The sequence below is a fragment of the Heloderma suspectum genome, chromosome 4 (assembly GCF_057233095.1).
Source record: "Heloderma suspectum isolate Gila_16-S chromosome 4, 16-S_ref, whole genome shotgun sequence".
NCBI lineage: Eukaryota > Metazoa > Chordata > Lepidosauria > Squamata > Helodermatidae > Heloderma > Heloderma suspectum.
In genome coordinates, this window is record NC_139461.1 from 162646209 (window position 1) to 162707156 (window position 60948).

Below are 60948 nucleotides of genomic sequence, written 5' to 3' on the forward strand. Positions count from 1 at the left end.
TAGTAAGATTTCCAATACATTTACTTGGTATAATATTCAAGCATTACTTAATTTAGTTCATTCTGCATAGTAATTTGCCAGTGTGCTATATAGTGCTTGGATTGTAAACAGTGTAAGCACTGGCCGGGATATGATTTAATGCCAACTAGTACAGGGTGCTCTTCTGGAGGTGTATATATAATTTGATGTGGCCAAAGCTTATTGTGGGGTGCACACCTCCAGCCAGTCAGTCAATTATGTCTACAGAGATTGGCTGTTATCGGCATAGGTACATAACCTCAAAAGTGTGTTGAGTCAAAGCATGAGACTGGACAAAATTCAATGCCATCTTGTAGAGGATGTTCACATATAGGTGTATGCTTTGAGGTGTCCGGGATGCACACTCCCAGTCAGTCCCTTATTTTCTACACATTTCAGCTTTTATTGGCATGTGGGCACTATACTTGACAGTGTCCTGTGCTCAAACAAAGCATTAGCCTGGAGGTGATTCAGTGCCATCTCATAGAAAACACTCTCCTGGACGTGTGGGTGGCCCAAAGCATATGGTGGGGTACACACCCCCAGTTCCTTATTTATTGTCATCTGGGTTCATCAGGTATCAATGAGTGTTGCCCAAAACCAACAATATTGATTGGATAGAATTATTGTGAATCTTGAAGGGGTAAGCTCCAAATCATAGTGATATAATATGTGGTAGGCCAATGCCTATTTTGGGGTGCAGGGGCTTAAGAACTTTAGTTCCTTATTAACATTACTGATTGAGCTCACTTTCATACCACTGTGCACTATTTGGCTTGTAAATGTATTGGAAATCTTACTTAACTGAATATACACAGATTTTGAGTATATGGCTATCAATAGCTACTAGTCCTGATGACTATATGCTATCAGAGGTAGTATGCCTGTGTATACTAGTTGCTGGGGGACATGAGCAGGAGGGTGATGTTGCACTCATGTCCTGCTTGTGGATTTCCCACAGGTATCTGGTTGGCTACTGTGTGAACAGAATGCAGGACTAGATGAACCCTTGGTCTGATCCAGCACAGCTCTTCTTATGTTGTGTATAAATGTATTAAAATAATAAGATTTGTCAAAAACAAGTCCTGCCAGACAAATCTGATCTCATTTTTTGATCAAGTAACCTCCCTTGTAGACCGTGGGAATGCTGTAGGCATCATACACCTCGACTTCAGCAAAGCTTTCGACAAAGTGCCCCATGATATCCTGATGAGCAAACTAGCTCGAAGTGGGCTAGATGAAACAACGATCCAGTGGATCCACAGATGGCTACAGAATCGGACTCAAAGAGTGCTTATCAATAGGACCTTCTCAAACTGGGGAGAGGTAACGAGTGGGGTACCGCAGGGCTCAGTCCTGGGCCCAGTGCTCTTCAACATTTTTATTAAGGACTTGGAGGAGGAGGTGCAGGGAATGCTGATCAAATTTGCAGATGACACAAAATGGGGTGGGACAGCTAATACTTTGGAAGACAGAAACAAAATTCAAAGTGATCTGGATAGACTGGAGCGCTGGCCAGAAAACAACAGAATGACATTTAATAGGGATCAATGCCAAGTTGTGCACCTAGGAAAAAGAAACCAAACACAGAGTTACAAGATGGGGGATACGTGGCTCAACCACACTACAAGCGAGAAGGATCTTGGAATTGTTGTCGATCACAAGCTGAATATGAGCCAACAATGTGATGTGGCTGCAAAAAAGGCAAAGGCTCTTTTGGGCTGCATTCATAGAAGCATAGCTTCCAAATCCCGGGAAGTACTAGTTCCCCTCTACTCAGCACTGGTTAGGCCTCATCTGGCGTACTGTGTCCAGTTCTGGGCACCAAACTTTAAGAAGGATGCAGACAAACTGGAGAGGGTTCAGAGGAGGGCAACAAAGATGCTCAGAGGACTGGAAACATGTCCATATGAAGAGAGACGGAAAGAACTGGGCATGTTTAGCCTTGAGAAGAGAAGACTGAGGGGAGATATGATTGCACTCTTCAAGTACTTGAAAGGTTGTCACAGAGAAGAAGGCCAGGATCTCTTCTTGATCATCCCAGAGTGCAGGACACGGAATAATAGGTTCAAGTTACAGGAAGCCAGATTCCGGCTGAACATCAGGAAAAACTTCCTGACTGTAAGAGAAATACGACAATGGAACCGATTACCTGGGGAGGTGGTGGGCTCTCCCACACTGGAGGCCTTCTAGACGAGGCTGGACAGCCATCTGTCAGGGATGCTCTGACTTGGATTCCTGCATTGAGCAGGGGCTTGGACTTGATGGCCTTGTAGGCCCCTTCTAACCCTACTATTCTATGATTCTATGATCACCTGGAAACCTTCTTTCTGTGTCTCCCTCAGCAACTGTCTCAAATTTACACACTCAAGAGTTCCCTCAGAAGGTGGATCCAACTGAGCATGTATGCTCCAATGCCTCTATGCCCCCCGGCCCCTGCTTTTTTTATTATTCAAATTCAGGAGTATTCTTCAGTGTATTGATTTGTAGGTACCTGAAACCTCAAATTCATCTGTTGCTTGTTTCTCTCAGGCTCCAATACAGTCATAGAAACAGGAAGCATTAACACACCAGCTTGGACAGCATCTTGAATTCTGGGCTTCTAGTTAAGAAATCAGCTTGAGAATATTGATTGTCATACTCAAAATGGTCAAAGTAGTCTAGAAAACTGAGTTCCAAAAGTGTAACAAAAAGCATTCCATTTGTGGGGAAATTAGCCTAGACTATTAGATTAGCTGCTCAACATTTTTATTTTATTTTATTTGCAATTAAAACAAGGGAGGGGGCATACCTGCAAACAATAATACCAATAGCAAGAGCATAAGAAAAAATAAGAATAAAAGCATATCCAATTGCAATAACTGTTCACAATACCATTGATTTAAAAAAAAAGTTTTGGTACTTCTGTTTCAAATATATGTATTAATATGAGCAGACCATATGTCTAAATAAGCATCAGATGAAACTGACGACTGTAAGATATGCGTTCAAATGCAGGAAGAGCAGTAAGATCTTCAGTCCACTAAATAATAGGTGGTGGGTGTTTATCTCATGGAGCGCCTCCAGCAACACCAGACAGGCTGCTTAACAAGATCAGCCTCGGATGGCCTTGTCTCTGTCCCATCAGCCAGGACAGCTAGGCTGGTGAAGTCGAGGAAGAGGGCCTTCTCTGTGGTGGCCCCCACTCTGTGGAACTCCCTCCCTAGGGAACTCCCCCATGCTCCCTCTAATGAGTTTCCCCCACGAACTGCAAACTTGGTTGTTCAGGCAGGCATTTGGGGTGGGTTAGGGTATTTTTAAATAACCTTTTAATGTATAGTTTTACTGTCTTAAATTGTACCATTGTACATCGCCCAGAGTGGCTGGGTGACTGGCCAGATGGGTGATTAAGAAATGTAATAAACAAACAAACAAATCCTTCCAGGCTTGGAGTATAAGTCTCTTTGTGACTGTAAGGGCTCTCAGAGTCCACTTTTTCTGTCCACCTGTTCATCCCCACATCACAGGAATATAATTTAAAAGCACATGAGCATCTGCAAATATCACAGACTTTTCAAGAACAAAATTTATGTGGGCAGTAACTTCCAACCAGAAAGAAGCCACCACTGGGCATGCCCACATCATATGCCTCAGTGACACATTATCCACATTACATCACCAGCATCTAGGAGAGCTGGTCAGCTTCTTAACAAGCCTCCGTACACAAAATAACTGGTCTGTAGCCCATCTTAGTGGCTGCATCACCCCAGGAATCAACTTTAGCTTTGTTCTATAGTCCCAAAGTTTCAGTGTTATCCACAGTAACTGTTCCTTCTTGCTTTCCCCCCTCCCTGTGTCTCCCTCAGCAACTGTCAATCCTACTCTCTCACTTCATAATGCACAGTGTCATCTGAGGTGTGGCTGTTCGATACTTGGTGGTTGTTACTGTAGAACAAAAGTGAAGAACCTGTGGCCCTCTGTATGTTATTGGACTACAACCCCCACCATCCCCAACCACTGCCCATGATGGCTGGGGCTGATGGGAGTTGCAGTGCAACATCTGGAGGGCCACAGGTTCCCCACCCCTGCGACAGAAAATGCTAAGAAGAAAAGGTCTACAAAACTAGACAGGTAAACTTTATTCACTGATTACATTTCTTTACTGCCCAATAGCCAAAGCTATTGAAAAACAGGGAAAGGGGGCACTGGATGCTGCAAGCGTAGCATTCTTTCCCCAAAAACCTTGGAAGGGGTAAAGCATGCTGAAGGGTCTTTTTTATCCAGCTCCCTGTATTTCCCACTAAGTCCATCAACTCAGCAAACTAGGCATGAACAGAGGATGATGATCAGTTTTCCAGGCTCAAGACCAACTTTTTCATTACTAGTATTGCTCTTTCCAGGCACTTCTGGCTTTGGGACTCATGTCATTTGATGCGCAATATAGGCTGTGGACTCCACATTTGCAGGTTGCCTGGGGCTGGCAGGGGTCACAGGTGGAATAATGTTTACAGTATCCAACTAAGAGATGGAAAGCAGCTACCTAAACCTGTCCTGGGCTGCAGAGGAACATACCAAAAAAGGAGTCTACTAAAGGGTCTGCATGGGACAGCCCTATATGCTGGAGGCCTATAGGAATCAGCTTTAAGTTCTGATGAACAAATCTCTTGCTCCTTTTTCAGGAGCGGTTCCTTTCGTAATGACCTCTGCTGCATGTGTTATCTTGCACAGGACAAAATGAGAAGCTTAACATGTTTTCTACTCTCCTACCCCCCTGCTAGCTTATGGATTGGGCTAAAATAGCCTCCACAAACTCATTGCCGCCTCTCTCCACAGCAAATTTATGGAGTAAATGCTGATGATTGGAGAGGCTGACATTGACCTTGATTTTATGGACAGATCATGGGATGAGCAACTGCTGTGATCAACAGGCTATGTACATTTCTTATCAAAGACCGGACTGACTGTTTGCTTTGTGCAACTCTTAAGAGATGGCACTCAAGTGAAACCTGGTTCCCTTTCTGTTTCCTCCAAGCAGACAGCTCAGATCAAGGGCTGCTTTTCCATGTTATTGTAGTGGGTGCACATGAAATATTTAGTGTGTGTTAATTTTGCCCTATAATGTGTGAGGCAGATACACATCTTTTGTGTTTCCTGTGTAGTGCAGCAGGTCCAGCTTGAACCTAGGCAGAATAGGCACAGTTCAAGAGGCACCCAGCATGCTGGCAGGAGCAGACCAGTCTGAGTTGTCCTGCTGTTTCAGCCTTGGCCAGCTCCCCAAAGGGCTAAAACCCTAAAATCTTCTGCAATGTCACATGGGAGCAATGCTGTACTGCATGCACACTCTTGATTTGTACCAGGATGCCATCATTCTTGGCTTATACTAGGGCAGCAAAAAAACCTTGAGACCTCTGCTCTGTGGAAAGGCACTGCACAGGCCTTTCAGCAGCATTTCTGCACTAGGTGGCACTAGGGAAAGTGTGTGTGTGTGTGTAGCAGGGGCAGGGCAAAATGGTCCGCCCTAGGCGTCTTATGGATCCGAATGGATTCCTGAATGCGCTTGGGGATTCTCTGGAGCAGGCCAACGACCACTCGGTCGAGACCCTGGTGGGTGGATCGAATGCTGCAATCACTGGGGCATTAGATTGGTGGCTCCGAAACGCCCACTCCCCCTGAACAGGGCTCGGACTGCACCATGGTTCAATCCGCAGTTATGAGCTCTGAAACAGGTGAGACAGCTAGAGCGCCGGTGGCGGAAGTCTCGCTCCAAAGGCGATCAGACATGGGCTGTATCTTCAGCCTACCACGTGGTGGCGAGGGCAGCAAAAAAGGAATATGATGCTGCCCCTATCGCGTCCGCAGAGTGCTGTCCCAGGAGGCTGTTCCAAGTGTTCCGGAGCCTGGTCAGTCCAGTTGCTCCGGAACTGCTGGAGCATTCTAAGGCCTCCTGTGAGGCCTTGGCAAGGCACTTTGTGGATAAAATTGATTAGATTAGGAGTGTTATTCGGTGCACCGTGGATACAGTTAGCGAGCAAGAGGCAGTCTGTGGCAAACCGGTTTTGTGGGATTAGTTCCAGCTTCTTCTTTCTGATGAAGTGGACAAGGTGCTTTCATCTGTAAGGCCGACCACCTGCTTACGTGATCCTTGCCCATCTTGGCTCATTATGGGCTGCAGAGAGAGGCTGGGTGAGGGGATCAGGGTGGTGGTGAACGCCTCCCTTGAGGAGGGAGTGATGCCATCAGCCCTCAAGGAGGCAGTGATAAGACCGCTCTTAAAGAAGCCCTCCTTGGATCCCCAAGTTCTAAACAACTTTCACCCAGTCTCGAAACTGACATTTTGGGGCAAGGTGATTGAGCAGGTGGTGGCGATGCAGTTGAAGGCACACTTGGAAGAAGCCGAGTATCTAGATCCATTTCAGTCAAGCTTCAGGCCTGGGCATGGGACAGAAACAGCCTTGGTCGCTTTGGTGGATGATATGAGGAGGGCTCTGGATAGGGGCGAATGCTCCTTTGTTGTTTTCCTCGATCTCTCAGCGGCTTTTGATACCATTGACCACAGTATCCTCCTGGACTGCCTGGAGGGGTTGGGCATTGGAGACACCATATTGTGTTGGTTCCAGTCCTTCCTCTCTGGCAGGTACCAGAGGGTAGCTTTGGGAGAGGAGGTTTCAGACCCATGGCCTCTCACTTGTGGGGTGCCATAGGGTTCCATCCTCTCCCTGATGCTGTTTAACATCTATGTGAAGCCGCTGGGGGCTATCATCAGGTGGTTTGGGGTGCAGTGTCATCAATATGCGGATGACACGCAGCTTTACCTCTCATTTAATTCTTCACCAAGGTTGGCCATAGAATCCCTGTCCAAATGTCTGGAGATGGTGAATGGCTGGATGGGGAGAAATAAGCTGAAGCTGAACCCTGACAAGACCAAGGTACTTTTGGTGGGAGACAAGAGGAGGTTGGGGGATGTTGACCTGGTGTTGAATGGGGTACGGCTACCCTTGAAAGACCAGGACCACAGCCTGGGGGTCATTTTAGACTCCCAGCTGTCCATGGAGGCTCAGGTGTCAGCCGTGAGCCAGACAGCGCTGCACCAACTCCATCTGATAAGGCGGCTGCGCCCCTACCTTCCCGACCATCTGCTCCCATCGGTAGTACATGCCCTGGTCTCCTCTCGTCTAAACTACTGTAATGCGCTGTATGTGGGGTTACCATTGAAGACGAGAGCCAGTGTGGTGTAGTGGCTAGAGTGTTGGACTGGGAGCCAGGAGATCCAGGTTCTAGTCCCCACTCAGCCATGGAAGCTCATTGGGTGACTTTGGGCCAGTCACAGACTCTCAGCCCAACCTACCTCACAGGGTTGTTGTTGTGAGGATAAAATGCAGAGGAGGAGGATAATGTAAGCCACCTTGGGTTCCTTGTAAGAGGAAAAAAGGTGGGATATAAATGCAATAAATAAATAAATAAGATGGTTCGGAAGCTGCAGCTGGTACAGAACGCGGCGGCTCGCCTGATTAAAGGCAGCCGCTGGTGAGATCACATCACTCCAGTGCTGAAGGAGTTGCACTGGTTACTAGTTGTTTTCCGGGCCAAATTCAAGATGTTGTTTTTGACCTTTAAAACCCTATATGGTTCTGGCCCAGCCTACCTCAAGGAGCATCTCCAGCAACACCAGACAGGCTGCTCAACAAGATCAGCCTCGGATGGCCTTCTCTCTGTCCCATCATCCAGGACAGCTAGGCTGGTGAGGACGAGGGAGAGGGCCTTCTCTGTGGTGGCCCTCACTCTGTGGAACTCCCTCCCCAGGGAACTCCACCATGCCCCCTCTTTAATGAGTTTCCGCCACGCACTGAAAACATGGTTGTTCAGGCAGGCATTTGGGGTGGGTTAGGGTATTTTTAGAAATGTGATGTTTTTAATGTAGTATTTTATAGTTTTAAATTGTTCTTGTTGTACATCGCCCAGAGTAGCTGGGTGACCAGCCAGATGGGAGATTAAGAAATAAAAAATAAATTAAAAAGGTTTCAAAAGATGACCACTGTGTGTGCAAGCTGTTTGAAAATGATGCTCTGCAGTGGCAGCAGCAAAGAGGAGCCCGGGATAAACTTCCTCCCCTCCCCCAGCCCCTGGTTAGCACTGGCTGCAGCGTACATGGAGCCAAAAGAAGACATGACGTAGCCCTCACATTTTGCAGAGCAGAAGACGGTGCAGACACAGGTACCAGCTTCTGCCACAATGTGTGAGGCCTTTCCTGGATCACAAAGGCACTTGGGGTAAAGAAAGCAACTAGAAACAGAATCCACCAAACTCAAGATTGTAATATGGCTTTGGGCAGAACACACCAGAAATTCTGGACTCTCTCTCAGCCCAGGTGCAGAGGTGGGCTGCACACTTGATTTGAGTGGAATGTTTCCAAACATTATACAGGCGTAAGAGAGCCTTTAGGGAGGTTCAGCTGTTATACCTAGATTTTAGGATTACATCCATAGCTGGTTTCAAACTTTACAGTCAATAAACTGATTTCTGCAAAGTCAGCTGCCACTCGCTCCTGATGGGTTTGCTCTGCTTGCAAGTGATCAGGGTTCATCTTTTGACTGGAAAAAAATAAAACAAGACCCATGAAATCAAAAAGGGACTGTGATTTCATATGATTTTTAAAGGGGAGACCCCCACGGACTGACCCAGAAAAATCCCAGATTGGCCACTCGTAGGCAGAGCCAAAACACAAAACAGGAATCCTTTACAGAGGATTTGCTCTGGTAAAATCATATGAAATCATGAGGACGCCTTTTTGATTTCATGGATCCTCGTTTTACCCAGTGACTCACCATTTCTCAAGGACGCTTCCCATAAAGGCCTGTGCGCGCGCGCGCTGCTTCCTACACTTGCAGGTCAGCCCTTGCTAGAAGGTGAGACTCTGCGTCTTAAGGCAGAGCCCCTAAACGTGTAGCACATATCATGGGGAAAAGGCGGGGGGCCGGCGTGTTTCGCAGCACCTCAAGAGGCAGAAAGACTCTCCGTGGAACAGCAAAGCATTCCAGCAGAGACACTTCTCAGGGTTCAGCGACACTGGGTGGATTTTCCCCGGCAGCGCGGGGGCCTGTTTGAGTCTGACAGGCACACGTCGGGGCGGCTTAATGGGAGCGCTCCTTGGTGGCCGCCGGCCAGCAAGAAGCAGCCGCTGCTTTTGCTGACGTGGTAGCAGCCAGAGGCCCCGGCGGACGCGGGCCAAATTGCCTCCGTGTGGCGAGGAGCGCCGCCGCGTGCAGCCCCGCCGCGGCAGCCCCGGCGACCCCCGCGGCCCAAGACGCCTTCCCCGCCCCCCGCCCGCCGGGGAAGCGGAGTCCGGCTGCGCCCGCGCGGAGCAGGCACCCAGCCCGCCCGCCTCGGGCGACCACGCGGGGCGGCCGCGGGGGGCGGCGGGGGCGGGGGAAGAGGTGGGCCCTCGCCGCTCTGCGCCAATCCCGCGGAGGGCGGCCGCGTCCCTTTTACCCCACGCCGGCCGGGCGGCGCTCCCTTCCTGCCCCTGCGGGAGCTCCGCGAAGCAGCGCAAGGGCAGCGCGAGGCCCGGCGAGGATGGCTCCGACGCTGAGCAAAGTGCTGATCAGCGACAGCCTGGACCCGTGCTGCGCGGAGATCCTGCGGGCGGGCGGCATCCGCGTGCTGGAGAAGGCCAGCCTCAGCAAGGAGCAGCTGGTGGCCGAGCTCCGGGTGAGAGCGCAAGACCCACTGGCCGAGGCGGCCGGGGTCGCCGGGCCCCGCCGCCCTCGCACGGGGCGGAGCGGACGAGCGCTGCCGCGCCCCGGCCGGACCGTCGACAGCGCGCGCCTTTTTCCCCCGCGCCGGCAGAAGCGCGGCGCCGGCGCGGAGGGATGAGCGGCCCCTTGCGCCGCTCGGACTCGGGGCGCCGGAGGCTGTTCTTGGTTGACAGCGGCCCGTCAGGGTTGAGCGCGGCCTCCGCTTGGGGCTGCATACGGAAACCCTTCCCCGCAGCCCTCCTTGCGTTTGGCCTAATGGTGAGGTGAGGGTACTTCGCACAGGCTCAGAGGCTGCGCCTGGTCGTGGTGGCCAAGGTGCGGAAGAACGTTGCGTCAGTTTGCTCCCTGGGCTTCTTCCGGTAGAGCTTGCTCCGCTGGCGGAGCCCTGCGTCCAACCCTGTGCTTTCCCCCAGAAAGTAAAGATGTGTTTGCGGACCACGATTAGGTGGGCGGATAAGCCTGTCCCAGCTGACCCAGGTTTCTTGCAGGTAACGTTTGTCCCTCAGCTAACAGTGTGCTGTAGTGGCAACCGAGTCTGCATAACTCCACCCCTTTGGCTGCATACTCATGCTGGAGTGTGACCAGCCCCGTTTGTTTGGAACTGGCCGTACTCATCTTCTCCCCCTCCCTCAGGCAGCTTCCCGATAAGCTTTTTATTACGCAGTCACGCGGCCTCAATCACGGAATGTTATGGGGCCTCCAGAGGACAACCTTGTCTTCAACTTGTAGCCCTTCTGTGTTTTCTCACCTCTTCTTCTGTCTTTTATCTTACCAGAAAAATCTCCTAAGGAGGAAAAGATGGAAAGGCTGCACAGTGCCTTTCGACTGTTAGCGCTAGGAACCCTCTGTCTGTCCTTAAGCACCTACTATTGTAATTGTTAGGGAACTTTTCAGTGACCAACAGTATATTTGGTATACTGGAAATGGGAAGTTTGTACACCTTTCCCTTAAATCGGGAGATTCAAAATGGTTAAAAGTGGTTGGTGAATGTACAAACATTAATTGGTTACAATTAATGGTTACAATTGGTACACACAGTGCCCAGACTGGGACTAGGAAAGCCTTAGAAGGGGGGATTTTTACAATCAACATTGAAAATGTAAGACATGACATTTACCTCGTCATAGAGGCATTTCAGCGCAGAGCAATCAAAGGTTGCTGAATGGAAGCTGAATGTGTTATTATGTGTGAAGGTACTCAGGACTTGCACTGCGGGTTTAGAAAATAAGGTTTTGTTGTGACATTTGGATCCACATTGTTGTGAAATTTGATTCATATTGACTGGGGTCCTAAAACAAATGAAAATTAGACACTTTTTTTTTCTTTTACGTTTTCCCTCTAAAACAAGAGACATCAAGTGTAACCCTAAATGGTTAAGCTACTTCCACAGTAGCAAAGAAACTGAAAATTGGTACACCCACAATCCAAATCAATTTGATTACTAGGGAATTTGATTATTTCCTCAAAATGGGAGGCAGGAGCATGGTGTTCACTAGAGCTGTGCTCCAACTCCCACTTCAACTTTTGACCCCAATTTGGTTCTTCAGAAAATGGCCTGTACCTGCTCAAACCGATTCGGTGTCAGACCACATTGATCAAGTACAAAACCCAAGTCAAGGTTTGGAAAACCTTTGTGCTTCCCATTGACTATCATGGGAAATTAAAAAATGGCTATAATTTTTTTCTCTTGGTCAGAATTTGATGATAGTTGCAGGCATACTATCCCTTAGGAGGGATCTATCTATCTTATGTCAGAAAAATAGGTCGGTTTTTTTGTGCTATGTGTATATATATATTAAGGGAACTACCAAAAACCTTTCTATTTCTTGGTAGAACTGGATGAACATTTCAAGGGCAGTTGCTCCTTCTAAGGGGATTGTAAGCCAAATTTCAGAACCATAGCCACAGGGGGTTTTGTGTAAGAGCAGCATTGACATTTTGAGGGTCTTCAAAAGAAGACGTGCTTATCGCCCTATGTTCCTTGTGGATCTTTGTTCTGAAAATTACAGGCAGACTAGAGGTGTCCCTAAGTAATAAACCTGCAAAATTTCAGAAGGATAGGTGCAGCAGTTCATGTGGAAAGGGAGTTGTTCAATTTGTTTAGGTGGGGAATTGATTCCCTCCCCACTGCCTTCACCTGTGGTTTTTAGTCAATGTGTATGAAAATGGCCCATGTCATAGAGGTGTCCCCAGGCAAGACATCTACAAAGTTTCAGAAGGACAGGTTCAGGGGCGGGGAACTGAGAGCCACATCTAGTCCTCCCAGGGACCCTCTGGGCTTCCCTAGATGGCCACACCCCCTTCCCCCAGCCCCAGCCTTTCCCCCCAACCACTGATCAGTTGGGGGTTTCCCAGCGTTTCTGCAGTTTCCCCCCATTCCAAAAGGCTGAGATGCCTCCGCTGAGGCTCAGTGACTGGCAAGAAGCTCTCTAAGCTACAATAGGCTGATAATTTTGTACCCCTTTTGCCTTCAGTCCTGCCCACGACTGGAATGTGTCCGTGCCCCCCCCCCCGAGACCTTCTGTGAAATTGACTTCAGGCCTCAGAATGAAAGAGGTTCCCCACTCCTGGGCTAGGAAGTTATGATGCTTGAGAGCCAATTTAAGGCTTGTTTCTTGGTGAAGCCTGTTAGTGTCAGAAGAATGGTAATCTCAGAGCATCATCCTTGCCCTCCCCCAAAGCACAGTAATTGGAGCCTGGGTAAAACATTTCCTAGGATTAGAAGGTGGACCTGTCCATTTCTCAGTGCACTCCCCCCTCCCCCTGCAACATTTTGAGAAATGGAACCAAAAGATGCTATTTGGAGACATAACATTGATGGCTGTGTATTGTATCCCCAACACGAGCCAGTAACAAAACCTTGTTCTGGAGTGGCTTTGGTTACTTTGGCTTCAGAGAGAAACCTGCTTTGCCTTGGGACCCAGCAGAACTGGATCAAAGCTGCCCGACTTTGGAATTCATCCGAATCCACTGCACATCCTTAGTGTTTACCCCAGAATGGTTGACCTAATCCCACACTTGCTAGGCCAACAGAAACATAACTCAGGACACCCAGATTACCAGGAGTTTTTAAATGGGACATTTTTATACTTTTAAGCTCAGCATATGAAGTTTGCCCCTTAATATAGGACAGTACTCCAGCACAAAGCAAGGAAAGCCATGCATGAGATGGCGTTTATGGTTGTGGGAGTCCCATTAGCAGCCATAAATATATGTTCATGCTTGCAGAATGCAGTCTTCATTTACATGTGGGTGGGTGTCAATTTTTCTCTATGCTTGTTGCTTTGCTGGTAAGTGTTGGACTGTGCTAAAGAAATGCTGCCTATCCCTGTTCGTCCAACTCTACTTGTTTGGAAGAGGGGCAGGGAGTGAGATAATTTGCTTGGCAGCCTTAGAGGTCATGGAACAGGAGAGAAATTTGCCTCCACATGTCTGATTGTAGAGCACACCTCTGAACTGGTAACGCTAACAGTAGTTAATTGCCTTAACCTTCCTGCTGATGTGTCAGCATTCCTCTCTCTGCCCCATAGGGCATGTTGGCTGAAGTCATCTCCCTCAGCCTTGTATCTGCAGCTGCTTGGTGAGATGACAAGCTCCTGTATTGTAAGTGTATTTATTTAAAAGATGAGCCCACTCAAGCTCGCATGGCCGAGGCTAACCAGCAGTGATTTTGGATGTGTGTGAGTGCACATATACCGCCTCCGCCTCCCCTGTTTATGTGTTCTGAAGAATGCGTGTCGGCTCAAAGTGGGAGCAGGGACAGGGATGGGACACCAGCCCCGCAGACCTACGTGGGGTGGTGAGGTCTGAAGTGGGATTTACTCGCATTCAGCTGAATGTTCTGCACGATCAGAGACTCGGATAAAACTAGGCAAGGTCGGAGAATGAAGCGGCAGTGCCTGCACGCATGGGGACGTTGAGAGCGGGACCAGCATCCCCGTCCCCTCATACATTCTTCAGAACTTGGGAATACACGCCTGCACACGCACGCACGCACAACATACTTATCCTCAACACCAGTGAAGGCCAAGCCCGCTGAAAATGCCCAAGAACGGGTATCCCAGGATTTTGATTCTCAAGCAGAAAGAGTTGCACAATTGTGGTGTGGGCAGCTATTCATGGCGTGTTGGGTTGCCTCCCTGGCGTCTGGAAGTGGCTCATGGAGAGTTTGCCAAGGAACCATGGGGAGGAGGCAGTTTTTTGGGGTCTAAAAATGTTGGTGCTTCTCTGGGTCAAAACCAGCACCTTGAATTGAGCCTGGAAGATTATAGGCAGACAGCGCAGACCAGGATGGGCAGCACTGTTGGACTGCAGCTCCCACCAGCCTTAGCCAGCATTGCCAGTGGTGCAGAAGGATGGGAGTCGCAGTCCCAACAACATCTGGAGGGCCACGTGTTGCCCACCCCAGTGTAGACCATAGAATAGAGTGTTCTCAGCAGCTGGCCCTGGCGGAGAGGCTGGCTGCCATGTTTCTGCAGTGGTAGAGGTGCCTGGAAAGATATCGGGCAGAGTGCGGCACAGTCATTCCAGAGACACTTGGAATTTCCTGCTGGGATTTCTCAGTGGCATAGTTTGGTGGTGTCTTTAATATTTCTGCTTTAGCTTGGCTGAGGCCAAGTGCTGGGATTACTAGTTCGGCATGTAGCCCCCAAAAGCTAATTCCCATTTTGTAGGTGGCAGGATGTTATTTTGCAGTTCTACTGAATTTAGCTGACCAAGAAAGGGATCCTGGAACTACTGCCTAAGGACTGGGCTTAGCTTCTTGGGGATTTCATATCCTCCACCCTCTAGGCCAGGGGTGGGCAACTTGTGGCCCTTCAGATGTTTTGGCCTACAACTCCCGTCAGCCCTACCCAGCACAGGCAATGGTGAGGGATGTTGGGAGTTGTAGGCCAAAACATCTGGGGGGCCACAAGTGGCCTACCCCTGCACTAAGCCGTACTATCACATTTAGCTTCTGTTGACTCTTTACCTAGTGCATTTCTGAAAACTCTTTTACAGCTTTACTAATATTAGGGCTACCATGTTTGTAGTCATTTCTGCTCTTTGCCTGTCAAAGGACCCATGTGTTCTGCTTAGTGCTGGAGATAGACCCCAGTAATTGCTGATAGTCCCAGGAGCCCTTGGTGAAACTTGAAATCTGTCTGGTACCTAGCCCAGTCTAGTCTAATGGAGGGAGCATTCCTATGTCCCCTGGGCAGCCTCTGGGGGACATAGGGTATTTTGGATTCCTAGATCCGAGGCCAGAGACACTGCTCTGACCTTGGAGCCAGGAAACCAAGCTCCCCACCCCCTCCCCTACTCCCTCGCAGCCAGCACAGAGAGAACCGCGCAGGCTGCTTCTACAGGCTTGCAAACATGAGCTTGTAGAGGGGTTAAAGGAGGTGTGTTGGTGGGCTGCGAGGGGAGGGGAGGAGACTGGGAATACAATGATCTGAGCTATGCCCAGCCATCCCCAGCCTCCTTCCCTCCCTGAAGCCTCCGCTAAGTGGGTGAAAATGCCCATCCAGCTAAAATGCAGAGCTCTGCGGTGGATACATGCAAGCCTCCAAGTTCAGAGGCGTACGAGTACCCAGGGCGGAGTGCATAGGATTGCGCCCTAAGTCAACATTATACCTCCAGAAGGCTCTTATAAACTGCAGACTTGGGGCCTTTCCTACAATCCCCAGCTTTTTCTTCTATCCTCCTAATACTGAAGCCTGAAGGAGAATTTGAAAATTTGCTCACCACGTTGTGACATTTTTTTCCCACACTTTATTAGTAAATGTATTGCCCTAACTGTAGCTTTTGTATTGTTTCTAATGGACCAACATAGTTACCTATGACTCTTTCTTGAGAGGGCATTGGCAATACCTGTTAAAATCCCTTGGGGGCACCTGAACTCTGGTGGTTGGGGGAAGTGGGGCTTCACTGCCCTACATAGCTCCTTACACTTACCATCAGTAGCAACACCAGAGGAAATGATACAAAAGACCATAATTTGCATAATTATGCCACAGCAGCAGTGGTGTCTCATTTCTGAATTTTCGTGCATCATTCAGGTTGTGGGATTTCGCTTTTGTTGGTGCAAAACTTTGATTGCCTTGGCAGCCAAATATCTCAGTTCCTTAAGCCTCCCTCATAATTTTCCCTGCTGCCCTTACGGGCTGGAGGCAGGAGCGGTGGACAAACATCTGACTTTTTTTTTTCTTATTGTGAATTTCAACAGAACAAAACAAAATCATAAAAAAGAAAAAAAAATTTGTTGAAGTTTTTACATAATTTATTTTTCTAGAATGCTGTATTTTCTCTCTCTCTCTCTCTCTCTCTCACACACACACACACACGCACACACGTATAAATTGAAATTGATACTTTTAAATCATGTAGTTATATTATAAATGTCTGACCTTTTAAGAATGGCAGCAAGGTTCACATGAGAACATCAGAAGAGCCCTGCTGGGTCAGACCAAGGGTCCATCTAGTCCAGCATCCTGTTCACACAGAGGCCAGCCAGCTGTTGACCGGGAACCCACGAGCAGGACACGAGCACAACAGTGCCCTCCCGCTCATGCTCCCCAGCAGCTGGTGTGCATGGGCTCACTGCCCCTGGTTCTGGAGGCAGCACACAGCCATCAAGACTAGTAGCCACTGATAGCCTTCTCCTCCAGGAATTTGTCTAACACCTTTTTAAAGCTGCAGCCTCTGCCTGGCTTCCAGGTGTCTGGGCAGCGCCTTGCTCATGTCAATTCTGATCTCCTTAGGATTGCGATGGGCTCATTGTCCGCTCAGCAACCAAAGTGACTGCAGATGTCATCAATGCTGCTGCTGCTGAGAGGCTGCGGGTTATTGGAAGAGCTGGCACTGGTGTGGACAACGTGGATGTCGAGGCTGCTACAAGGAGAGGGGTTCTGGTCATGAAGTAAGGGGCCGTGCTGCCTCCAGTGGGGTGTGTGGGTGGCGGCAGTCGGGGGAGGCTGCGGGACCGACAACCCACTGTTGCCCATGCCATGTGCTGAAGCGGGGGTGGGGCAAGGGCTGATAGCTGGAGGCACCTGAGGGTGCCCCCCACACAGCCCCCCCTGCACCGCCCTTCCAGGCTGGGCTTTGACTCAGCAGGCTCCTTGAGACAAGCTGCATGCAGACAGAGCCCCAGGCATACTTTTTCGAAACAGTGAAATTAATCCTAGTTGCTAAGAGTGTGAGTTTCAGCCAATTAATCAATAAAAGCTTTCCCTCCTGTTTGTGAGAGAAGGAGTGACTCTTCTAAGGTGACACCTGCCTTTTGTTGGCTTTGGTTGCTCCCACACTAGCCCTTTTCTATGGAAATGCCCCCATTTGCTTGCTCCGTCATTATGGAGAATTCAGGGGACGTCGCTGCCAGCCTCTTTGGGTGGGCATCTTCTTCCCTGTAGCTGAGCTGAGTTGTGCTTCGGAGCACAGCACAACTGCAGAAACTGTTCCCGCCCCAGCTTGAAGCTGAGAGACCCCTCTTGCCACCCTTGCACTGCCTGTTGCAAGGGCAGCAAGCAGAATTCGCGAATGCCCCAAGCCTCCCCCCCACCCCCGATTTTCCAGCTTTGTATGGAATTGCAGCACCAGCCTCACACGTGTGGGCTGGCAAAGGGCTACGGATTCTCATCGTGCCTGTTGCTCTGCTGCATTTACAGCCCAGGGTGCTTGCTTTTGAAGGAAGGGAAAGTGCAGTAATAAGAAATTACTCTTTTATGGCCCCAAGTAAATATCTATGGTAGGCTCTTAGGGAGTCGCCTTAGACCAGGTTGCTCTCGTCCAGTTCTAGTCTCTTCTGACTGGCAGCAGTTATTCAGCATCTTGGGCAGAGAGAAAGGCCATTTCCATCCCTGCCACCTCATTCTCTTTGGAGATGCCAGGGATTGCATCAGGGGGCTCTCCCTGCAGCACAGGTGGTCTTCCTTGGAGCTGTGTCTTGATCTTCGCCCCATGGGCTTCCAGAACACTCTTCGGGCAAGTAGCGGCCACTTGCTGAGTGAGCTATTCTCCTTGTTTTTTCTTTTGTTGTTGTTAAGAGCACATTTTCTCTCTTGCACAATTATGATCTTTAAAAATTGGTTGCAAAAGCCAGGAGCAGGCCCCTAAGGAGGAGCTCCCAGGTCTCTGCATGACTGCAGGGATTTCCTCTGGCCAGGTTGTAGAGCTGCTCCCCCTCTCTCCTTGCACGTGACACTGTGCACTGGAACCCCTTCCTCCCCTCTCCTTCCCCTATCGCTTTATGGGGTGGAGGATCATTTCATATCCCTGCCTCTGTTCTCCACAAACCCACCTCCACATCGCTTTTTGCAGTACCTCAAAAGGCACCAAGCTCAGTTACATAAAAACCTATTCTCACCACTATACCCACAATGACTTCAGGAGCAGGGGGAGGGAAATGCATTTATTTCATCTCTCTCCTGCTTCTAGATACTGACAAGGGCAACTGTTAAACCACCACCCACCTCAGCTTGCCAGAAGGTACTTGCAGTTGGAGGCAAAGAAATCCCCCTCCCCTTTGCCAGAGCCAGACCCTGTGTGAGGGAAGGAGACTCTCTCCTGGCACTAGAGAAGAGGGGGACCCTTCCCCCTGATCTTTTTCTTTCAGGACAACCTTAGCCAGTGTGGTGTAGTGGTTAGAGTGTTAGATTGGGACTTGGGAGAACTGGATTCTAGTCTCCACTCGGCCATGAAGCTCACTAGACCAGGCACTGACTGTCAGCTTAACCTTCCTCACAACGTTGTTGTTGGGATAAAATGGATAGGAGGAGGACCATGTAAGTTGCTGTGGTTCTTTGCAAGGGGAAAAACGGTGGGATATAAATGTAATAAATAAATAAGTAAAATAAAGCTTCTTCTGAGATCAACTGCTGTGCTTCTGCCTTCTGCTCATTTCTGGATCCCAAAGCCCTTCTGCTGCAAAGTATACTTGCCATTTTTTAAAGTTGTGGCTGTCCAGGAATGGAATTGCGTGCACTTGCTGCCACTCTCCCCGGTCTTTCTCCAGTATAATTTTATTTATTAACAAGTGGCCCCTTTCCCTTTTACTTTAACAGCTGGCATTATTTGCTTTTTCCATGGAGATGAGCATGATGGGATTTTAATGACAATACAGTGCTATATTAAGGGGTGTGTGGAACTACATTGCAGCTAAAATGCCACTTTCCAGTTGATTATGAAAAAGCAGTGTCTCAGCTGTGCTAAAAGCCCCTTGTATAGAAGCAGCATTTGTTAAGTATTTGTATTAAAAACAGTCATTTAAAAAAATGCTTCCCGACTACTGGAGGAACTTGATCTCTTTTGATCAAAACAGTTTTTAAAATCGCTTCATCTATTTAATTAATCAATTCACATTCTGGAGTCTGAAGAAAACACTCTTGTTTATGAGTTGAGGAAGAATTTTGACAGCTGGACTTGAGCAAATAGTATGAGAGCATAATTACACATAGGTAGCGGGGGTGGGAGAGGGAGAGTGTGCTCACTGGCCTTGTTACCATCTAGAAGTTGCCCTGGTTGGCACGTCACACTAAACTGTGGCTTAGCATTATGTGCACAGTCCTTGGGACTTGCATGCTCCCCTCTCAACCTGGGCATGGGAGCAAGGAGGTAATTGGAAGCATTTGTTTCCATTTTCTGCTAAGTGCAGTTACTCATGTCCGAACCCAAACAAACTGTGGTTAGTGCTAACTATGGTTTGTGGGGGAAAGCCAATTTCAAACCAGTTTATGATCCTGGATTGTTTCTCTAAATCATAGTTAACACTAACCACATATATACACAGCATATATCTCGATGCAGATATAAAGAACTAACTGTGGTTAGTTGAAAACGGAAGTGAAAGATACCAATCTCCTCCTCAGACCTGCACTGGAGAGGAGGGGAAGGGGAATGCTAAAGCCCAAGGCTCTCCCAAACTAATTTCTGTTGCCCTAAACCATAGTTTAGCATTGCATCCAAACACAGCCAATAAGTGGTGGATTGGACAGTGCAAATTGTAGAGAACTCCTCTATCAGAGGTGAGGGAAACAGGTTGCTGTGGTTCAAAGGAAAAAAAGGGGTGGGTGGGAGAGTCCTTTGCTTTAGAAGAGCAAACCATATAATTATGCATGATATTTATTTGGGGGACCAGGTGCATTGCTAGCTGAATGTTCCTGCAGTGTGTGCATCCATGACTTGGAAGGAAAGGAGACTGCTTTTTCTGCGGATGCATTCCATACTTCTGATTATGCACTGGCGTAAAGAACTGGGGGCTCAGGAGTCCTCCCTGAAGGATGTTCCTTAAGCAGATCTCTTGTCACATAATTGATCTCTCAGGGCAGTAGAATCTCAAGCTGGGGGCCCTCCTCTGAAAATCCCTTGAGAGCATCCTTTGCACCCAACACACTCCGCTCTAGTATCCATTTGTAGTGCTAGGATTTCACCCAGGAGCATAGATGTATATAAAAGAAAAATTCCTTGGAATATATTGTGAGTACTTTCCCTAACCAGTGAATAACTATAACTTGGGGGTAGGTCTTCCAGACCACAGGGCATGGAAGGCTTTTGGCATGGAATTTTCAGCCATTAATGCTGATTCTGCCAGGTGCCAAGTCTAACTTTATTTCTCTCTGCTTTGCTCCTCAGCACACCCACTGGCAACAGTCTCAGTGCAGCAGAGCTGACATGTGGTATGATCATGAGTCTGGCCCGGTAAGTGACATGATGCCTGGGAAATAATGGGGCATCCCAACAGCACACACTGCATGACATGGATCTGCAACTGCAGTTTGCCTCTGTCTCAGAGAGCCTGGGAATAAGCTGCAGCTTCTCCAGCTACATGTGGAACTATGCATTACACACAAATACATATAGAGGTGCCAGGCAGCCACTACTTGTTGTAGAAAAGCAGCTTTGGGAAGGAAGGAGTTAGATCAGAGGGGATGCGCCACCCTTTCCTCCTGCTAATTGCATGCTGAAATCCACCCTTTCAAGCCACACTTTGCCCCTGCAGAAAAAGTGTCCTCAGAACACATGGCTGGAACCCTTGGGGGGCAAGGGTCCCAGGGGAAAACAGGTGGGGGGAAGGGTTAAGCAGCCCATTTCCCTGCCACTTCTTTACTCCAAATCTTCCCCTGCTGAGGTTTCTTTGCCCTACAAGATGTGGCTATTCAGGTTTTGTAACACACACTTGCATGCAGTGTCTAGTTCTGCTGCCAACTCCCCTTTGCTTGATCCAGCCCTGATTTGTCACAAAGATCCTGTCTGTATGGACACAACTTTCTAGATCTCTCCAAAGGAAAAAAACTCCTGGTCCAGGGTTTCTGTCATCTGGCCAAGAAGGCTAGCTACAGCATTGTCTGGAGATTTAGGTGTCCCAGGCAGCCCCTCTTCTCCTGCAGGCAGATCACTTCAGACCACGTCCGTGTATCTTCCCAGAGCCAAAACCATCTTATGGCAGATAGAAAGTCCTGGGAGGAGATAGATAGACAGACAGACAGACATTAATCCCAGCTCCTTAGAGCCAGCCTGGCACAGAGAGGGAGTGAGGCAGATCATGCCTCTGTTGTGACTTGGAACCTGCTATGGGGACTGTCCTTTCAGGCAAATCCCGCAGGCAGCAGCTTCGATGAAGGAGGGGAAATGGGACCGCAAGAAGGTAAGTGGCTGGTGCTGCCACCGTCTCTGCAGGCTGTTCTGCAGGGCTGCTGGGGGTGGGGAGAGGGGAGCCAGTGGCTCAGCAGGGCTTTTCTCATGTACGGGTGCACTTTCTGCCCTAGTTCATGGGGATGGAGCTCCAGGGGAAGACCTTGGGCATTCTAGGCCTAGGCAGGATTGGACGAGAGGTGGCCATCCGCATGCAGTCCTTTGGCATGAAGGTAAGAATGCCTGTAAGGTGACCATCCTTGGTCCCTTGAGGAAGCATGTCTGATTGTCCCGCTGGACCCCCTCTTCTCAAAAGGCCTGTGGGTGCCCTGCGCTCCTCCTCTTTGTATTAGGTGAGGAGGTGGGGCAGAGGGGGGAAATCTCAGCCATTTTAAAGAACTCCCGCCCCGCCCCAAATGTCATTAGACCATAGGCTATGACCCCATCACCCCTCCCGAGGAGTCTACTGCCTTTGGCGTCGAGCAGATGCCCCTGGAACAGATCTGGCCGCTGTGTGATTTCATCACAGTCCACACCCCACTCCTGCCTTCCACTACTGGTAAGCAGCCACTTGCCTGTTCAGAGGGATCCTTGCAGGGCGCTGGGCTGTGTCTGTGTCCCCGCTCTGCCCCACTGGAAAGTGGAAGGGGCACATGGTCCCACAACTGATCCAGCATCAGAGCTGTGTCTGCAGAGCAAAACTGCAACTGTGGCTGAGGGGCTTGGGGTGGGGAGGAAACTGAGTGAGCAGACATCCTGCCAGTGGGAGTGGAGGGAGCAGGTCACAGGTGTGAGGAAGCCCCATACACTCAGGAAAGGCTGGCTGTGCAGGGGGGAGGGTCAGCCAGTCACAGGAATGGCAGAGGTGGGGTGCTGGACTAGGAGCTGGGTCTGCCCTGTGTTAGAATCCTGTACCAGGAGAAGCTGCATTATGCAAACTGTGGAAATAATGGAAAATCAGGAAAGGCTTCTAGAATGGCTTCTTCGGCATAATTCTGTTCCTGCTACTTTCACGAAGGAGGAAAGTGTTGGGGCCTTCCACCGCTCCATTCTCACCTCGGAGATTGGACCAGGCCTCAGCTTCACATATGCAAGTTGGCCTTTGCAGTCCTAATGGTTAGAGCTGAGCTTTCTTAGAAATAGAAATCATAGGTGTTCAGCCTGGCATCCAGTGCCTCTCTGTGGGGTGGCATAATTGCAGACCTGCAACCAGAAAACCACCCTTGATCCGAGCGGGCTGGATTTGGAGTGGGGCTCTGAGCTCTCTGTTCTCGCTGCCACTTCCTTTCCAGGGCTCCTGAACGACAGCACTTTTGCCCGGTGCCGGCATGGGGTTCAGGTGGTCAACTGTGCCCGAGGGGGCATCGTGGATGAGGGGGCCCTTCTCCGGGCCCTCCAGTCTGGCCAGTGCGGAGGAGCAGCCCTGGATGTCTTCACGGAGGTAGGGCTTTGGACACTTCGTTTCCCCTTGGAATTGCTCAGGGTGAAGGTGAGGACAGGAATGGGGATTCCCACTGGTGCCTGAGGCTATATGTGAGCCTAGCTTGCTCTCCAAGTTAGAATTCTCTTTAATTTGGGAAAGAAGCACCTACTTCAGACCCCGCCATAAGACACGACTGCCTAGCCCACCCCCTTCACACAGGTCAGCTTTCATGATCCGTAGTAACTGAAGAACTGCTTGAGCCGTGTGTGAACGGCAGGGAGAGTGCTCCAGGCCAGGCCTCACCCTGGGACTCCAGCATCCACTGGCTTCCTCGACATGGAGGTAAAGGCCACTCAGTGTGTTCCAGTCTCTGCAGCAGCTAGCAGGGAGGCTGTTTCTAGCCCAGGTTAGCCTGCGGGTGAGGGAATGATAGTCTGGACCATGAAATGATGCATTTATAGACTTGTGGAGATGATGCAGGGCTTGGTAACTGGCTTGCTGTTCTGCCTTCTCTAGGAGCCACCCAAGGACAAGGCCTTGGTGAACCACCCCAATGTAATCAGCTGTCCCCACCTGGGTGCCAGCACCAGAGAAGCTCAGAGCCGCTGTGGCAGAGAGATTGCCATGCAACTAGTGGACTTGGCCCAGGGTAGGGCACTGGTTGGTGCTGTGAGTATTTCTCTTTAAGTTGCTTTTGTCAATCTTTTGCTTAATGGATATCAATTTTGATTTACATATAGCATATTATTAGCAAAAATAAGGTTAGCCTTCAGTCTGAAGATTGTTCTGTTTCTAAAATTTGAGCTATGTAGAAGCTCTAATTTAGCTATGTTTATTTTAATTTGCAAAATAGCTGAGGTCTTCCATGTTGATTTTTGTACAGCTTATTAAGAGCTGAGTTTGTTAGAGAAAGCAAAGCACCTTGCAACACAAATGAGCTGGCTTACAAAGAAACTTGGCTGAATTCGAAAGTGCTAACTTTGCTTGCGAAGAAGTTGTGCTAGGCCGAAAAGTGTCATACTTTGATCTTACAAGCCCAGCTTTTGCACAGTTTAACTGCCAATATCACTGTTTAGTGACTTGCACACTGTTTGTGCAGATGACCATAACACTGGAACTGGCCAAACTGCACAGATTTCAAAGTAGGAGAGAGGAAGATCAGCTCTAATGGTCAACCTTCTGCTCCAAGGCGGGCCTCAGGGTGGGAGCAAGGCAGATTTGCAAGCAGGCAGTAGGCTGGAGCTTGTCATGGGGAAATCCCATCCTTAGAAGAGCGTCTTTGGGGCTTGGGGCCCAGTCACTCTGAGCTGTATAGCTGGAGCAAAGGATTTCACTTTGTTATGGGCCAGATGTCCTGCAAGCAGTCTCATGCTCCTGTCCTTCCTTCCCCCAGGTAAATGGGCAAGCCCTCAGCAGTGCATATGCCGCTCATACCAAGCCATGGATTGCATTGGCTAGAGCGCTTGGGACTCTGCTGTATGCACTGACCCACCAAGTGAATGGAGGCGTGCAGTTTGTCACCTATGGTGAGATGAGAGATCCAGGAGTAGTACTTGGGCTTCAGATATTGGCTTTTTATGTCTCTTCACCCTTTGCTTTTGCTCTCTCATCTCCCCTTACTGTAGGGTTGTATGCACCTATGCTTTAAAAAACGTTCTATATTCTGTGTGAAGCAAAGCAGAATTTTGCAGCGCATGTACATTCTCTTCTGAGATCTTGCTACCCTTTGCCCATCTACTTTCAAACTTGTTTTTCAAAATATATGAAAAAGTTCTGCAGGGAGATGGATTCTGGATCTAGGATCCATTCTGTGCTTGTGCAGAATCACAGAACACACAGAGCTCTGCTTATTTACCTTCTTGACACACACAGCTCTGCTTGTTTACTTTCTCGACACACAGAGCTCTGCTTATTTACCTTCTTTCTCTACCAAATGCCCTCCAGTCTATCTGTAAATGCCCACACACACTTCATTTCTTTTCCACTCTGTTCTTTGTGCCTCCTACCCAAGCTGTATTCTCTCCTTGGAAAAGCACACCCTCTTCCTGCAACATCCCTTTCTTGCAAAACCTGCTGCCCTGTATCCTCACTGAGGCTCCATCTTTTCCTGTCTTGTCTATTGCGAATTAACCCAGTGGGTCAGCACTTGCCCACCCTCAGTTGAGATGGCAAGGCCTTTGTCCAGGACGCCTGATCCTGACCGCTCTGAGGTTTTACAGAGGACTTCATCTGCTCTTGGTGCTAAATAAACAGCCTCTGGTTGGTCATACTCAATCCCCGCTAGCACCGCCTAAGGCCGAAGAGAAAAGAAGCGGCTCGGTTGATGAAAGGTTGCTTCTGAAAAGAAGTACAGCCACCCTGAAGCAATCCATGTTGCACTTGCTGCTACTGTTAGAGTTGTTAGCTTTTTACAGGCTTCTGCTTCTTCCCCTTTAACATCAGCCTGACAATTAAGCAAGTGAAGCTTTCCCCATAACTTATTTCTGTGGCAAGAAAGCTGCAGCTGTTAAATATATGTTTGACAGATAGCTGTTAAAGGTGCAGCCATGGGGCCTGTAAAAAGAAGAGCAAGTCACCCGCGCAGACTGTTGCCACCACAGCGTGCTCCCCCAGAGGAGCGGAGCTGGAAGGAGGCTGTCCAGGTGTTGGTTTCATGGCCCCTGCCACAGAGCAATGGGAAATGTTCCCCTGTCTGGAGTGGCTGTTCCTGGCACAGTCTTTGGCCAGAGTTCCCAGCCTGTTCGTGGGTGTTGCTCGAGTCTTCTGGCTGCAGAGTCAGAAAAGCGAACTTTCTGGGGCACTGGGGTGATTTTGACCATTGATTGATTGATTGATTGCATTTATACCCCGCCTTTTTTCCTCTTGCAAGGAACCCAAGGCAGCTTACATTATCCTCCTCTTCTCCATTTTATCCTCACAACAACAACCCTGTGAGGTGGGTTGGACTGAGAATGTGTGACTGGCCCAAAGTCACCCAGTGAGCTTCCATGGCCGAGTGGGGACTAGAACCCAGATCTCCCAGCTCCTAGTCCAACACTCTTGCCACTACACCACACTGGCTCTCTTACCATGCCTGTAATGCTCCCTAGGCTCGACCTTGCAGAAGGCTGGCAGTTACCTGGCTCCTGCAGTGGCGATGGGGCTCCTTACAGAAACGACCCAGAAGGAGGTGAACCTTGTCAACGGGCTGCTTCTGGCACAGGAAGCTGGGCTGAAGGTACGAGGCTCCCCGCCGTCCCCAGCTCTAAAGGCCAGTTCCTTTGGGGGCATTAAGACAGCTGCAAGATCACCCAGCACAAGGGCTCTTTCCTGTGTCTGCTCAGCAGAGGCTGCCCCCTTTTTCTTGACATAACCTTACATCTCTTCAGCTGCACAACAGGCAGCCATCCTGCTGGTACAGCTTTCCCAGCATGGATGTGTAGCTGCACATAGTGAGTTTCTGCCGGTCCTGCAGTTGTCACCTTTGCCCTCAGAGAAGTCTGTAAGAACCCAAGGCCTTCCTGGCCCTTGTCTCTGCAGTAGGAGCTCAACTGCCTGCTGTTTGCCCAGCTGGTTCTGGAAGGGGAAGCTTGGACACAGATCTCTTCTGCAGTGGAAGGCGGCACACTGATGTCACTGTTTTCCCACAGATCACCACGACCCACAGTGAGAAGGTACTGGGCAGTGAAGAGGGGCTGCTGCAGCTTTCTGCACAAGATGCCCCCCACACACTGGTTGGCTCGGTGCAGGGCAGCATTCCGGTTCTGCAGGCGCTTGGTGGAGCAGCCTTCCCGCAGCTCGTCCCGCTCACTGGCACTCTGCTGTTGTACAGATCCGAGGCCTCCAACACCAGCCTGTTACCAACAGTCATTGGTAAGGAGAGGCATTCTCCCCCCTCCCCAGTTTCAGCACTACGGAGTCTGGCAGTTGGCACTGGAAACGCCCTGGTCTCTGAACTGGGGCTGAGGAAGGTAGTTCTCTCCCCCAGGGGATGCTGGCGGCTCCAATGTCAGGGGGGCGGCGAATCCGCTCTGGGTTTACGTCAGAACTCTACAGGTGCTCTCCCAGTTGCAGAACCCATTTAGTGCTTTGGAGAGGAGGAACCAGAGTGGGTTCAGTGACCTCAGATCCCCCAGCCTCCACTGGTCTCCTTCTCACCAGTGCCTTCTCTCTGTGCCAGAAGTGGATTTTGGAGGGAATGTGCTACTGGGACTTGGTTCCTCCTGCTGGGGGGTGGGGGTGTTCTAATAGCAGCAGCTCTGCTGCTACCTCTCTTGCTGGCACTACTGTCCCAGCACTGTTACACTCCTGCAGTACCTGGCACCAAGTTCCCCAAGCCTGTGGCCTGAGGACAGAAAGCATGTATGGGAATGATTCATGGTTATACCGTTCCTTGGGCACACATGACGGGCTTGGGAAATAAATGAGGAAGGGTCTGGGTGAAGGTTGGGGAAAGGGCTCCAAGGTGGGATAAACAGGAGGTGAAAACTCCTGAGGATGACTGTTACGAACATGCTTTTAGGCCTGGGTCCAATTCACAACATGATCCTCCAGGGAGGTGGAATAGGTGCAAGCAAGAGCTCCTGGGGAAGGGGGATGTAGAGAGCAGCGGTGATGGGCAAATGAGGAAAGGGTCCCTGTTTACTGGGGTGAGGTTTGGGCTGCTCATTTGGTTGAAACCTGGGTGGACTCCTTCAGGAAGACTGCCAGACCTGGTATTTGTTAAGGATACGTGGACTGAGTGTTGTTCTGTTTGCAGGGCTCTTGGGGAAGGCCAAAGTAGAGCTGTTGTCATACCACCATTCTAGCATCGTGACTGGGCTGGAGTGGAATATCATGAGCATATCTTCAGTTCTACAAAACCTGCAGGAACTGAAGCAACTTGTGACAGAGGTTGTTCAAGTTACTCTTTAAGTTGTGGTGGAGAACCTGGCAGGGCCTGCAAGTTTCACTAATCCAAATGTTACACATGCCAATAAAAATGAATTTGCAAAAGTTGTCCAGTGCATCCACAGTGGTCCTGCTTTGGGGTGGGGTGGGGAATAAACAATGGAAATAATTTATTCCGTGTGGAACATGAGAAGGGGATGCTGTGGCAAGCGACCTATGAGACATCATGAGATCCCAGCACCGCTGTGTTGCTGTGAGCTGCTGCATTGCCACGCTACTTCCAGTAAGTGCACCAAACCCAACTCCCATCAATGTAGAGAGTACAGCGTCTGACGATGCAACGTGCTGCTCTCCTCATCCCCTGGGCAGTTCCCACCCTTATTCTCTAGAAGCAGAGCACCCCGATAATGTTTTCTTTTCAAAACAGTCCTTTGAGAAGCTAGTCTGAGAGGTGGCAATTTGCCCCAGCCCACCTGGCCCGCTTTGTGCTCAGTGAGGGATTGAACCCAGATCTCCAGTGCCTCTTTACAGTGATGTCTTCTGAGTCAGCAGCCGAGTTATCCCTACCCTAAAGGGCTCCTGCACTTGGAAAACTAGCATGCCAAGACTTCTAGTTCATCCTTCTTCAGGAGTTTCTTGCTTTTGATGGGCAGGGAATGTATTTTTGTATAGAGTCCTGAGAGCCGCCACCCACGTGCCCAGAAGAGATTTACCGCTTCAGAACTTTGTCACTTCCTGAAGCCAAACACTAGCAATGCTTCCAGCAAAGAATGTACATCTGAGCAAAAGGGTGTGAATGCAGCTTGACTGGGGCTTGGCTGCTCTAATTGTGTATATCTATCTGTTCACAGTCTTAGGAAATGAAGTAAATAAAGCCAGTAACTCCTGAAGGGTGGGTGGCTGAGAAATGACCCGAGTCAGCAGTGCTACCTGGAAGCATGGTAAACACTGCTCATGCAAACGGTCACTGCATCAAAGCACTTTCCATCCTATCTTCCACCATGTAAGAGCAGCACAGCAGAGGCACAAGCTTCCTGAGGGGGTTGTGGCATCTCCTTCTGTGGAGGCTTCCAGGCAAACATCGACTAGCACCTGTCAGGAATACTCCCTGTATGGGTGTGATGGTCTTTCTCAATCCATTTTTTATGAGTATATAGTGAATTGCCCCATTTCCTGGCAACCACTGTGGAGGCATGTTTTCCCCTCCTCTTTCTTGCCCCATACAAACCAACGCCCCCCCCCTCCAGGCTTGCTACAGGTGTGTGGTTGTTTTCACACCTGGCTGCTCTTTCCCGAGCTGAAAACAGCAGTGCAGGGCAAGCCCAGCAACCTATTCCTGCTCTAAAGGGGCGGGCCTGAGGCTGTGCTTGCTGTTTCAGTCAAGGACTGAGGCAGGGCTGGTAGGAGCGCAAGAAAAAGCTATGTGCTCCCTGGCAGGGCCAGGGGTCAACCTTCCCAGTTAGGCTGGCACAAGTGGGCTCCTTCACTGCCATTTGGGGGTGCAGAGAGCTCTTCAAGACCCTTGGAGGAAGCAGAGGGGCCACTACACCTGGCCTTCCTTCCTTCAGGCCAGGATGCTCGCCAGAGGGCATGCCCTGCATGGGCCTTGTTGCCATCTTTAAAACCGTGTGCTGTGATAAGCTGCAGTGGGACTTACTACCTAAGCCAAGAGGGCTTCGGTGGCAAGTCCTTCTCCTCCTTGGGCCTGTTGCCCATATTCCTCCTCTGTGAGGGGCTCTAGACAGGAGACCCTGTCTGTTCCTCATTCTCCAGTCTTTGGAGGAGGTGTGTTTCCCTTTGCTTGTAGCCAGTCAATATTAAAAGGGGCAGGAAATGAAGAGGCAGACCTTCTCTCACTGGCTGTGGCTTTCTCAGCTGTTTTCCCAGCTGCACAAAGCACATCTTACCAGTTTTTAATGGAGCAGTGGAACAATGGCAGGGCCACCCAGCGTTTGTGACTCTTCCCACAAACCTTGTGACTAGCAGAGGGAACAGCTCTGAGAGACTAAGGGAACCATGGTATGCATTTGCTGCCATTTTGGATCTTATGTGTGGGGGACAACTTGAGGAGTTTTGGGAGGGGAGGTGGGATGAAACTCCCCTAACCTTTAGTTGGCTGCCTCCCTAGTTTCCTTCTTGTGCTTCACCAAACTCATTAAAGGCTTTTGATCATCCACAATTTTGCAGGAATAAAAAACTCCAGCTTCAGCACTGGGAAAAGTGATCAGCATCACCAAAAGGGCAGTGCAATCTTGTGGGAACTATGCCTTCTTAAATTTATTTATTTATTTATTTAATTTCTATACTGCCCAATAGCCAAAACTCTCTTGATTCTCTCAAATGAGAATCTCATTTAAGTTCTTTTAAATAAGAGAAATAAGTTCTCTTAAATGAGAACTGTGTGACTTGTGCTGTAAACAGGCGATGTGGAACTGATCTGGGGATGTTTTGTTTGGTTAATATGCCCAGCCAACTTGCAGCTGTAGCTTGAGTGGGCAGAATCTCAGCAGTGGAATATCTGCTAAAATCTACAGCTTTAGTAATGAACAGATTCACTCCCCCTGGCCTTGAAGCGTTTCTTTCATGTCAACCCTGTCTCTTCTCCTGCTCTGTTTTGTTGTATCAATTGTAAGAAAATACAAAAGGTCACAGAGCATTACAGTTCTGTGCAGCTTCATTCACTCATCCATCCATCCATCCATCCATCCATTTATTTATCTATTATAGTTATTTTTATACCACCCTTCAATTATATTTCCAGAGCAGTAGGGAATTATACTTCATTAGCCATCATAAATCAAGGGGGTGATTTAAAAGGAAGAGCCTTTTGAGAATATAGCCAATAAAGTAACACAAAGTTGCAGGGCATTCTAAAGGGCTCTGCAGGTGCAGGATCTCTCTTGGCTGGAAGTGTCACAGAAGTCACCCCTTCGTGTTCCCCCTCACACCCATCCCCAGCCAAATAAAAACACCCCTTGGCCATCAGTGTTAAAATACTTGTTATATTCAAACAAATCTTTCATAAACCAGCAAAGTATATGATCCAAAAAGGTGCTCAAGGAAGAAGCAGATGATTCCAGCAAAGCGAACATGGGAACACCGCTGTCACAAGGCACACGCGATGCAAATCCGTCGGTTGCGCAAGCCCTGGGGATAGAATAATGCTCCGTTAGCAACTGTGGGTGAAAAACAGTGTCGTGTGGCGGGACGCAGCAGCCAGCTTCAGCAGTGCAGGGAGGGGAGGTGGCTCACTGCACTTCCTGGCCGTCAAGCCACTGCTTTGGGCTCTGCCCATGAGGCCGGGGAACACTGAGCAGGAGCAGGAAGGAGGTCCGGTTAACCACTTGGCTCGTCGGGAGGGGTAACGACGAGTGCAGCCACACCCTTCAGGCCCACTAGGATCACAGCACTTTTATATGCTAGTGTTCATATGCTTTGGCTACTTGCCATGGGGCCACTAGTCCAATGGCCATTCTGGGTCGCAGACAGTCGAAAATTAGTAGACTGGAGTGTGCAACAGCCAGGTACTTTACGATGCCTGGTCAGAGATGATTAAGCCTGCGACAGGCTCTTGGCCAAACGTTTTCAGGGGAATGGTGAAAGATTCCAGCCCTCCCCCCATCGCTCGCCTTTTTGCCCCTTTGCCGGCATTTGCAGTCCTGGTGGCGGCAGCAACCGTGCTCCCCGCTTTTACTGGGCGTCACTTTTTCATTTCCTTTTTCCTCACAGGATGCCATCCTGAGGGCAGGAAGCATTGCCTTCGCTCCAGTTTGGCTTCAGGCATCCTCATGTAACCAGACCTCATTGACTGCACTGATTACAGTGCTTCCTGTCCTCAATTAGGTGACTTACCACAGAATCATAGACTAGTGGGGCTGGAAGGGGCCTACAAGACCATCGAGTCCAGGCCCCTGCTCAGTGCAGAAATCCGAGTCGAACACCCTGTGGAACAGGGTGTTCAGTGAACCAAGATGGCAAGCGGGGTGAACACTGCCACTGTTCTCTGGGCCCCTCCCTGAAAATTGTCAAAAGACGAGACCCTTTGCCGTCAGGAGTGCATGTCCACTCAGCTATAGGCATAATGGCCAAGCCCTCGGATGGATGAGTGATCACAGGCACAGAACAAATAGCAGCAGAGAAGGATGAAGAGAGAGCTGGAAAGGGCTGCAGGTCACCTAGCACGGTTCACTATGCAAAAGTAGGGCCAACCCCCCAGCTCCCCCTGCCCCCGCCTGGCTTATGCAATGCAGACCAGAGTACGTCGCTCTGCTCCAACTGCCATTTGCCCCTTGACTGCAGAAGCAGGGGGAAAGCCATTCTGCCACCAACTAGAGGAAGACAGGGCCCTGGGAGGATGAACACAAGGGCTAGGGGAAAAGCAGCCGGGCCCCAGCCACCAACCCGCTCTTTTCTAGAAAAAAAACTCCTCTAACTGCCAGTTGCTCTGGGGCTGCAACAAAAGGCAGGGGAAGCATCCTGTAGCCTCTGCCACCAGCCAGTGCGTTAAGGGACACTGGGTAGCACTTGCACCACTTCTATCAAAGCAAGAAGGTCAGCCTGGGCTCAACGGGATGCAAGCGCCTTTTTACATCTTACCGTTCTATTCTGGCCTTGTTAAACTGATCTCCCTTCTCTCCCTTTCCCCTCCACTTCCCTTCCCTTGTGTGTCTAGTCTTTACACTTTGCAAGCCTGAAAGCTGGGCCTGTTTATCCTTTTGATTGATGTGAGTCACTTTGGAAGACAGCATCCGTCTGAAATGTGGGACAAAAATATAACTGATTGATTGTTTAGCTCACGATGCCCCAAACACAAAGGCAAGAGGAGTCGCCCCTGAGTCACCCTCTGGCTTGGCTGACTACTTTTGACCTGCCTTCCCTCACCTGGCACCCTCCAGGTGTTTCGGACTTCAACTCCATAGGGCCCCAGGCTAACAGTAGTTTTACAGATGCTTGGAGATCCATAATGCTCTCTGCTTTGGTTCATTATTAACTACAGCTCCTTGCAGTTAGGCCTCTCAGCTCGTAAGATGAGTCAAAGGCCGGTGTAGAGCCCGCTCAGCACATTCCATGCTAATGAATGGTCATTCATTACCAGATAAACTCTGGTCCTGTTTATCTTATCAGAGTCTAGGATGTGCCTGAGAGCAAAGCTATGTTTATCTTAAGCCACAGGTGTCCATGCTGAGAAAATTATGATAGTCTTGCTTCTGCCAAATATGTTACCAAGCCCTGCTAGGCTAGGCTGGGAAAGTTGTAGATGAACTCTAATTAATGGTTGCACCTGTCATACTACCTCACTGCTATGCCTGTTCAGAGCTTTTGACTGATCCAACTGCTGGGTATGCCTGTGCGCTGTAAGTACTCAATAAAATCTCCTTGCAAGCAAACCTGGATCTGACTTATCACTTTCTTGGCACCTCTAAATCTTGGAAGCCCACGGCTGGGGCATACAAACTCCCATCAGCCCCAGCCAGCATGGCCAATGACCAGGCCTGCTGGGAGTTGTTGCCCAAACATCTAGAGGGCACGAGGTGGGGGAAGGCTGCTTTAGGCAATGCTCCTGGGTGCTCACTCCTTTTCTCTGTTATACTCGGACACTTTAGGGCAAGTCAGTCTGATAGCACATGGCTAGGCATAGCTGTTGTGCTATTTGCAACATACCAGGGAATAAATGAAACCATAAATGCTAAAGTGCTACACACTGAGAAGGCAATTCAGGGGAAAAGCAGGCAAAGGCCTGTCCCAGCATGCTTGTGCTTTCTGGCAACACTTTCTCACCCCTGAAGGAAGTGATGGATGGAAGTGCCTGCTTTTGATGTGGATTGGAGTAGGTTGTCTTGGGAGAAAAACGCTTCAACCAGGAGGCCATTCGGTAAGGTCACCATACCAAAAGCGATGGGGTCTTCCTCACATGACCACTCACCACATCTCTTCACGCTTCCCCTCAGTGAATGTTTCTTGCACTCGGGATTCTGACTTACCAGGAAAATTGTTGGTGGCAGCTCTGCTCCCCCCTAGAATGGTCTCCGTGCATACTTCCTGCGGTTCTTGTCATCCACCTGCTCTAAGTACCAGGTTCCTGGGAAAAGGTCATCCTTGGACCCATGGGGACTGTGGTCCACTGCAGAAAGATGGAGCAAGAGGAGTGCAAGTAAGGAGGAGCAGTGTGCACAGAGGGAGGGGACTGCCACCCACAACGTTTCTTATGGGAGTGGCCACCCACTCTTCCTTCCACTGTGTCTATATCTTGATGGGACATGGTTTAGGGCTTCATGAGGTGAGAACACAAGATGTCGGGGGAGGTAGCATTAGGAAAATATGGTCCCTCTTCAGACGCCCAGAAGAGATGCGCTCATTCTCACCCGTTCTAGTGCCTGGGAAGTCAGCATCATCTTTTTGTCCTGTAAAGCTACCAAGTGAAATATGCCTCCTCACAAAGCGTAGCAATAATAAGACCAGGTGGCTAAGTCAGAGGGAAGCTCATCTTACACTAGGACCCTTTATACTTCACAGAAAAGGCATGTTATAGTGTGGGAACACTTGTACCGACACCGTTGCCTGCCTGACTCCCCTGATGGGCACTGGTTCTGACTTGCAATGCTTCACCCATCGGTCTGGATTGCTCAGGGCAACTGCAAGGCCTGCATGCAGAAGTGCCTGTAGATGCCCATGTAACAAGAAGCCACTGTGGGTGAGGTTTCCAGCCATTTAAAATATTTGAGCTGCACCAGGAGGGCGCCATAGCTTGTTGTTCCACGCAAGCCGGGGAAGGGGGTGGTGGGCAGTGGCAGGGCCTCCTGGTTGGGGTGGGGCGTGGGACAGAGGAGCAGTGCAATCCACCACTCCTCCAGTTCCACTGCCTGATGCAGGCACCTCACCCTGCTTCATGGGTGGGCCGGCCCTGACAAGCAAGGAGCTAGTTTCCTTGCTGCTCCTACTTACAGATCTTTCCTTGGAAAGCCACCCAGTTTGTCTCTGGACAATGTTTCCCCTCCAGCCACCCAAAATGTATTCTTCGTGGGTATTCTTAGGATCTTGTGGAGAAATCGGTACACATGACTGAGGCACCCAGGGAAAGGCTGTGGCTGCTCTCTGCATCGTCTTGTGCTCACCCAAGTGATGAGTGTCCTCTCTGACTTTCATGATCTCAGCAAATTTCTCTGGGGGAACATGTTTCCGGGAGTCCAACCGAGCCTCCAGATCTGAAAGGCTGGATACCAGTTTTTCCAGAGGCGAGCCTTGAAGAGAGAGGTCACATGCCCTCCAATCAGAAAACCTGATCCTTCCACAGATACCAGCAACCCCAGCCTTCACTGGGGCAATAACATTTCCTCCCAGAGCCAATCATTATTTTGGGCACCAAGTGAGTTAACTGGCCTGTGCTATGCCCATAACCTCTGCCTGCTTTTTCAAATGCCCAAACTAGAGCAGAGCTAAAAATGGAAACCTCCTGGATGACCCTCGCCCAGGCCACCATTTGGGGGCTGAAGCAGCCTCTATAGATGCAGGAGGAGGGGCTCTGCTGACCAGGGGCCTCCTTTGCCCCCTGCAAATTGGCTGATGCAACACGATTACCATAACTTTGTATCAGGACCACTGGGGGAGGCAGAAGAGAGAAGGCTCTCCTCTCCCTCCCACAGTGGTCCTGATACAGATCACTCTTTCTGTGTCAGGATCATGGGTGAGGGCCCCAACGCCCAAGCCAGCATCACATGCAGCTGTCAGGGCCCAAAAGGTTGGGCACCCCTCCATAGAGAGCGGGACGTACTTCAGGCCAAGAGAGTGCCTTATAGCAGTTCTCTAACTGCATTCACCAATCCCCAAACCCAGGGGCTGGATCTGATGTAATGTTTTTCTGTCACAGAGGAAAGTATGTGGACGTATGTGTTTGGGAAATGTTAAATCAGAAATGCAGGCCTCAAGTGGCTTTTGCAGGTAGCCCAGAGTATCTCAGGATACTCCAACAGGCCAAAACGTTTGGGAAGAGGAGAAAAGGAAGCTCCATGATACGATGGGACTCACCTACAGCAGAATTCTGGGACACCTTCAGGGAGAACATGCTGGCTGAGAGTCCTGAGCCATAGGAGAAGACCCCAATTCTGGAGCCAGCCAGCTGCTGGGCAGGGTACCTGCAAGAATTCAGAGTAACCCAGTAGCAGACATTTCTGAAGGAAAAAGCTGCATACCTTCTTCACTGCTTGTCTGTCAGCCATCTCAGCAGAAGGGCAACAAAAAAACCCAAAGAGAGGTGCGTTGTGGGGGAGAAGAATACTGGTTTCTTCTGGTATGAACTTGTTGTTGTTCAGTCGTTCAGTTGTGTCTGACTCTTCGTGACCCCATGGACCATAGCACGCCAGGCCTTCCTGTCCTGCGCTCTCTCCCGGAGCGTGCTCAAGGCCATATTCATTGCATCGGTGATGCTATCTAGCCATCTCATCCTCTGCCGTCCCCTTCTCCTTTTGCCTTCAGTCTTTCCCAGCATCAGGGTCTTTTCCAGGGAGTTTTCTCTTCGCATTAGGTGGCCAAAATATTGGAGCTTCAGCTTCATTATCTGTCCTTCCAATGAGCACTCAGGGTTGATTTCCTTTAGGATGGACTGATTTGACCTCCTTGCAGTCCAGGGGACTCGTAACAGTCTTCTCCAGCACCACAGTTCGAAAGCATCAATTCTTCGGCGCTCGGCCTTCCTTATAGTCCAGCTCTCACAGCCATACATTACTACTGGGAAAACCATAGCTTTAATTAGACGGACCTTTGTCGGCAAGGTGATGTGTCTGCTTCTTACTATGCTGTCTAGGTTTGCCATAGCTTTCCTCCCAAGGAGCAAGCGTCTTTTAATTTCATGGCTACAGTCACCGTCTGCGGTGATCTTGGAGCCCAAGAAAGTAAAATCTGTCACTGCTTTCATTTCTTCCCCTTCTATATGCCAGGAAGTGATGGGGCCAGATGCCATGATCTTCGTTTTTTTAATGTTGAGTTTCAAACCAGCTTTTGCACTCTCCTCTTTCACCCTCAGCAAGAGGCTCTTGAGATCCTCTTCGCTTTCTGCCATTAGGGTGGTATTGTCTGCATATCGGAGGTTGTTGATAATTCTCCCAGCAATCTTAATTCCGACCTGTGATTCATCCAACCCGGTGTTTCTCATGATGTACTCTGCATATAAGTTAAATAAGCAGGGTGACAATATGCAGCCTTGTCGTACTCCTTTCCCAACTTTGAACCAATCGGTTGTTCCATGTCTGGTTCTTACTGTTGCTTCTTGACCCTCGTACAGGTTTCTCAGGAGACAGGTAAGGTGGTCTGGTACTCCCATCACTTTAAGAATTTGCCACAGTTTGTTGTGATCCACACAATCAAAGGCTTTAGCATAGTCAATGAAGCAGAAATAGACGTTCTTCTGGAATTCTCTTGCTTTCTCCATGATCCAGCAAACGTTGGCGATTTGATCTCTAGTTCCTCTGCCTCTTCGAAACCCAGCTTGTACTTCCAGTAGTTCTCGGTTCGCATACTGCTGAAGCCTAGCTTGTAGGATTTTGAGCATCACCTTGCTGGCATGTGAAATGACCGCAATTGTGTGGTAGTTTGAACACTCTTTGGCATTGCCAAAGATAGATATGGATAGAGATGTATCTGGTATGGATAGAGATGTAAAATTTTCCCCAGAAAAAACTTCTGGACATTTTGGGAAAATGTAAAGATATGCAATACTTACTTTCTTATCTAACCTAAATTAATTTTACTACTTTAACAACAAAAATACATAATTAATGACTTAGCATATAAAAGTGTACTATTAGACACTTTTATGAAATTTACAGAGCAACATGTGCATGTTTATTCAGAAGTAAGATCCATTCTGTTTAGTGGAGCTAATTCCCACATAAGCACACATAGGATTGGAGCTTCAAAAGTATAAATACCTTAGTTTTATTCAAGCAAAATTGTAAATATATCTAATACTAGAGATAGATAGCTTAAAACTGTAGTACCCTACACTACCTAAGCATATGTATCTTGCCGTCTGAGAAGTAGGAAAAAATAAACATTGAAAATAGAAGCCACAATTTTGTAATAAACAAAAGCAAGTGTGTGATTAGAACAGACACAGTCACAACATTAAGGACCAGCAGCATATTTGGATGCTTCAGCCCTTACTTAGGAGAATTGATGTCTGCATCCTGGTCAAGAACATTTTTCATAAGCAGAGAGCCCTGTCACTCTTTGTTATAATTAATTTCTAAAACAGAGATATTGCACAAATATGGATGCCCTCTTCACATGGGCACGGGACCTCTGTTTGGGGTGGGAAGAATCCATTGTGAGAGGGGAAGTGGGACAGGCCTGCATCAGTGTAGGAGACGGAACATGCAACTTACTGTGCCAGGAGAGATGCAAGGCAGCCATACACGGATGGTGTGTACATGTTGCCATTGCGAGCAGACAGGAAAAGGGAGGGCTGGGTTTTCTGCCTGAACAGCTCTTGGCTGGCCTTCTGAAAAGCTCTGTCCACCTCCTTGCTGGAGTAGGTTTCTTCCAACTTCATGTTGCTAAAGAGAAAAAGGGCATTTTGTCTTGGGCCAAACCTACAATAGCTACCTGTAGTGTTACTTTTAAATACTCTCTTGTGTGAGTTGGGGAATATGCTCACATATACATGGGTGTATGGTATTTCACTGAGTTTTCCTTAGTTCAACCTCAGTACATATATACATTTGCATATAATTATTTAAATCAGGGATAGGCAACCATCCATTCTCTCTCTCTCTCTCTCTCTCTCTCTCTCTCTCTCTCTCTCACACACACACACACACACACACACACACAACAAGCAGAGACAGGATTGCTGAGGCTTACCTGCTTTAGCCTTTGAGAAAAGCAGTTTATAAATATCTTAAATAAATGCATAAATCTTCCCAAAGAATACAAATTTTCCTGCTTGCAGAGATGAAGGAAAATAATAATATACCCTGGGGGAGGATGGGGGTGGCACTGCGTGCACTGAAATATATATACTCAACGCTTGCGGTTGAAATGTTGAGTGCATGTGTGGTTGATGTGTGTGGCATCAGTAGACATGACACTTTACAGATTAGACAACTCCCTGCCCTGAATAGTTTGCAATCTAAATTTAGACAGTGGAGGTGAGGAGAAGCAAGGCTTACAATGCAGGAATGGAAGAAAATGGAGAGACGTGAACTTAGGCTAAGTTTCCATTCGGGATGAGAATGAAGTCAGGGGTAGGGGGGAGGTCTTACTACAAATGGAAAATGTCATCGCCTTCTAAGGAGCCAAGTCCTAAAGAATTTCTAACAATCTTGCCTACTGTCATAACATCTCCACACAAGATCCCTTCACTCCTTGTAGCGATGATGTCTAAAAACCTGCCCAAAGCGTCTAATAAAGTAACCTAGACTCTTCTGCCTGGTGGTGGAATGTTTTTCACCATAGGTCTGTAGACTCCAATATCAAAGACCACTCAAATTGCTGGGTGAATCCATCCACAATCCCAGCATTGTCTCTACTGGTGGCCAGGCAGAAAGGGAGTGCCCCTCCTGTGAGAGGCTTGGGAACATCATCGCCCTGCCTGTGGTACTGGAGAAAGGGCCCGGGCAGCCGCCACGACCCACCTGAAGTCCTTCAGCCCCTCGTAGAGTCCACTCGCAGTATTAGGCTCGGGAGAGGCAAGGAAGTCATTCAGCAGCACTCGTGCCAGGGACTTCTGCACCAGCTTACAGAAGGGTGTGTGGAAGATCATGAACTGGAAGTCTTCCAGAGTACAAGGCTTGTTTATTCCAGCTGCCTCCAGACAGAAGGATGTTAAAAGTTGAGAGAGAAGGAAACCACGTCGCAACCCCAGCCAGGGAGGGAAAGAGAAGGGTGATGGTATAAATGGAGAGAAACACACACCACACCGCTCCCCCCACCCCCTCTATCCTCAGGGATAGATGTGACACTTGTCATACTATGACACTTGTATGACACTTGTCATACAGGGAGCCCTGTCCTCCTTTTTTGTTTGTTTGTTTTAACACCCAAATACATCGCTGGCGTGGGGGCAGGGGGGCAGAGCGGGGCCGTGGCAGGTGGTGGGGACTGGGTCTTTATCCCTTTGCCCCTGTTGCAGTCCCGTTCGGAACAGGGTGGCTTGGAACATGACCACCCTCTGTTCCTGGGGTCAGGGTGATCCACGCTCTTCCCTTCCATCACACACACACACACACACACACACACTATTTGGGGCTCATCTACAGTTTGGGGGGCTTGGGAGGAAATGAGAGTTTGGTGGTATGTGGATCTGGATTAATATCATTGTGCCACATTGATTAAATACTAAGACTACATAGCTGCAAAATCTTAACACAAATGGAAGGGCATAGTGAGGTCTCAATGATTCAGCAGAATTGTCTATTATTGAAAAATAGCTCTGTTTTTTTCCAGAAATGAAACTTTTCAGTTCATGCTGTGTGATGCAAACATTTTCGTTAATAATGTGTTGCATGCATAACGGTGTGTTGTGCCTTTATAGTTATAGCTCTTCCTTGTTTTGAATTATGGAAAGATTTGTCCCTAGGGACCCCAGTAGAAGGAAGGGGAGACAGGGAAAGAAAGAGAGGGCGAAAGAAGGAGGAAGTGTATGGAAGGAAAAATGTAAATACATTTTATATTTGAGTTAGAAATAAAGTATAGGTTAGAAATAAACCATGAGTTAGAAATAAAGTAAAGATCTGTTTGCATTCAAACCTTGTTTCTGGGTGTTCCTTACTGAGAAGAAAATACAAAGCGGTGTAACATGGGTCTCTTAGATGGGCAGTTCCCTATAATGAACATTATTCTCCTGGACAGGAGGACTAGATGTCTTTGCTGAACAGACAGCTGTGCCTATAAGCAGGGCCCAAGCACCATTTGATAACCCCATCACCTCTGCCCCAGAACAGAATCTTACATGGGTGCAAATACAGACCCATTGCCATCTTCTTGGAAGTGGAGATAGACAACAAGAAGGGCAGGGGAGTGACGGGGAAGTCACAGTGTATTGCTCTTCCAGCAGCACAGACCTTTCTGCCATTGGCTTTCAATCTTTTTGCGGTATGTAGCATAGCACCGATCCAGGGCTCGGAAGTAGCACTGAATGGAGAGCTGCCCATCTACCACAGGATACTCTGAAGCCAAGTCTGGCTTATAGAAGTCATAGACATGCTCCATGTGGGTCCCACGGAGACCTTAGGAGAAAAAAGAAGCCGCAGACACTCCACTAAGTATTAACAATAGCAAGAAGAGGCATCACCCCCAGGCCGCTTTGCACCACTATGCTGCTTTGGGCAAAACATATTTCACCCCAGAGGTGATTGTAGAAAACATTCTTGCTGGCAAATTTCTGGTTGACAGTCTGTTTATGCTCTGAAGCTAGTATTCACCGGCCTCTTAGGTTAGATTTAAGCAACACCATTTCATCCAGGAGCAGAGAGGATGTCTTTCCAGTGCCAAAGTCCTGGCTTTGGTAATTCGGTGTAACTGCCTGAGAGAAAGAGAGCCTGTAAGCCAGCCCTCCCCAAGCTGGCGCCATCCAGTTGTTTTGGACTCCAACTCCCATCAGTCCTGACCATTGGCCATGATGGCTGGGGTTGATGGGAGTTTAAATCCAAAACATCTGGAGGGCACCAGGTTGGGGAAGGCTGATATAGGCAACAGAGGGCCCCACCTTACAAGATTCTACGGGACGGGGGAAAACCTACTAGAAGCATGGAAAAATTCCGGGCTTCCAAGGCAAAATAGGTGGATTCAATTAAGGGTTAAAGAGCAGGGAGAAATCCTGCATTACACACAGGGTGAAACACACTTTAGCCCAGACACCCAGAAGAGAGATGTTGGTGGCTGCCTAGGGATTGTGCTGGGCCAGAGGTGTCTGGAACACTCCAAAATTCAACTTAGGGACATAGAGAGAATGACATGAAACTCAAGGTTTATATGAAGTTTAAGGCCTGCTCTGTTTTAAGATCTTGAGAGCAAGTTAAATGAAGGAGAATCTGTTTTTATAGTGTGTAAAATAAAACCCTTTGCCTCAAGTATATTTTTGGCTTTGGATATAAGCATGGGCGGTACCCAACGCTGGCAGTCCACCAGTGCCAATCACGTTCTGTTCGTGGGGATTGCTGCTAGCGCTTCATAGCGCAACCCTAGAAACTAGCTCAAACTACCACTTCTGGACCAGGACAAGTCAGTGGATCTCCCTTCAAAAAAAAGAAGACAAGCGGAGCTCCCTTCCACAAGCTCCTCTGACTTGTCTCATTCCAGAAATGCTCGTCTGAGCTAGTTTCTGGCTGTACTCGCAAGCACTAGCTTCTTCTTGCATTAGCACTCGTTCCCACTAGTGCAAGGGCAGCATTGGATAGTCTGCAACCTGTTGAGGCTACACTAAAAAACAGAGTGAGGCAGCAGGAAAGGAAAAGCTTTTCTTTAGCAATGGAGGGTGGGGAAGGGTTGAATTATTTTTAGCCCAGTGGGACTTTGTCCATAATAAAATTGGAGAAGCAATACCAAGGAGGGGAGTAACCCAGGAGCATTGGAGACACCATAGGTTCAGAAGGGGAATGTTAATTCAACAGGAATATCCTTATTCTTCCTCTGCTGGTAGCAGCGGCTGTTTGGTCATTATTAAGGGAATAGGACACGGAAAAGGGAATACAGTGAGATCTAGTAACTTGAGATTTCAGTCTATCAGGAATTTCCCTCAACCAGTAGAACTGGATGCACACATTGAATTTCAGCCCAAGACATTTTGCTGCACAAAGTGGACCTCCACCCCCATGCTAGGGCCAACAGTTTAAAAAGTCTTGCTGACCTTTCAGAAAGATATTGCTGTTTTCATCCCCACCCTATCCTTCCTTTCTAAGGGTACAAGCCTGTGCAAAATTATCTGTAAGTCCCACTGAACCCAGTGGGACTTACATCTAAGTGGACCCGCATAGGACTGTGCTGCATACCCTCCCTCCCTCCCTCCTTGACTGTCTCTCTTTCTCTCACACTCATCCCTCCCTCTGGATCTATATGTTGCTGGGGGCTTCATATCAAAACCAGTAGAATTTTTGTAGTGCATTTCAAGTTCTTAAAGTCCTTCCTATTGATTATTTCAGGAATCTTCACAATAACCCTGCAAGTATTAATTATTATCCCCATGTTGCAAATTAAGGGATTCTAGATTCCTTATAGATGTAATGGTTTAAAAACCTGGTGGTTTAAGATCAAAGTTAAGGCTATCCCATGTTGGCTCGAGCTTCACAAAGCCAGGAAATTAGAAGCTAAGGCTAGTGCCTTAACAGACATGCCCCATGATCACAAACGATGTTGTCCAATGCCACAAATTGTGCTTGCTTACAACTCCCCCATCCCCCCACACTTTTCCTTGGACAGATAATTTAAAAAGAGCAGCTCCTTTTGTTACATAAAGTAAGTTGAGATCTGGCACTTTCATTTTAGAAACCAAGCACAATGCAGGGAAGGTATCTAGAATGGTGGGAAATGGATGGGCATTTTAGCCAGAATACAGCCATTTATTTTTGTCATTACTAAAATACCAATATAGAAATGTACAGAGAGGGAAGAGATATATCCTTGTCAATGAGATTTGAATCCACATTTAGCATTGCTGTATGCTCTGTGTCTTGTACTAAGAGCCTGATCCACAAAGAATTACCATCAGATAATTATAATATGGATAAACTTTGTATTGGAACACTCTTTCATATTTAATGATGTACATGTCCTCCTAAACTATTCACCGGTTTCCTGCAAGTCAACGTAAGTTTAGTGTAAATGGATTTTCCAAGGCCTTTTGACAGCCAAAAAGCTGATATTGCAACATTGAAAGGATAAATGCTCACCTCCTATAATGCAATGGATTAAGGACCTAACAATGCTATCAGCTTTTGAATGGGTGGCATATTGGCACCACTTGTGAATGGACAAATACACGGATATTTGGTCTGCTTATGTTGACCAAATTTCCGCTGCTGCTCTCTGAGTGGTAATCACACACACACATACATACCCTGGCTGTGGGCCCTGGACTTTGGCTCTGAGGTCCAGCCCTGGTTGCACTACTGGGGCCTCCTCGAGTAGAAACGGCTCCCCATTTTGGAAGTTCAGCCCCAACAAGTGGGTGGCTGCAGGAATGGCAATGGGGCCATGCAGGAGTGGGCAGGTGCCATGGGCCCATCCCCACGCTGCCCCTTTTGCAAGGACAATTGTGGAGGTGGGAAGCGGCAGCGTGCCTGAGGACGGCTTGGACTTCACATTGTCTGTTATGAAACTAGGCAGTCACTGAATGTGTGAGGGCTGTCTGTTGCCTTCCCCAGAAAACAGAAGCCCTGAGCCAACGCTAGTTTTCTCCGGAAACCATTCATGTTCAAAAGAAACCAAATAAGTTGACTGGGGGTGGGGATGGAAGGGGAGGCAGAGCAGGTTGGTGTGGCTATAAAGCGCAGGCAGCTACTCTGAGAGTGACATCTTAAGCATACTAATGTCTCACACATAAGGGGCCCATTCTCCCAGATAAAAAGCTGGCCACTGTGTATGTGAAATGGAAGAACTCCCCCTCCCTTACTTGCAGCCTTCCACATTCCTGAACTCTGTGAGCAAAATGGATACCTTTTACTGACCCAGATTTATGAATCTCCAGTCAAGCAAATCTCAATGGACTCATTCATGCATATTTAGCGTGACTGCTATGTACACAGCAGGGGTTATGAAGCATGACAGAATTCCATCTTTGTCCTGATTATCTTTGACCTTTGCAATAAAACAAATCCACAAATCTGATCTCACGCTGGACTTGCCACAGTGTTCTGCCACTCTGCCACAGTGGCCTGCATTGCAGGGGCTTGTCATGGCACTGGCACTGTGAATGAGATAGGCACAAAGTTTACACTGATGCAGCAGCAGTTGTATTGCTGCAGTCTCATCTCCCAGATCACCCCTCTTTTCTTTTCTTTTCTTTTATTTTATTTTCTTGGGATGTTTTCTCATGCTACCATTCCACCTGCAGAAGAATCTAATGTCTGGGTGCAATAAACAACAACACAGTGCTTTAGGGCGGAAACCCCTGGCCATAGCTGTTTATAGAGACAGAATGTTGGTACAGACCTCTCTCCAAAGCCAGCGGCGCATCTGGTCCGACCAGCATAGCTACCGCTCCCGCTCCACCTGTTGGCCTCGCGTTCCCAGTGGCATAGACAGCAATATCACCACAAACCACCAAGGCATAGCGTCCTGGCAGGGGAACAGCACCACCAAAGTGTCAACATTGATGATGAGAAGGGAGACAATGTTGTTTTCATCATACAAACATACCACAGTTTACTTGTAGGTAGAAGCTCCAACCCAGCAACAGTTAGTTGTGAATATCCATCTGTTGACATGACCCTTTACAGAGTTACATAAGCAAAAAAGACAGGTCCAAGCCCTAAGGAGCTGAGGGAGTCAACAGAAGTAGGGAAAAGGAGAGACAAGAATAACAGTTTGGATATTCACAAATGTAGTTTACATGTGCTAAGGCAGCCTTCCCCAACCTGGTACCCTCCAGAAGTGTTGGACTACAACTCCCAGAATCCCCCAGCCAGCCATGCTGGGGAGGGAAAGGGTACAGGCTTCTCCCCACTGAATTAATTCTTTTCAGTGGGGAGAAGATGAATTAATTATTTTAATCTGTCTTGACTGCAGAACAAGTAGGACAGACATCCGTGACTGAACTGATATTTCAGGAAGGGAGTCTGAGGAACTGAGGCAAGTAATAGTGACAAAATAAGTTCTCAAACTTATTGACAAATGGAAAGTTAATAAATCACCAGGGCCAGATGGTATCCAGAGTTCTTAAAGAACTCAAATGAGAAATGGCTGATCTTCTAACCAAAATATGTAAAATGTCCCTAACATCAGCCTCTGCACCAGAGGACTGGAGAATGGCCAGTGTTACCCCAATTTTTAAAAAGGGATACAGGGGAGATCTGGGAAATTATACGCTGATAAGCTTAATGTCTGCTCTGGGTAAATTGGTTGAAAGCATTATTAAAAATAAAATTAGTAAGCATTCAGAAGGACAAGCCCTGCCGAAAAAAAATCAACAAGGCTTCCACAAAGGTAAGTCCTGTCTCACTAAACTTCTAGAGTTCTTTGAGAGTGTAGACATTGTTTACTTGGACTTCCAAAAGACTTTTGCCAAAGTCCCTCACCAAAGACTCCTGAGCAAACTTAGCAGTCGTGGAATTAGAGGAGAGGTTATCTTACAGATCAGTAACTGGTTAAAGAACAGAAAGCAGAGACTAGGAATGAATGGTAAATTCTTCCAATGGAGGCATATAAATACTGAGATCCCACAGGGATTTGTATTGGGACCAATGCTTTTCAACTTGTTCGTACGTGATCTGGGATTAAGAGTGAGCAGTGAAGTGGCCAAGTTTGCTAAACAATTATTTAGAGAAGTTAAAACAACCAAAAGGATCTCTCCAAACTGGGAGAATGGGCCAAAATAGCAAATAAGGTTCAATGAATGCAAGTGTAAAGTGATTCATGTTAGGGCAAAAAATCTCAACTACACATATAAGCTGATGGGATCTGAACTGGCAGTGACTGTCAAAGAAAGAGATCCTGGGGTTGTGGTAGACAGCTAGATGAAAATATTGACCCAGTGCTATGAAAAATTGAAATGTCATGTTAGGCCTAATTAGGAAAGGAACTGAAAATAAAACTGCAAAGATCCTACCCCCCTCATACAAATCTGTGGTGCGACCACACTTGGAATACTTTGTACAGTTCTTGTCACCACACCTAATAAAGGATACTGTAGAGTTGGAAAAAGAGCAGAAAAGGGCCAACTAAAATGATCAAGGGGATGGAGCAACTCCCCTATGAGGGAAAGTTACAACTTCTGGGACTGTTTAGCATAGAGAAAAGGCAAGTGAGAGGAGATATGATAGAAGTGTACAAAATTATGCATGGTGTGGAGAAAGTGGATTGGGAGACATTTTTCTCTCTCATAATACTGTGTTCATCTTATGAAGCTGATTGGTAGGAGATTCAGGAAAGATTATTTGTTTGTTTGTTTATTTATTGGATTTATACCCTGCCTTTCTACTAAGAAAAATGGCACTCAAGATAAAAGGAAGTACTTCTTCATACAGTGTACAGTAAAATTATGGAATCCACTACCACAAGATGTAGTGATGACCATCAATTTGGATGGCTTAGGGATTAGACAAATTCACAGAGAAGGCTATCAATGGCTACTAGTCCTGATGGCTATATGCTACCCCCAGTATCAAAGGCAATATGCCTATGTACACCAGTTGCTGGGAATCATGAGTGGGAGGGTGCTGTTGCACTTATGTCCTACTTGCGGGTTTCCCACAGGCAGCTGGTTGGCCACTATGTGAAAAGAATGCTGGACTAGGCTGACTCTTGGTCTAATCAAGCATGGCTCTTCTTATGTTCTTATGTTTTTTATGTTCAGTTCATATTTCAAATTATAGATGTGATACAGAAAAAGACAGGCTGTAATTTCTTGGCTCTCTCCTCATCCATAAGCCCTGAGACAGGCTTTTATGGAACTGAGGCTTGAAGTTGTGCCACCTGGGCTATTGGAAGGTTGCTATTCCAAGACTAGTTATGAACCATGGCCCCGTCTACATGGCATCGCTTTCACCCTCCACTCTGTTGCAACTGCGCAGCATTTCAGCTTTGAATTAGCTTCTGCTGGGATACACTTGCGATATACCGCGGGCTTCCCTAACAGACTCCACTGTGCCCTTTTTTTGGCCATTGTACTTTGATGTGCAGCTGTGCTGTCCTGTGGGTGCGGGGGTGAGACACTTCAGTGGCTGTTTTGTATTTTAGGGGTTCTGTTGTGTCTTTCCATCCCTCGTTAGGTAAAAAGTGGGTGATCTGTGCTCCTTCATTTCCATGCCAACTGTTTGTCAGTTCCCCAGCGTGAGACTCGTGATGGTTTGTGTGAGCAGTACGTGCCTACCCATCGCTCCAAAATGGTGGCCAAAGCGAAGTTGGCAACCCCCCCATTCCTTAGACACTCAGTCCAAAAGCATTCATTGCGAAGATACAAAGCTGCAAAAATGTACAAAAGCGTGATTAAATAAAATGAAAACACCTCTCTGTGCCTCTGTAACTGCACAGCTGTGAAGGGACAGTGGGAGTAAAGGGGCACAGAGTGACACAAGCACTATGCACGCCTACAACACACCCACTGCAAAATGCGAAGTCGGTTTGGGGAAGGGACAGATGGCTCGCAACTGCGGGGAAAGCCACAGCAAACGAAAAGCATTGCAGCAAAACGCCTCCTTGGAAATCGGCATTTTCTGGGAGAAAACCACAGATGGCTGTGAAGTGGTGACTGCGTTGTCTGTCCCAAGGGACCTTGACTCGCAGCCACCTCAGAGTAAAAGGCTTGTGTAGATAGGGCCTATGTCTATGTGGGTGCTTCCAGACAGATGGCTCCAAGCACTAAGAAATCACTGCTCTTCCACCATAAGCTACATATAGGATTGCAATGGACTATTGTGGGATACTGTGGATTTTCTGTGTGTACATCCCACTATGTACTGTCCACACCAGTACCCCTAGCAGTGGGTGTTGAGCACCTATCAAAGCTCAGCACACATTCATGACACCATTTTTATCACCCATTAATTCTTTAAAATCTATCTTTTAAGTAATTATATAAATTTAAAATAGCAAAATACTACTTAAATGAAAGAGTGCTATGATGCGATACCCTGCAATTATATGAAATACTTTTCCAGTCACTGCCATTTTAGCAAGGTGACTAAGGGTAGTGACCAGGAATGTTAATGTTGAAATGCTTTTTCATTTAGAATTATGTGAGTGTAGTTCTATAAACCCTTATAATGCTATAATGCTACTTTAAAGTAATGATGTTATAGCAGTATAGGGATATAGTTCTGTATCCCTGTATTGCTAATTTTAAAAATCATTTTAAAATCCCTTTTCATTCACCACCATTAAATTCACCTTGCTAAAATGGTGGTGACTGGAAAAGGTTTCCCCCCACGCCATCATTTTAAAAATTAGCATTATATGGGCATAGCGTTATATCATTCTTTCATATAAGTGGTATTTTGCTTTTAATTTTTGTTTAAAAAAATACAATGGGAAAAGTGCTCTAACACTACTTAAAAGATTGCTTTAAAAAAATAAAGAAGTGATAAAAATGGAGCCCACCACCACAAAGGGTGCTTTTATGAGGCTGTTGCCCTGCCGCATTAACTGAAGTTTATGGGGGATCCAGACATTGTCTTTTTTTAATCTGTATTTTCCCACCACGTCTTCCATCTTTTTTCTTAGTGCAGAAAATCTGGGAGCTTTCAGATGAGGCTGTTATGGCACCATCAACCTGCCGCGTTCTTGGAATTTTATGAGGGGTCCAGATGTTGCCGTTTCCTACTCGTAAGCACTTTTTCTGTATTTTTCCTTAATGCAGAAAATCTGTTAAGGAGAAAAGATGGAACAGCACTACAATGCCTTCTGGTTTCTAGCACTGGGAGCCCTCTGTCTGAAAGTACCCTAAATTTATACTGAGTGTGTACTGAGCTATGATAAATTTACCTGCCTGATAGGTCACTGACCACGTCAAAACCACACCTCTTAAAAACACACACAGGAGAATAGCACAAAGGGCATGCACAAAGGGCATGCACACATGTGGAAATTGTATTACCCTTGTTCTTCTAAAAAAATTCAGTTTTTATGGTAAGAAAAAAATGTAAGCAGCAATGGGAAAAAATGGGAGGGCTACAAATGGATGATGACATCATGTGGATCCTGCATAAAATGTGAGTGAACAAACCATGACAGTTCCACAATAAACGGTCATGTAGAAGCAGCCTGTGATAGGGTGGAGGATCTTCCTCATTATTTATTTGTTGTCCCTTATAGACAAATACTCAGATAACATTGAGCTATTATTAAATAGATTCTTCTACTGGTCCATATCCCCCCAAATTGTCTCCTACTTGTGTCATAAGGATCCAAACTGAAACCAATTACCTGGAGGTCTTCAGGCAGGAAGTCTTCAAGTAGGGATGAGCAGCCATATGTTAGGGATGTGTTAGCTCTGGATTTCCTGTATTAAGAGCGGGAGTTTGGACTAGATAGACACACCTTCAACTTTATGTTTCTACGACCCTCATATTACCAGTGTGTGTTGTGCGTATTTCACGTGATTGGTAGCTAAGCGCTTTTTTAAAATCCAGAATGAATGGCGACTGAAACTTGCCATTACTGCTGTCCTTCAGTCCAGCCTGTGATGATTTCTTATATACATTTTATTATACTTTAGATGTTTCTGTGATGAATATGTATGGCTTTTGCCTGATGCAGATCACATTTTCATCAAAATAATTCACCCCCAATGACTTGTGATGTGTGAATTGTTTCTACTGAAAAGATGAATTTTCCATTGTGAAGATGAAAAATCTGCCTGTGGTGTTTGATCTGTGATGGTACAATCAAGTCATCACGGGTAATTAAATGCTGTTGACTGATGAATATGGATGTCTGGAAACAACCCTCATACCCTTCATTGTACTTGAGACCTTGCAGGCACCGCGCCTTGGCACACAATGAAACTAAATGAAACCAGGGTAAACATTTTAACATTTTCATTCTTTGAAAGGAACTAGAATTTATGCACCGATGTATGTAATAAGCCCCCAACAGTTGCTCCTAACAGGCAAATTTGGTTTAAAAGGGCAGTTTGGATCAGAGAAATTGCACTGCAGGGAGGAAATGGGTGCTTAATACTCCACCACCCCCACCTCCTCGAGCAGCTTTCCTCCCAGGGGGCTCCAGATATGCATGCTTTGCACGGGAGAAGTGGCCTGAGGTCCGGCTAAGCTCGGGGAGACCATTATGACTTCTCTTCTGTCTGCTCCTGTGGCTATGTGGTTAGGATTTTGCTCATTGGAGCAGGTGGCCTGGGCAGGAGGCCTGTTGCCTTTTTTTTCCCTAACCAAAGTTACCGCTGCTGTCCTTTCAGATAGACAATGGAGCTGTTCACGCATAACAGAGGCATTCTGTAATTTCCAGCACAAGTGCTAGGCATGAGCCGCTTCCAGCTTGCAGCAACAACTTAAGAACGCCCCATTCATAGGTTGTCAACATAATGTTGTCCCTATCTTCTAAAAGGGCAAAAAGGAGGAACCTGGGAACTACAGACCAGTCAATCTGACATCAATCCCTGGGAAAATTCTGGAGCAGATGATAAAGCAATCCATCTGGAAGAACCTTGAAAACAATGCAGTTTCAAAGCCAACATGGATTTGTCAAGAACAAATCCTGCTAGATTAATCTGATCTCATTTTTTTTTGATCAGGTAACCTCCCTTGTGGACTGTGGGAATGCTGTGGATATAATATACTTCAACTTCAGCAAAGCTTTCGACAAAGGGTCCCAAAGTGCCCAACTTCAGCAAAGCTTTCGATAAAGTCCCACCTCCCAGCTGAGCAGAGCAGAGGAAGCTGCTCCAGCTGGTCTTGGGACTATAGAAGCAAGGAAGCTCCCAGAGAGCAACCATCAGAGCAAGCGAACAGTGGGAGCAAACAGAAGTTGGCCAGGGGAGTTGCAGTGGCAGAAGAGACAAAGGAAACAAAGGAGACAAAGGCAAAGAGTGAGTAGGGGACCAGGCACAGGCTACTCTAGAACAACCAGAAAGCTAGACACAAAAAGGGGAAAGAGACTATGGAAGGACAAGACTCTCCAGTGGTGGTGACCTGAAAGGTGTGTGCCATGCTTGTTTTCTTGCCTGAGAACAACATGGCCTACACGTGCAACAAGTGCAAGTTGATCACACTGCTGGAAGAAAAAGTAAGAGGACTGGAGTGGCGAGTGTCAACCTTCCAGGGAATAAGAGAACATGAAGAGTTCTTGGACAGCACGGTGGAACTACAGCAGCAAAGCAAAGTACAGGAGTTAGAAGAGCAACAGCAAGCTGAGGCAGAAGAGGGAAATGCTGAGATGAGGAAAAGTGAAGTGGAGGATACTCCTTGGAAAAGGGTGACAGTTAAGAGCAGAAGAACTAGAAGACACTCGGCACCAGTGGAGGCATGGAACTAGGGAACCGTTTCCAGGTACTTGAGGAGGAGACTGGAGGACAGCCTGCAGAAGAAGAATTACAGGGGAAGCTGCATGACAGCGAGCAAGAGGCTGAAGGTCAGTCAAGCAGAAGCGATGAAACCAAGGCCTACAACAACAAGAAGAGAGTAGTAGTAGTAGTAGTAGTAGTAGTTGGAGACTCCTTGCTGTGTGGGATCGAAACCCAAGTATGTTGCGAAGACCCGTGGACATGCCAGGTATGCTGTCTCCAAGGAAGACAGATTAGAGATGTGACTGAAGGGTTGCCTGCACTCATAAAGCCCACTGGCAGGTATCCCTTTCTTCTCATCCATGTGGGAACAAATGATACCGCCAAGCGGAGCTATGAAGAAATCACGTCAGACTTTGAAGCTTTGGGAAGGAAACTCAAGAACTTTGGGGCCCAGATAGTTTTCTCATCCATCCTTCCAGTAGTTAGAAGAAGGATAGAAAGGGAATGAAAAATACTCTGGGTGAATGACTGGCTACGAAGGTGGTGTCGACGAGAGAGATTTGGATTCTGGGACCATGGGCTATACTTCCTGGAAGATGGACTGTTGGCAGGGGATAGGTTGCACCTCACAAAGGATGGGAAGAATGTGTTTGGCCACAGCATGAAGAACTTTATCAGGAGGGCTTTAAACTGAATCCTACAGGGAAGGGAGATGTAAAGTTGGGGGTAACAATGGCTCATGCACCACAACGGAGAGAACAGCTCTAATAGCACCCAATAATAGTCTTCAGAAACATGTAGGAAGAAAGCCAGACCATGAAGCACATGGTCTTCGATCTCTATATACTAATGTCCAGAGTATGGGAAACAAACAGAATGAACTTGAACTCTTAATACAGGAGGGAAATTATGACTTGATAAGTATAACTGAGACTTGGTGGGATGACTCTCATGACTGGAATACAGCAATTGAAGGATAGAACTTGTTCAAAAAGAACAGAAGGAACAGAAAGGGAGGTGGGGTTGCACTATATGTTAAAAATACATATCTCTGCACAGAAATACAGGAGGATGAGCTTAGTAGCCCCATCGAGAGCATCTGGGTTAAAATAAATGGAGCAAAGAATAAAAGGAATATGGTGGTTGGAGTTTACTACCAGCCACCCAATCAAGGAGAAGATGAGGATGAAACTTTTGAAAAGCATATTGCCAATGTTTCAAGGAAGCATGATGTAGTAGTAATGAGGGACTTCAATTTCCCCGATATTGGTTGGGAGACAAATTCTGCAAAACATGGCCCCTCCAGGAGATTCCTGACTTGTGTGGCAGATAACTTTCTCCTACAGAAAGTAGAGAAAGGAACTAGAGGATCGGCTATCCTTGACTTGATCCTAACCAACAGAGATGACTTGGTGGGTAAAGTAGCAGTTACAGGAACTCTGGGGGAAAGTGACCATGTTATACTTGCGTTCTCAGTTCTAAAGGAAGCAAAAGCCGAGTGTAGCCAAACGCATACCCTGGATTTTAGGAAAGCTGGTTTTAATAAACTCAGAACAATGATAAGTAAGGTCCCATGGCAAGCGACTCTAATGAGAAAAGGAGTCCAAGGTGGGTGGGAGTTTTTAAAAAAGGAAATTCTCAAGGCACAATCACAAACAATTCCAATAAGAGAAAAAGGTGGAAGACAACAGAAGAAGCCAATGTGGCTTCACAAAAAGCTTAGAGATGACCTGAAAACGAAAAAGGACACATATAGGAAGTGGAAGGAAGGCCAAGAAACAAAGGAAGAGTACAGGTAGGTAGCACAGAATTGCAGGGATGGCGTCAGGACGGCTAAAGCTGAGGATGAGCTGAGGTTAGCAAGGGATGCTAAAAGCAACAAAAAAGCTTTCTTCAGCTACGGAAATAGTAAAAGACAGAGGAAAGAAATGGTGGTTCAGCTATTAAATAAGGATGGCAAAATGATAATAGATGACAAAGAAAAGGCAGAAGTGCTCAATTCCTACTTTGGCTCAGTCTTCTCCCGAAAGCGGGTCTATGACCCCCCTGGCAAAGGCGCAGTACAGGCTGAAGGAGCAGGATTGCAGCTTGAGATGGATAGGCATATGGTCAAGGAACACCTAATTACTTTGAATGAGTTCAAATCTCCAGGGCCAGATGAACTGCATCCTAGAGTAATAAAGGAACTGGAACACATTGGGTTGTTCATGGTTGTTCACAACAAACCATGAGTTAACTTTGGGTTGTTTAAGTCATGAACAACCCCAAATGTCCAGATTCAGACATCACACTGACAATGTACAAATGGGGAATTTGTAGGTTGTTGCTGCAAACTGGAAGCCCAGCAGGCATCCCCGCAAATCGTGGATCAATTAATTAGCCCACAATTTGCTGCCAAATGCCACTGTTACGTGCAAACCAGATCACTGCCTTGCAGAGGCACTTCACTATCTCCAAGGGCAGGGCTTGAACCCACCACTTACTTCATTTGATTTATTGATTGATTTTATATCTCATTTTCCACCAAAAATGGCACTCAAGGTGGCTAATAATAATAAAATATAGGTTAAAAAAATCTTAATTGAACATAGCATAAAAACAGATCCATAAAAACACCATTAAAAACAATAAAAGCAATAGACAGCACTCAGCCAATTAAAAACCTTCTCAGCAGCAGACCTGCTTTCATGCCAAAGGCCTGCCTGAATAAAAACATCTTTGCCTCCCAGCAGAAGGACAACAGAGAGCATGCCTACGTAGCCTCTCTCAGCAGGGATTTCCAGAGCCTGGGTGCAGCCACTGAGAAGGTTTTCTCTCACATCCTCACCTGAGAAGGATCTCCCCCAAAGACCTCAGAACTCAGGCAGGCATATATGGGAGAACGTGACTTTCAGATAGCCTGGTCCCATATAGGGCTTTATAGGGTCATAACCAACACTTTGAATTGTGCCTCAAAACAGATGAGTAGCCAGCGAAGCTGTGTAACATTGGAGTCACGTGCTCCCTATAACCAGTTCCAGTCAACAGTCTGGTTGGAGCGTTCTGAAGTTTCTGAACAGTTTTCAAAGGCAGCCCCACATAGAGCCTGTTCCAGTAGTCCAAAGAGGAAGTAACTAAGGCATGGCATGACCATGGCCAGATTAGACACCTCTAGGAATAGGTGCAGTTGATGCACTAGCCTCAGCTGTGCAAATGCACTCCTGGCCAATGCCGAGATCTGGGCATCCAGGTTCAGGGCCAAGTCCAAGAGGACACCCAAGCTACTTTTCAGGGGGAGTGTAACCCCATCCAGCACAGGTTGAATCCCTATTCCCAGATCTGCCCTTGAACTGACCAAAAGCACCTCTGTCTTGTGTAGACCCTGCTTCAGTTTGCTTGCCCTCATCCAGTCCGTTACCAACACTGGACACCAATTTAGAATTAGAACAGCTTCCTTGGATTTGGATGGAAAAGAGAGATAGAGATCAGTGTCATCAGCATACTGGCGGCACCGAGCTCCAAACCTCTGGACAATCTCTCCCAGAGGTTTCATGTATATGTTAAATAGCATGGGGGATAAGATGGAACTCTGAGCGACACCACAGGCCAATATCCACTGTGTCGAACAGGATTTCCCCCAGCACCACTTTCTGAGATTGCCTCTCCAAGAAGGACTGGAATATAACAGTGCCTCCCGGTCCCATCTCAGACAGATGCCCCAGAAGGATACCATGGTTTCAAAGGCCTTCGGGGGGTCCAGCAGAACCAACAGGGTCACACTCTCCCTGTCCAGTTCCTGGCACAGATCATCCACCAAGGTGACCCAAGCAGTCTCTGTCCCATGACTAGGTCTGAAGCCAGATTGAAATGGATCTAGATAATCCATCTCATCCAGAAACCCCTGAGCTCAGAAGACACCAGACGCTTCAGCACTTTGCCCAGTAAAGGGATTGATTTAATCTGCAAAGTGTCATGCAAACTGGTCACAAAGGGCTATTGAGTGGTCCACATTTTCTTCCCATGGGCCAAAGTGTGGCCTTTGACCACCTGAAAAAGGTCTATGAGATAAATCTGTTGCAGAAGAAGTGGTGGTGGAGAAGAACAATTTATTTGCTGCCTTCACTGTCATGGAACAAGCTTTCAAATGAGCTCCAGCCTGTGTCCAGCTGGACTCATTACGTTTTCCACCAACATCACGCTAGTCACCATCTCACTTGTTCCATTGTCCCCAGCTCCCTGGAAAACCAGGGCACTCATTTGACTCTACTCAACTGGGCAGGAGCTTTTGTTTCTGTATGTTGCTTTCTCCTACTGAGCTGCCATGACATGATGTGTTTGCCCTTGACCTTGCTGTTCTCCAGTCACTTCTGCAAAGTGATAGTTCCCCTCACACAGGCACCAGGACATGCTTGCTGTATGCAATGCTATTCACATTGTCCGCAAAAATCTACTGCAGCAGGATGTCTCGGGGGGGGGGGGGAGCACCCTGTGAATGCTACATACAAGCCCTGTGATCTCTGGTCTGTGTGCTGGCTGACTGCTGTGGCTGGAGGAATAATTCTTTCCCTCTGTGTAACCTGGGATATTTTCCTGGCCACAGAGATGTTTGTAGGCTAGTGCTGGCTGTTTTGGGGCTGCCAGAGGAGTCACATCCCTATCTGAAGGGAATCCTGATAGTTCTAGCAGCAGGTTAATACCTCCCCAACCACCTGGCCAAGTAGCCCTCCCATGGTGTGTGGGATAGATTCCATTATATCATGGGGTTTTCTACATGAGACTTTTAACCCGCCACTTTACCAAGGCTTCTGCTTCCAGATGGTTTGTGGGATTAAGATCGGCTCCTTTACACATTTTTTTTTCTGGGGGTTTTCTTTCTCTGCCTTTCTATATGTTCTATATTACACAAGCACTAGGTGGTGTTGTGGTAAAGTGGAATTGTGCAACTACACTAGGGTTTCATTTTGCCATTTCCACATAATACCAGACTTTTCTTGACTTTTTTTAAAAGCCACAGAAATGGTTGCAAAGCACAGGAGGGGCTCTGGAGAATTATGACATCATGTAAAGCACCTGCAAACTACCGAGTGAGGAATCACCAGTGCACAATAAATGCCTCATGTAGAAGGGCTCCATATATCAACATATACTGGTTGTAGCCTTCTTTGCATGGTTACTGTGGCGGTATTATAGGTGCATAATACTGTAATTAATGGGTGGTGACTGAGTTGCTAGGGATGCTGCGGGAGCGGCTGTTGGTGTCACTCTGCTCCTTTTATTTCTACTGACATTGTTTTGCTTTTTACTTCGCTGCTGCATAGGATCATGTCTACCTTATGCTGACATTGTGCTAGTGTGAGTGGAACTGTAAGATCAGCTTGCCGGGCCCTGTGGGGTTTGGATGGCGTAGGGCTACCCAACTGAGCAGTGTACACAGTTGTTCTCTTTCAGAGGCACGTGGAAGGCACAATAGAGGTGCCGTTAACACAACCAGGCCAGGCCTGAGCTGGCGGTGCTTACCGTCCCAGGAGCTGGACTCCACCCAGTCGGCTGCATTGAAGAGGGAGGCGGTGCCGCCATAGCAGGCGTTGGTTGTGTCGATGCCCTCGACATCTGTGTTTCCCGAATCTTCAAAGAGCTGCATCAGAACGGTCTTGACAGCCTTGGACTTGTCAATTATGGTCTCTGTGCCAACCTCCAGCCGGCCAATGGAATCCCAGGAAAGATGGCTTCGCTCTACCAGACGCTGCACCACCGTCAGGCACAAGGAGTTGATGTCCTCATGGGCTGCACAGAAACCCATCTGTTTCTGGCCTAGTCCCACCGTGTATTTCCCTGCCTCTACCCCATCATATTTCTCCAGTTCAACCTGGTCTACATACTGGGAAGGGAAATATACCTCCAGAGCAAGGATCCCCACATCCCTGGGCCATGAGGAGACAGTCTGGGTCTGATGATGCACTGAATCTATAGAGAAACTACAAGACAAGCAAAGAGAAGAGTTTCTTCACAGTTTGCAGAGGAAGATGATCCTTAATTTCTAAGGTTGCAAACATGACTGGACACACCCTTACAAAACTTCCCTGGACTTCCCTGGGACAGTGGGAAAGCCCTCCCGCCCAGTAGTGCATCCATGACGAAGAACTACAGAGCAACTGCATCTCCCTCTCTCCAGGGATCAAGACCGGACGCTCAACCGGAGCACCTTGCTGAGTTTTCTCTACCAGATGGGGTGGGGAGATTTCAGTCCATTTTAATTCAAACCTGTAAATTACGACTGATTGAGAACTGTTACTGTTGCTACCCATTATGTATACAGTATTATTTGTAGAATGGCTTAGGGTGTTTCCAAACAAGGCTATTATTGCACCATGGTCCTGCCTCATTCATTCATGGAGTTTTACAGGTGGTCTAGACAATGTAATTGTCTCATGTTTTCTCACTCCTCCTTCCATCTAGTTTCTTACTGCAGAACATCCGTTAAGGAGAAAAGGGTGAAAGAGTTGCACCATGTCTTCTAATTGGCAGTGGTAGTAGCCCTCTGTCTGAAAGCTCCCACACAGTGCTGATTATTTTTGCCCTCTCACCACCCTCATGAAGCTCACACTTGTATCCATTTTACAGACGGAGGTGTGAGAGTGAGCCAGGGTACCTTGTCCTAGGCAATGACACCAAGGCCACTGTTATTCATGTATTGGTGACTTCTAGATTGGACTGTAATGCGCCCTATGTGGCCTGTCTTTCAAAGTGGACTGGAAATTTCAGCGAATGCAGAGTGTGTTAATAGGTGTGGACAGATATTCTCAAGTATCACATATTCTGTGACACCTACTTTGGCTTCCATTCACTTCCCGGCCCAGTTCAAAGTGCTGGTCCTGGGTCCTGATTATTTTTATTTATTGATTACATTTCTATACCACCCATTTGCTCAAACAATATTTTGTTTTATTGTACAAAATAAAACTCCTGTACGAGCCCTCCCCCCAGATCTTCTGATGAGGCCCTGCTTCAGCCTCCATTTCAAGGAGGGTCTAGATTAGGATCTGCCTTTTCTGTGGCACTCTGATGCTCTCGAATTTCCTTCTGAAAGAGGATCTTATATTATATTGTTTTGACTTTGTAAATGACTGTAAAATCTTGTGTAAGCAGTATAGAAAAAATAATGTGACTTGAACAAGATGCAAGTCTCTCTCTCTCTCTCTCTGCTTGAATAGTTTTTAGCACCTTGGGTGAGCTGTGGTGCGTTTCCATCTGGAACTGGACCTTACCATGTTCACCAAGCGTCTTCTGATAAGCAGTCTAGCTGGCCTCTGCCTTGTTATTGACCTCCTTTCCATTCCATATCCTAACCCTAAAATCAAAGTCTTCCTGTGTATAAATTCCACACTGATTCATAGACTGTTATCAGGAAGTTAATGTTTAATACAAAAGCCATTGATTAAGTTAATGCAAGGCCAACATTGCTGGACAGGGCTAGGGATTAGGTCCAAAGGGCAAATGTATTTTTTTTAATGAGGTTTCTATTGTTGCCCTTTTACAAAGACCCCACACAAGTTAAAAGTTCTGTCTCCCTCTTTTGATGCTGAATTGTTTTGTCTTACTAGTTTTATTATATGAAACTGATTTTAATTATTTGGACTGGTTTTACTGTGATTTATGTCTGTTATGAACTTTTTTCTAAGCCACTGAGTTTATTTTAAAAAGAAAATGTTACAAAAATGTTAAAATACATGTTTTTGGATTCCTCTGATAATGGCTCCACTTTGTCAATATTTCCCACATCCGTTAGAGCATGCCCTAAGGCCAATTTTGATTTAGTGTTCTTCCTCCATAAAGGAATACTTGTACAGGAAAATGTTAGGGAGGACAGCTGAACCTATATGGATTCTGCCAGGCCAACAAGAGTGGCAGGAACTTTGCCTCGTTCTTGTGGATCGTGCCTGCAAAATGCAAGTTGAGTTGACATTTTAGACTTAATATTTCAATGTGTATTCCTCTATGGTGGAAAATACTATGTAAGAATTGGCTCCCTTAATGCACCCAGAATATGGGGAATGCAACTGGGTGCAAATATTCCTCTTTTTGTCACATAGGAAGAGTTTCATGTGTAAAAATGTGCATTTGACAAAATTAGTAGAGGGGCTCCTGTAGCTGTGAAAACTGTGGGAAATAATGTGCCATCTTTCCCATGTGATGTTTCATGCATCTCAAGACACCAGAGCTACGTGCCGCTCATCCTTAGCCATGGAGCAAATTGCTCCCCAGTGCTAATTAAACTAGTCTGGGGCTCAGTATTCATATTGTAGCCTGGAAAAATGCAGCTGAGAACAACTTTGTCCTACATTTGCACTGATGTGGACCAAATCTCTCAGGCATGCCTTGAGCTATTGAATCACTTGTCCTTGCAGGCTCCAGGTATGAAAACCCACAAACAAGAGGGGACTCGGGAGAAATTAACAAATATTATAATGGGGTTAGAAGATGTGACATACAAAGAGAGGCGAAGGTGTGATTATCATAAAGAAAAGGGTTTTTTAAGAGGGCACATTTTCCATTTCAAAGTAGTGATGCTACAGAAAATGTAAACTTGCTGACTTTGGTTAATCTATGACTCCAGTAGTCATCATAGTTAAAGCATAATTCTCTTGGCAGGAAGTCATATATAAAAGCTTGTGCAAAATTAAAACTCCTGGTTACTGACAATTAGGTTGTCAAGGCTGCCCTTCCCCTCATCACTTACCTGTTCTGCTGCACCACTGTGGGAAAATGGACTGGCCCAAGTGGCCTCTGCAATGCCTGTTTCACCTGCAAGCAGCGCTTCATGTGGCTGAAAAGTCGAAACATTTTCACAGGCTGGTTGGGTAGTCAAGCTAAGCTTGGGAGTAATTCCCTCCCCACTCCCACTGGCTTTTAAAGGGATTCCCTGGGCCCCCTCTCCAGAGCCCAGCTAAGTCCATCCCTGCCTTATCAGGGGAGCCAATAGTATGTATTTCACTGTTGCCCAACCAAAGGTCACAGCACATAGGCAGATCTAACCAGGCTTGTGCACCTTTTTTGCAGCATCAACTTTCAGTCCTGGTGATTCCTTCCTTTAATGGACCGTGTCATCTCTACACATGGAGCTCTCCCACTTCACCCCTCCTGCTATCAGTTTCCCATCCCTATGAAGGCCTGTTTCATCTTCACCCTCTCCTTTCCCCGCCCCTTAACTCCAA

At 47.5% G+C, this 60948-nt stretch overlaps 2 protein-coding genes across 3 annotated transcripts; one reads left to right on the plus strand and one right to left on the minus strand.

The window, feature by feature from the left end:
- Nucleotides 1-9446: 9446 nt before the first annotated feature.
- PHGDH (phosphoglycerate dehydrogenase) lies at nt 9447-27823 on the plus strand. Its single transcript, XM_084850966.1, has 12 exons — nt 9447-9702; nt 16493-16650; nt 20361-20426; nt 21318-21372; nt 21494-21592; nt 21786-21918; nt 22652-22800; nt 23299-23451; nt 24176-24308; nt 25872-25999; nt 26412-26634; nt 27521-27823. The coding sequence occupies exons 1-12, from the start codon at nt 9568-9570 to the stop codon at nt 27673-27675; spliced, it is 1587 nt and encodes a 528-aa protein (XP_084707092.1). The 5' UTR covers nt 9447-9567; the 3' UTR covers nt 27676-27823.
- Nucleotides 27824-30386: 2563 nt separating this feature from the next.
- On the minus strand, nt 30387-60617 carry HMGCS2 (3-hydroxy-3-methylglutaryl-CoA synthase 2). 2 transcript variants are annotated; one of them, XM_084851000.1, is made up of 10 exons: nt 60474-60617; nt 57254-57711; nt 44791-44916; nt 40707-40871; nt 39279-39447; nt 38028-38198; nt 35674-35780; nt 34764-34889; nt 33633-33772; nt 30387-30798 (listed from the first exon to the last, which is right to left on the minus strand). In XM_084851000.1, the coding sequence occupies exons 1-9, from the start codon at nt 60575-60577 to the stop codon at nt 33666-33668; spliced, it is 1533 nt and encodes a 510-aa protein (XP_084707126.1). In that variant the 5' UTR covers nt 60578-60617; the 3' UTR covers nt 30387-30798; nt 33633-33665. The 2 variants fall into 2 exon arrangements, with proteins under 2 accessions (XP_084707126.1, XP_084707127.1); XM_084851001.1 differs by lacking the exon at nt 44791-44916.
- Between the last annotated feature and the right edge of the window lie 331 nt (nt 60618-60948).

Excerpts from the sequence above, each read along its gene's own strand:
- HMGCS2 (XM_084851000.1), bottom strand. The coding sequence starts at position 60,577 with ATGTTTCGACTTTTCAGCCACATGAAGCGCTGCTTGCAGGTGAAACAG. Across the intron at positions 44,917-57,253 it reads GGAGTCCAGCTCCTGGGACG|GACGCTATGCCTTGGTGGTT; the intron begins GTAAGCACCGCC and ends TTCCCCTGCCAG. Across the intron at positions 40,872-44,790 it reads GCCGCTGGCTTTGGAGAGAG|GTCTCCGTGGGACCCACATG; the intron begins GTCTGTACCAAC and ends TTTTCTCCTAAG.
- PHGDH (XM_084850966.1), top strand. The coding sequence starts at position 9,568 with ATGGCTCCGACGCTGAGCAAAGTGCTGATCAGCGACAGCCTGGACCCG. Across the intron at positions 22,801-23,298 it reads CCCTGGATGTCTTCACGGAG|GAGCCACCCAAGGACAAGGC; the intron begins GTAGGGCTTTGG and ends TGCCTTCTCTAG. Across the intron at positions 26,635-27,520 it reads CCTGTTACCAACAGTCATTG|GGCTCTTGGGGAAGGCCAAA; the intron begins GTAAGGAGAGGC and ends TTCTGTTTGCAG.